This window comes from Cherax quadricarinatus, chromosome 85, assembly GCF_038502225.1.
Source record: "Cherax quadricarinatus isolate ZL_2023a chromosome 85, ASM3850222v1, whole genome shotgun sequence".
NCBI lineage: Eukaryota > Metazoa > Arthropoda > Malacostraca > Decapoda > Parastacidae > Cherax > Cherax quadricarinatus.
Window position 1 is genome coordinate 14,022,574 of NC_091376.1, and position 72,089 is coordinate 14,094,662.

General features: G+C 42.8%; 3 protein-coding genes across 9 annotated transcripts in view; all 3 read left to right on the forward strand.

The window, feature by feature from the left end:
* The window catches only part of LOC128703210 (uncharacterized), an 8,693-nt gene extending 6,438 nt beyond the window's left edge, over nucleotides 1-2,255 (forward strand). For all 6 annotated transcript variants that reach the window (XM_070103438.1, XM_053797804.2, XM_053797806.2 and 3 more), the window contains one exon: nucleotides 1-2,255. This exon is cut by the window's left edge and continues 672 nt beyond it. In XM_070103438.1, coding sequence (XP_069959539.1) covers nucleotides 1-1,374 — 1,374 coding nt within the window. In that variant the 3' untranslated portion in view covers nucleotides 1,375-2,255.
* Nucleotides 2,256-11,310: 9,055 nt separating this feature from the next.
* LOC128703290 (medium-chain acyl-CoA ligase ACSF2, mitochondrial) lies at nucleotides 11,311-44,598 on the forward strand. Of its 2 annotated transcripts, XM_070103440.1 has the most exons (14): nucleotides 11,311-11,451; nucleotides 17,098-17,275; nucleotides 18,730-18,858; nucleotides 24,578-24,678; nucleotides 27,456-27,575; nucleotides 31,403-31,520; nucleotides 32,884-32,979; nucleotides 33,537-33,685; nucleotides 34,896-35,064; nucleotides 36,836-36,943; nucleotides 37,853-38,001; nucleotides 38,864-39,005; nucleotides 41,003-41,113; nucleotides 42,759-44,598. In XM_070103440.1, the coding sequence occupies exons 1-14, from the start codon at nucleotides 11,354-11,356 to the stop codon at nucleotides 42,879-42,881; spliced, it is 1,791 nt and encodes a 596-aa protein (XP_069959541.1). In that variant the 5' UTR covers nucleotides 11,311-11,353; the 3' UTR covers nucleotides 42,882-44,598. The 2 variants fall into 2 exon arrangements, with proteins under 2 accessions (XP_069959541.1, XP_069959542.1); XM_070103441.1 differs by lacking the exon at nucleotides 18,730-18,858.
* A 16,071-nt stretch (nucleotides 44,599-60,669) lies between these two features.
* On the forward strand, nucleotides 60,670-68,967 carry LOC128703216 (oplophorus-luciferin 2-monooxygenase non-catalytic subunit). Its single transcript, XM_053797816.2, has 4 exons — nucleotides 60,670-61,730; nucleotides 64,143-64,298; nucleotides 66,859-66,960; nucleotides 68,147-68,967. Exons 1-4 carry the CDS (start codon nucleotides 61,100-61,102, stop codon nucleotides 68,290-68,292), a joined length of 1,035 nt encoding a protein of 344 aa, XP_053653791.2. The 5' UTR covers nucleotides 60,670-61,099; the 3' UTR covers nucleotides 68,293-68,967.
* The last annotated feature ends 3,122 nt before the right edge of the window (nucleotides 68,968-72,089 follow it).

Genomic DNA, 72,089 nt, shown 5'->3' on the forward strand with positions numbered 1-72,089 from the left:
GCTCATGGGGACTTGCTGTTTCTTATATGTTGTCATTGCCCTAACCTGTGGCATTTAGATATAAGTGGTGAGCTTTTTAATTTGCAAAGATATTGTGTAAAGAAAATGAATGCCGGGGAAACTGCAGTGGATGAGGATGGGACGAGAAATTATGAAGAGGCTGATTTTCTTGATGCATTGCGTTGCTTATATGGAAATTCTGTTTTGTCACAGACAAAATATGAAGGTGTTGTAATAGGCTGTCAGTACTTAAAAACGCTATTACTACCAGATATCAAGTGGGAAGACAAAGAAGAAAACACACTATTTGACGAAATAGTCAGACTGCTTCTCTATGCTCCAGATATGGAGGAGATCAAGGGAGTCTCTTTGCTTTATGTATTATGGAAAATTAACAAGATGGAGCATCCTCCTATTATGTTAAAACTTAAGAAATTTGATGGTAAGACTGGAGGGCATAGTGTAATCTGTGTTTCTCACAAACAGTTAAAGAAAGTACACTTGCCTTTTGTGACAGAAGTTAATATTGTTCTTAATGTTTTGTTGCCTCCAGTTACGCTTGAAATTTTTCCCAACATGAGACACCTTACTGTATCTCCTGATGATTATCGCAGCTACACCTTTGATGATATGATGCCATATTTGAGAAATCTTCACACACTTGATATGGAGTTAATGCATGAACTGTCAATTTCAAACATGTGTGATATTGCAGAGAATTGTAGATCACTGGAATCACTGACATTAACCTGCCCAGCACTTCGGATGCAAGCAGTAGCCCTTAGTGAAGACCAAATTCCCATGGAACGGCCAGTAAGAAATCCGTCTCCTCCTGTGGCAAGAATGAGTGGTAGAAATAAAATAGAATATGAACCTCATAAATCACTGGATATGCTTATACCATTTTTGGAGTATGCCAAAGTTTTGATGAAGATTGACCCTGCACCATACGAAAAGGACAACAGCCAAGTTCCCAATTTCTCAAGACTTCACACCCTCCAGTTCTTTGGAGTCCACAGTGTTGATGCAGCAGCTTTCTACAAGTGTATAAAAGGTAGTCCCTACATTCAGACTTTAACACTTGTTGCACAAGATAAAGATGATAATTGTAATATTGAATTAGACGATGATTTTGTGGGTAGAATTGCTCCCCTTTTGAAAAGACTGAGGAATATTACATTGTCTGTAGAAAATGTTAAAAACTGTAGCAATGTAATGAAAAAGTTCACTGGTATGGCTATTGAGCACTTGGTGAAATTCTGCAGTGACATTCGATCCATTGGTAGTGTGACCAGTTGGAATATATCATCTGATGAAGTGAAAGCATTGAATTATTGTTTTTTGAAAAATAACTATATACTGAGACTTCACTAAACTGGTACATTTCTGCACATAAAAAAACACTGCAGTTTAAAATACAAAAATTTAAGAATGGGGAATATATATATATATATATATATATATATATATATACAGTATATATATTTTTTTTTACAGAGATGCAAGTAAAGATGCATTTTATAGCAGGTAAAAACTGAAACTCCACTTAGATAATATAAGATATGTATGTCTAATGTGGGGGTAAGTGAAGTAAGCAAAAGATTATCAGAATATGGGCTATTAAGTGTGACTTGCGTCAGGATTAAACTGAGACACAGTTTAATCATGCTAGTACTGTGAGACACAGTACTAGCATGCATGAGTATGGGACACTGTATAGTTATACATGATTTTCTCATGAATGGCAGCCAAGCCCTATTCTGAGAATTCTCAAGCTGTCATGTCAGGCAAAAATCTTCTCATGAGACAGTATGGTAACATCATTTCAAACATCTTCCACACCCTAATATGCTCCCTTTCTCTGCCCTTCTTTCTAACAGTCCTGCCTTTCGTGCAGACTCTTGGCAATTTCTTAACCGACTCCAATTCATTAAACTAAATGTGAGTCCCATCCATTTTCTTTCTACTGATTTTCTTCACTTGACAGCACTACCTCTCCTTTCCTATCGTGTTTTAGCTCTGCCATATAGCAGTGTGTATGATTCTGGTAGAGTACTTTCCATGAATATACTCTATTATAATAGCACATAAAATGTTGCTGACATCCTAAGTGCAAATCACTGACAGAAGATTTGTTTTATAATCCTAACTCTGATACTTCCATATACTATACATCCATCAATATATTTTTGTATACTGTATACAGGTATTAGACATATGTAACAAAATTTACAAATAAATTCTGGCAATTTTAATGTGTGTTTTAACATGTCATTACCTTTTTGTGATTATCTAATTAGTTATACAGGTACAACATCGATTTTCCAGACCCTGTGGTTCCATAGCCCTTCCAGATTACTGAATTTTCCACTTTTAGAGAGCGCAGCATTCCTTGGTCTTGGGTTGGATAAGTGACGTACAGTTGGGAGGCAAATACACTGCCGTGGGAATTTCAAGTTCCTGCTCATAAATTTGTATGGATCAAGCAAAAGTTTGATCATGGTGTCCCAGTTTGAGCATTTAATCATAAATTTTTTTAACTTTCTAGTAGTTGTAAAATAGGCTACAGTGCTGAATGTTTCCATTCCAGTATTCAACCATTATCTGAACCCTTCAAGATGGGGGCATCAGTGCTGGCGAAGGGCTCAATTCAAGGAGTTGGACCTATTTTTCCTTTGGATCGAACCTGATTACCTCCTATTTCCCAAGGTGCTGCATGACCCATACAGGTTTAGCACTTCCCTGTGAATGCAATAATAATAATGTAAGATTTGTGTTTGCACTTGGAGAATACTAATATACAGTGGACCCCCGCATAGCGAACTTAATCCGTGCAAGAGGGCTGGTCGTTATGCGAAATGTTTGCTATGCGAATTAATTTTCCCCATAAGAAATAATGGAAATAAAATTAATCCGTGCAAGACACCCAAAAGTATGAAAAAAATTTTTTTTTACCACAAAAAAATGTTAATTTTAGTACACACAAACTGAAAAAGGCATGCACAATTACATGACACTTACTTTTATTGAAGATCTGGTGATGATTGATGGGATGGGAGGAGGGGAGAGAGAGTGTTAGTGTTTAGAAGGGGAATCCTCTTCCATTAGGACTTGAGGTAGCAAGTCCTTTTCTGGGGTTACTTCCCTTCTTCTTTTAATGCCACTAGGACCAGCTTCAGAGTCACTGGACTTCTTTCGCACAACATATCTGTCCATAGTGGCCTGTACCTCTCGTTCCTTTATGATTTGTCTAAAGTGGTTCACAACAGTGTCATTGTAACAGTCACCAGCACGGCTTGCAATAGCTGTGTGAGGGTGATTTTCATCAAAAAAGGTTTGCACTTCAAGCCATTTTGCACACATTTCCTTAATCTTTGAAGTAGGCAATTCCTTCAATTTCTCTCTCCCCTCCTTTGAACCAGTTTCCCCAGGTCTGGCCTCTTGCTCTTGAAGTTGATCTATCAGCTCATCAGTGGTTAGTTCTTCATTGTCCTCCTCCACCAACTCTTCCACATCCTCCCCACTAACCTCCAACCCCAAGGACTTCCCCAATTCCACAATTGATTCCTCAACTGGTATACTACTCCTCTCAGGGTTAGCCTCAAACCCTTCAAAATCCCTTTTGTCTACACATTCTGGCCACAGTTTCTTCCAAGCAGAGTTCAAGGTTCTCTTAGTCACTCCCTCCCAAGCCTTACCTATAAGGTTTACACAACTGAGGATATTAAAGTGATCCTTCCAAAACTCTTTTAGAGTCAATCCAGTGTCTGTGGTCACTTCAAAGCACTTTTGAAACAGAGCTTTTGTGTACAGTTTCTTGAAGTTGGAAATGACCTGCTGGTCCATGGGCTGCAGGAGAGGAGTGGTATTAGGAGGCAAAAACTTCACCTTAATGAAGCTCATGTCCCCATAAAGTCGCTCTGCCACGTCTGTAGGATGACCAGGGGCATTGTCTAACACCAGGAGGCACTTAAGGTCTAATTTCTTTTCAGTTAGGTAATCTTTCACATTGGGGGCAAATGCATGGTGTAACCAGTTATAGAAAAATTCCCTAGTGACCCATGCCTTACTGTTTGCCCTCCACAGCACACACAAATTATCCTTGAGGACATTCTTTTGCCTGAACGCTCTGGGAGTTTCAGAGTGATACACTAATAAAGGCTTAACTTTGCAATCACCACTAGCATTGGCACACATCAACAAAGTAAGCCTGTCTTTCATAGGCTTATGTCCTGGGAGTGCCTTTTCCTCCTGAGTAATGTAGGTCCTGCTTGGCATTTTCTTCCAGAACAGGCCTGTTTCATCACAATTAAACACTTGTTCAGGTTCCAGTCCTTCAGTTTCTATGTACTCCTTGAATTCATGCACATATTTTTCAGCCGCTTTGTGGTCCAAACTGGCAGCCTCACCATGCCGTATCACACTATGGATGCCACTACGCTTCTTAAATCTCTCAAACCAACCTTTGCTGGCCTTAAATTCACTCACATCATCACTAGTTGCAGGCATTTTTTTAATTAAATCGTCATGCAACTTCCTAGCCTTTTCACATATGATCGCTTGAGAGACGCTATCTCCTGCTAGCTGTTTTTCATTTATCCACACCAATAAGAGTCTCTCAACATCTTCCATCACTTGCGATCTTTGTTTCGAAAACACAGTTAAACCTTTGGCAACAACAGCTTCCTTGATTGCCGTTTTCTTGCCCACAATAGAAGCGATGGTTGATTTTGGTTTCTTGTACAACCTGACCAGGTCGGTGATACGTACTCCACTTTCATACTTATCAATGATCTCTTTCTTAATTTCAATGGGTATTCTTACCCTTTGAGGTGTAGGGTTGGCACTAGAAGCTTTCTTGGGGCCCATGGTCACTTATTTTCCACAAACAGCACCGAAAACACTGTAATAATACGAAATATTCCGAGTGTATGCTTGAATGTTACCGCGGAGGCTGGCTGGTAAACAATGGGACGGGCGGCACATATGAGGCTGGCTGAGGGCGCACATTGGACGCGTCTCGGACGAAGGTCGCTGAGCGGGTTTTTGTCCACTATGCGGGGCAAAATTTTAGCGAACAAAGCGTTCGCTATGCGGATTGTTCGCTATGCAAGGCGTTCGCTATGCGGGGGTCCACTGTACATGTACTCTATTGGCAGCTGGGATACCAAAGATGATTAAGGAGTTAACACCATATAATTCCACTGTCATTACCATCAGAAATTATGTTTTCTGGGCTATATATTTTACTACCAATACACTGAAGATCAAAGAGTATCATCTAAAGCCCTTTATGCACTAGCTATTGACACATTAAAAATTTCAACCCCACCAGCATCTGTTTATTCATCCCCAGGCAAAAAGTCTTAACCATATCATTACTACATTGTCTACGACCACATATACTCTCAATCTTGCCACATCAACTGATAGCCCTCTCAATACCAGACCCAGAGCAGACAAAATTGGTACACATCTGTGGTTAATCACAGATATCAAAACTTTTGCTATCTTTTTATTTATTTTATTTATTTAGTAATTTAAGCATACAAACAGAGGTACAAAAAATACAGGTAAGAGCAGCATGCCAAAGCCACTTATATGCATAGCATTACGGGCTGGCTTAAAATTAACTTAAGATTAACTAAGCAATGATGAAATCAGTGATAAAACATTATTGTAAACAGATAACTATAAAGCACAAATGAGTATTACAAAGACAGGTCATATGGTTGCACGCATTGCTGTACATTCAGTCGAATGGAGTATTCTGTTAGGTAGTGTATTTAAAAAAATAATAAAGTTAGATTGGGTCCTAGGTTTAACATTTGTGTGATATAATTGTGAGTAACATATAGGATATACAATTTATAAGGTTCAGTTATTCAGTATTTATTTGGTTTTGAGTGAGTAAGTGATCTTTGAGAAGAGACTTGAATTTATAAACAGGTAGTGTTTCTTTTATATTTACAGGTAATCCACAAACTATTCAACCCTCTTGCAAAACCTTTTCATTTTTAGCAATAAGGTTGTGGATACTCAACAACATCTGCCCTACTGGGAGACCATTGCATCTGCCTTTGCCTCTCTTTGGCAACTGTTGATAAAATGCATCCTGTATTTAATCTTATAAAAGTATTGCATATATCACTGCATTCTTTTTCAAGGAAAGCAGGGCTTGAGATTCTGGTTTTCTGTAGATTTGACAATTCAAGTTCCTGCCTAGTCAGGCAAATTCAAACATGAAGGAAGGGTATGAAAGTTTGTTCTTTCTCCATGGTTAATTTGATGGAGGGTTCTGTATTAATATTGGTAGAATTACCGACAATATGTTAAGTAAAAGGACACAAATGCAACTAATGTGACATTTTATTGTGGCAACGTTTTGCTCTCCAGGAGCTTCATCAAGTCACAATGGCTTGATGAAGCTGGAGAGCAAAACGTTGCCACAATGTCACAAAGCTCAATCATGTCGACAACGTCCCAGACTGTAAGAGGTAAGTCAAAGTCATCTGTGACTTTCTGGCAATTCTAATAGCAAAGAAAAACAAAGTGAATCCACTACTAGTATTTACACTATTCCATTTGGGGGAAGTGATAAACTATAGGGAAATGTGTAGCAGCCTAAAACAATGAATCAGGGAACATAAATATGTTCTCTCTAAAGGGACAATCCAACCACAGCTTGCATCATACACTAACACCCACAATGATCCCATGGAGTTTCCAAGAAGACAAACTTTCATAAGGAATCAGTCCTAAACCACAGATGATGACAGGAATCTGCTCTCATCTCTACCACCTATCTACATCATCACCCACAGAAGAGTTTGATATCTTTATTATTTTGACCTCTACCCATCCTGTGGGTAGAGGTCAAAATAATACAGAGGCACATAATGGGTCCAGGGACTGGGCTGCAAAGCTATGATAAATAAACAAGTTACAATGGTAATAAGCTATTTGCATGTTTATATCTGGTTACAATCATAATGAGTTATATATAGACCATGGGCAGAATCATATTTTCCAAAATAATGGCCAAATACATTCTACATAAAAAAAAAATCTGTGAATTAAGGCACAACACAGCCATTGGTGGGCAGAATGTCCCCTCAATAAATGTGCTAAAACTGCGTACAAGAGGGCCCTGCTTTACAGTGCTTCAATTTACGGCATTTGGCTTGTGCAGTAAATATATTCACCAATCACTATATGCTGAAGATGAAAATATTTTAAGGCTAGTAATGTGTGCACTGTACATACATTTTTAAGGCCTAGCTCTACTTCTCACTTAATATATAATAGTGAAAACATGTTATTAGGCTTTTATGTGTGTTTGAAAGTGGGAAAAAAGCTACGATTCACTTAACAGCAGTAGCTCGGAACCTACCTTGCTGTATAAGCAAGGGGTCCTCCTGTATTAATCTTACATAAATAATGTATACAAAAATGTCTAAAATCATAACCATAATTTTTAAACGGGTGGACTGGTAAGCCAGTGGAAGGCCTTGGTCAAATGCTCTCGCTTCACACAGTGAGGGTCCGGGTTTGATTCCTGGCAAAGGGGTGGAAACAATGGACGTGTTTCCTTACACCAGTTGACTATGTTCACTCATCAGTAAAATGGATACCTAAGGTGTTTGTAGACTGGTGTGGGTCGCATCCTGGGACAAAACTGACCTAATTTGCCCAAAATGTTCTGCATAACAAGCAGCTTTCTATGTATGTAGTAGTATGTCACTGATGTTAGCTATGGTCTGTATACCTTGTACATGTACTTGTAGTAAATAAAGATATTATTATTATTATTATTAGTAGTAGTAGTAGTACAAATATTACACATAGTGTAAATTACTTAGGATAACCCCCAAAAAAAAGGTCAGCCAAAGTGACTTATTTCCATTGGGATCCTTGACCCCAAAAGTTCCAGCTGAGGGTCATCATATGACTAAGATTTGTGTCAGGAAGCACTTGTCCTGTTTCCTGACAAACCTTACCTAACCTAACCTATTAATCTCACTTGCATTGCTACGGGGTAGGCAGCTGGGGAGACCTTAACTAATATATAATAATAATAATAATAATAATAATAATAATAATAATAATAATAATAATAATTTTTATTTTGACATGATACATGGTTGAACAAAGGAATATTATAGTAAGGTGTTCATGCCAAAAAACCCTTTGTATGCAGAGCATTTCGGGCAAACTTAAAATTAACTTAAGATTAATAAGGCAATAACAGTTCATATGGTCATTAGATGAGTTACAATGAGTACAAGAGAATTGAGTATTCTATTAGGTAATTACTAGGGAAGAGGATAAAGTATTCTATTAGGTAATTAACTAGGGAAAAGGGTAGGTAATTAACTAGGGAAGAGGGTAGGTAATTAACTAGGGAAGAGGGTACGTAATTAACTAGGGAAGAGGGTAGGTAATTAACTAGGGAAGAGGGTAGGTAATTAACTAGGGAAGAGGGTACGTAATTAACTAGGAAAGAGGGTAGGTAATTAACTAGGAAAGAGGGTAGGTAATTAACTAGGGAAGAGGATAGGTAATTAACTAGGAAAGAGGGTAGGTAATTAACTAGGAAAGAGGGTAGGTAATTAACTAGGGAAGAGGGTAGGTAATTAACTAGGAAAGAGGGTACGTAATTAACTAGGGAAGAGGGTAGGTAATTAACTAGGGAAGAGGGTAGGTAATTAACTAGGGAAGAGGGTACGTAATTAACTAGGAAAGAGGGTACGTAATTAACTAGGGAAGAGGGTAGGTAATTAACTAGGGAAGAGGGTAGGTAATTAACTAGGAAAGAGGGTAGGTAATTAACTGGGAAAGAGGGTAGGTAATTAACTAGGAAAGAGGGTAGGTAATTAACTAGGAAAGAGGGTAGGTAATTAACTAGGAAAGAGGGTAGGTAATTAATTAGGGAAGAGGATAGGTAATTAACTAGGAAAGAGGGTAGGTAATTAACTAGGAAAGAGGGTAGGTAATTAACTAGGAAAGAGGGTAGGTAATTAACTAGGGAAGAGGATAGGTAATTAACTAGGAAAGAGGGTAGGTAATTAACTAGGGAAGAGGGTAGGTAATTAACTAGGGTTAATGTCCACATCTGAAGTAAGCAAGTTCAATGTCTTTCAGTTATTATCCAAGACAAGACAAGAAAGTTAATTAGGTAAGACCCCTATGTTGGGAGAGCTGGTAAGATGAGACAGGCGAAGAATAACATTGGAGAGGAGTGTCTATACTAGCAGAAGAAGTGCCAGCAGCTAGGAAATTATTATCCAGGAAAAATATGTGTACTGGGAATTTATTTGGGTAAAATTATTGCCTCGGTTTATGAAGGTTACAATCATTTTATATCAATGAAATGATCACATGTTTTCACACCAGTATCACTTAGATAGCTGGGAAATACAGGGACTCTAATGGAAAATCAAGGACCCTAATGAAAAATCAAGGATCACAAAAAATATCACCCATGGAAAAAATCAAGGACTCCATTGGAAATAAGACCCTAATGAAAAAATCAAGGACTCCAAGGATGAATGACTAGTGGGAAAATCAAGGACCCCATGGGGGAAATAAAGGCCCCACAGAAAAATCAAGGCCCCTTGGAAAATCAAGGTTCCCATCAGAAATAAGTCACTTTGACTTTTTGGGGTTATCCTATGTAATTTACACTATGTATGATAATTGTACCTGTGCTTAAATAACCTTTCTAACCTGCATGATCACGGTGAGATGGACAGAGTCAAGTCACCGTGACACAAAATCTACTAACACACCTGCAAACAAATCACGGTGGCCCGTGGCCTGGTGGCAGGAGCTTCACACACTGATGTCCGGGTTCGATTCCCGGCGAGGGTAGAAACATTGGGCTTGTTTCTTTACACCGGTTGTCTACGTTCACCCATCAGTAAAAGTGGGTACTTTTAAGTGTTAGTGGACTGGTGTGGGTGGCATCCTGGGACAAAATTGACCTAATTTGCCCGAAATGTTTTGGATAACAAGCGGCTTTCTATATAGTAGTATGTCATTGATATCAGCTATGGTCTCTACCATGTACATGTACTTGTACAAATAAAAACAATATTATTATATAGAAATATACCTAGTTGGATGAATCTCATTGTAGGCACCTGGCCAAGTGGTTAATGCACTGGCCTGCGAGTTTTGCGACTAACTTGCCATGGGTTTTAAATCCCACCCGTACCTTGATTTAATTTTAAAAGTGTCTGGCTTAGTTCCATGAAGGTCTTGTGTCTATTATATTCTTGTAGGGACCCTACAGCGCCTGTGGAATGGAAGATAACCTGTCTTGATAAATTAGACACAGTGCAGCTCTTGGGTATCTTTAGGAAGGAGTTTGAGGTAATCAGTCCCTTAACCTGGAGTCGATGTAAATACTTTCTAAGGTTGTTGGACTGATTACCTCTTTCTGATCCTTACCATTCTTCTTGGACTGATGAAGTCACTGTAGGGCGAAACGTTTCCTAAAGACATATTGATGTCTTGATGCTGGTGAAGGTTCCTGGGCGAAGGAATCTGAGCTAAATTTCCCTTCTTCGGCTCAAATTTGATTTTGTATACCCAGGTATACTCCAGGTATACCCAGGTTCTGGATGATCCTTCTGGGTGTTACTTCTCCCTTTGATTACGACAAAAATAATATTTTGACTTCTAGGGGTAGCTGGACAGACACCTAAAGTCAGTACCTGACCAGCCAGGCTATGGTTTGCACGTTGGTATACATGTGGCTAGCAGTAACAGCCTGGTTGACCAGGTCCTGATTCACACGAGGCCTGGTCATGGACCGGGCCGAGGGGGCGGTGACCCAAGGAACACCCTGGAGTTTACCTGGAGTCAACGCCCCCGCGGATCGGTCTGAGACCAGGCCTCATGGTGGATCAGGGTCTGATCAACCAGGCTGTTACTGCCCTCCAGGTATATTCTGAGAAACTGAAGGTTACAACACACGTAGACAGGGCAACATTTCCATTGGTATTGTATCTACATATGGGATACCAGTAAGTTGATTTAGATACAGGTATACATAAATACACTTACACAAATTATCATACATAGTAACATGTATAAATTACCTAAAACAACCCCCCAAAAAGGTAAAAATGATATATTTCACTGTGATCCTTGTCAATGATTATACCACTACAGTAACCTCCATTATATAAGTACTTATACTTATCTCATCCCAATATAAGTATATACTTAAGCAAGAGTAAACAATAAAAAGAAAATATTAGAATTGAGAACTCAATATATTGAAGCAAGTGGATGGTTGTAGTCGACCTTGAGTTAGTTGGCAACCAGCAGTACCAGTGTCAGGATGAGTGTGTCAGCAGTGAGACAATGGCTACAACACAACAAGCTTCTCACTTGTCTTGGCCAGAAATGGTCTCCATCACCTGTGAAATCATTCAGAAGGTAAAGAATTATATACGTGGTTATTCACACTTTCACCAGAGGTGGACAGTGCGTGTGTGTGTGTGTGTGTGTGTGTGTGTGTGTGTGTGTGTGTGTGTGTGTGTGTGTGTGTGTGTGTGTGTGTGTGTGTGTACTCACCTAATTGTGGTTGCAGGGGTCGAGACTCAGCTCCTGGCCCCGCCTCTTCACTGATCGCTACTGGATCCTCTCTCTCTCTGCTTCCTGAGCTTTGTCATACCTCTTCTTACAACTATGTATGGTTCCTGCCTCCACTACTTCACTTGCTAGGCTATTCCACTTGCTGACAACTCTATGACTGAAGAAATACTTCCTAACGTCCCTGTGACTCGTCTGAGTCTTCAGCTTCCAGTTGTGACCCCTTGTCCCTGTGTCCCCTCTCTGGAACATCCTATCTCTGTCCACCTTGTCTATTCCCCGCAGTATCTTGTATGTCGTTATCATATCTCCCCTGACCCTTCTGTCCTCCAGTGTCGTCAGTCCGATTTCCCTTAACCTTTCCTCGTACGACATTCCCTTGAGCTCTGGGACTAGCCTTGTTGCAAACCTTTGTACTTTCTCTAACTTCTTGACGTGCTTGACCAGGTGTGGGTTCCAGACTGGTGCTGCATACTCCAGTATGGGCCTAACATACACAGTGTACAGTGTCTTGAACGATTCCTTATTAAGGTATCGGAACGCTATTCTCAGGTTTGCCAGGCGCCCGTATGCTGCAGCGGTTATTTGGTTGATGTGTGCCTCCGGTGATGTGCTCGGTGTTATGGTCACCCCAAGGTCTTTCTCCCTGAGTGAGGTCTGTAGTCTTTGTCCACCTAGCCTATACTCTGTCTGCGGTCTTCTTTGCCCCTCCCCAATCTTCATGACTTTGCATTTGGCTGGATTGAATTCGAGAAGCCAGTTACTGGACCACATGTCCAGCCTCTCCAGGTCTCTTTGCAGTCCTGCCTCATCCTCGTCCGATTTAATTCTTCTCATCAACTTCACGTCATCTGCGAACAGGGACACTTCAGAGTCTATTCCTTCCATCATGTCGTTCACATATATCAAAAATAGCACTGGTCCTAGAACTGACCCCTGTGGGACCCCGCTCGTAACAGGCGCCCACTGTGATACCTCTTCACGTACCATGACTCGTTGCTGCCTCCCTGTCAGGTATTCCCTTATCCATTGCAGTGCCCTTCCTTTTACGTGTGCCTGATCCTCCAGCTTCTGCACTAATCTCTTGTGGGGAACTGTGTCAAAGGCCTTCCTGCAGTCTAGGAAAACGCAATCTACCCAACCCTCTCTCTCATGTCTTACTTCTGTTACCTTGTCATAAAACTCCAGGAGGTTTGTGATACAAGATTTGCCTTCCATGAACCCATGCTGGTTTTCATTTATAATCTTGTTCCTTTCCAGGTGTTCGACCACTCTCCTCCTGATAATCTTCTCCATGACTTTGCACACAATACATGTCAGAGACACAGGTCTGTAGTTTAGTGCCTCGTTTCTGTTTCCTTTCTTAAATATGGGGACTACATTAGCTGTCTTCCATTTCTCAGGTAGTTGCCCAGTTTCAAGGGATGTGTTGAAGATTGTGGTTAGAGGCACACACAGCATCTCTGCTCCTTCTCTAAGGACCCATGGGGAGATGTTGTCCGGTCCCATCGCCTTTGAGGTGTCAAGGTCACTGTGTGTGTGTGTGTGTGTGTGTGTGTGTGTGTGTGTGTGTGTGTACTCACCTAGTTGAGGTTGCAGGGGTCGAGTGCAAGCTCCTGGCCCCGCCTCTTCACTGGTCGCTACTGGGTCACTCCCTGAACCGTGAGCTTTATCATACCTCTGCTTAAAGCTATGTATGGATCCTGCCTCCACTACATCGCTTGTCAAACTATTCCACTTCCTGACTACTCTGTGGCTGAAGAAATACTTCCTAACATCCCTGTGATTTATCTGTGTCTTCAACTTCCAACTGTGTCCCCTTGTTATTGTGTCCAATCTCTGGAACATCCTGTCTTTGTCCACCTTGTCAATTCCTCTCAGTATTTTGTAAGTCGTTATCATGTCCCCCCTATCTCTCCTGTCCTCCAGTGTCGTCAGGTTGATTTCCCTTAACCTCTCCTCATAGGACATACCTCTTAGCTCTGGGACTAGTCTTGTTGCAAACCTTTGTACTTTCTCTAGTTTCTTTACATGCTTGGCTAGGTGTGGGTTCCAAACTGGTGCCGCATACTCCAATATGGGCCTAACGTACACGGTGTACAGGGTCCTGAATGATTCCTTATTAAGATGTCGGAATGCTGTTCTGAGGTTTGCCAGGCGCCCATATGCTGCAGCAGTTATTTGGTTGATGTGCGCTTCAGGAGATGTGCCTGGTGTTATACTCACCCCAAGATCTTTTTCCTTGAGTGATGTTTGTAGTCTCTGACCCCCTAGACTGTACTCCATCTGCGGTCTTCTTTGCCCTTCCCCAATCCTCATGACTTTGCACTTGGTGGGATTGAACTCCAGGAGCCAGTTGCTGGACCAGGTCTGCAGCCTGTCCAGATCCCTTTGTATTTCTGCCTGGTCTTCGATCGAGTGAATTCTTCTCATCAACTTCACGTCATCTGCAAACAGGGACACCTCGGAGTGTATTCCTTCCGTCATGTCGTTCACAAATACCAGAAACAGCACTGGTCCTAGGACTGACCACTGTGGGACCCCGCTGGTCACAGGTGCCCTCTCTGACACCTCGCCACGTACCATGACTCGCTGCTGTCTTCCTGACAAGTATTCCCTGATCCAGTGTGGTGCCTTCCCTGTTATCCCTGCTTGGTTCTCCAGTTTATGCACTAATCTCTTGTGTGGAGCTGTGTCAAACGCCTTCTTGCAGTCCAAGAAAATGCAATCCACCCACCCCTCTCTCTCTTGTCTTACTGCTGTCACCATGTCATAGAACTCCAGTAGGTTTGTGACACAGGATTTCCCGTCCCTAAAACCATGTTGGCTGCTGTTGATGAGATCATTCCTTTCTAGGTGTTCCACCACTCTTCTCCTGATAATCTTCTCCATGACTTTGCATACTATACATGTCAGTAACACTGGTCTGTAGTTTAGTGCTTCATGTCTGTCTCCTTTTTTAAAGATTGGGACTACATTTGCTGTCTTCTATGCCTCAGGCAATCTCCCTGTTTCGATAGATGTATTAAATATTGTTGTTAGGGGTACACATAGCGCCTCTGCTCCCTCTCTCAATACCCATGGGGAGATGTTATCTGGCCCCATTGCCTTTGAGGTATCTAGCTCACTCAGAAGCCTCTTCACTTCTTCCTCGGTTGTGTGTACTTTGTCCAGCAGTTGGTGGTGTGCCCCCACCTCTCCGTCTTTCTGGAGCCCCTTCTGTCTCCTCTGTGAACACTTCTTTGAATCTCTTGTTGAGTTCCTCACATACTTCACGGTCATTTCTTGTTGTCTCTCCTCCTTCCTTCCTTAGCCTGATTACCTGGTCCTTGACTGTTGTTTTCCTCCTGATGTGGCTGTATAACAGCTTCGGGTCAGATTTGGCTTTCGCTGCTATGTCGTTCTCATATTGTCTTTGGGCCTCCCTTCTTATCTGTGCATATTCGTTTCTGGCTCTACGACTGTTCTCCTTATTCTCCTGGGTCCTTTGCCTTCTATATTTCTTCCATTCCCTAGCACACTTGGTTGTGTGTGTGTGTGTGTGTGTGTGTGTGTGTGTGTGTGTGTGTGTGTGTGTGTGTGTGTGTGTGTGTGTGTGTGTGTGTGTGCTCACCTAATTGTGGTTGCAGGGGTCGAAACTCAGCTCCTGGCCCCGCCTCTTCACCGAGTGCCACTAGGTCCTCCCTGCTCCTTGAGCTTTATCATACCTCATCTTAAAGCTATGAATGTTTCCTGCCTCCTGTGTGTGTGTGTGTGTGTGTGTGTGTGTGTGTGTGTGTGTGTGTGTGTGTGTGTGTGTGTGTAGTGTATGTGTGTGTACTAACCTAGTAGTGGTTGCAGGGTCGATTCATAGCTCCTGGCCCCGCCTCTTCACTGCTCGCTACTGAGTGCATATGTGTTTGCAGATTAATGTATTATCACAATTAATGTTTCCATTATATATTACCTGTTAGGATATATCTTTAACGAGGTGTATATCTGTGAGTGTATATACATAGGCAGATGTATATGTCAGAATACATACTGAGCTGAAAAAGGACAAGCATATGTAAGGAAGCATACAAACTATATACCTTAAGAGAGTGTATAGTTAGGGTATGATGGTGGTGGTGAGGGTATTGATCTGAGGGTATACCTGGAGGGCACTTCATGTCTGATAATACTGTTGATGTTTATCTATCTTATCTGTTGTGAGTGTACATGTCTATTTGTGGTTGCATGGGTCGAGTCTCGGCTTCTGGCCTCCTCTCTTGCTGCTAGTTTGGTTCACCCCCCTTCCCTCCTAGCTTGGTCATCGTGCCTTCTCTGACAGCCCTGAGATTGAAGAAATAATTCCTTAAATTCCTGAAATCCAGAAATAATTCCTGAAATTCCTGAAATCCAATGTATCTTTAATTTCACATTTCCCTCGTGTACCAGTTTCCGCCTCTCAACCAGACTGTCTCTCTGTCCATCTTATCAAATCCTCTTGAACATATTTATTAATCTCCCCTAACTACTTGAGCCTTTTATTTTCTAAAGTCATCAGGTTCATTTTCTATAGTCCCTACCTTAGTTCTTGGATTAATCACATTGTAAATTAATTTCTTGACGTATCAGGTATGGGTTTCATGCTGGTGCTGTATACTCTAATATGTTACAGTTTAATATGTTTATTATGCACCCCATACCCATGGTGTGGGCGGTAGTCAAAAGATTACAGAGGTACATAATTGGTCCAGGGACTGGGCCTCAAAGTTTTGATGGCTGAGCAAGTTACAGAGGTAATGAATTCACAATTTACAAAGGTAATGAACTCACAATTTACAAAGGTAATGAACTCCAGGTAGGTCTAGTCACAATCATGACAAGTTACAAAGGTATTTACATATTACAGAGGTACACAATGGGTCCAGGGACTGGGCTCCAAAGTTTTGATGGCTGAACTAGGTACAAGGTAATGAACTCACAAGTTACAAAGGTAATGAATACTGTAAGAATGGTTACTTACGTTTATACATGGCTGCAATCATGAACAAATTTTAGAGTAATGAGCAATTCACACTTCCACACCCGGTCACAACTGTAGTGAGTTATTGGTGCAAGTGTGTACTCACCTATTTGTGGTTGCAGGGGTCGAGTCCTAGCTCCTGGTGTGTGTGTGTGTGTGTGTGTGTGTGTGTGTGTGTGTGTGACTCAACTCTAATATAGGCCTGACACTTGTATATAGAGCCATAAATGACTTGAGAGTCCTGAAAGCTAATCTTAGATTTGCCTAACACGCATTTACTAGACATGAGAGTTTATGTACGCCCGTGGTGACATGCTCGGTGCCATGCTCACCCCAAGATCTTTCTTTACTAAATTTTTAAGCTGTCCCCTGAGACTGCACTCAGGGGACAGCTTGTCTGACCACTACTACTTGGGGAAAATATTTAGATTTCTCCCGGTATGACCCTTGAGGGTTGAAGGCTTCCCCGTAACTATAACAATAATTATCTTTCTTCTTAGGCAGCGTAGTAGTGAGACCCTGAGCTGGAGCTATGTATCTAACCCAGGGACATGGCCCTTACTGGGGATCCATCTGGGCCAGATGGTGGACAGAGCCGAGGACATGTTTGGTGACAGAGAAGCCATTGTCTCCATCCAACAAGGCAAGAGGAGGACTTTCTCTCAAGTGAAACAGGAGGTACTAGAGACAGCAGCAGCTAAGATTAATATCTCTATATATAAGTAATCAATTAGTTATTGCCTTATTAGTCTTAAGATAGGCTTAAGTTTGCATGAAATGTCCTGCACACTAAGGGGCTTTCTTCATGCACTCCTAAATGTCACCCATCTCTGTATACTGTATCATATTGAAGTATATAGGCCATAATCCACCATGAGGCCTGGTCACAGACCGGGCCTCGGGGGGCGTTGACCCCCGGAAGTCTCTCCAGGGGCTGGGATAATCTGAATCAGATGGACCTGACACGTGGTGAATCAGGGACACGCAAGTCAGATGGGGTTTCCACCACTGTGAGGCTTCAGTTAAAATTATCACGTTAGACAAGAAATTAATCGAAGATTCCGTCAGATTTGTGAGAATTTGTTTTTCACTAACCTTACTTAGGCTAGGCTAGGTTAAGTTAGCGAAGATAAGTTAAGTTAGCTAGGCAGGTTAAGTTAGCGAGGCTAAGTTAAGTTAGCTAGGCTAACCATACCACGGGCGGGATTTGAACCCGCGGTCAGAGTCTCAAAACTCCAGACCGTCGCGTTAGCCACTGGACCAGCTAGCCACAATAAGATTCCTCCAACTAGGTATATTTCTGACCGCGGGTTCAAATCCCGCCCGTGGTATGGTTTGTTTGCAATCGTGTCATTACGATTTCGTGAGTTATGTTAGTTAGGCTAAGTTAAGTTAGCTAGGCTAGGTTAAGTTAGCGAGGCTAGGTTAAGTTAGCGAGGTTAAGGTAGGCTAGACTAGGTCAAGTTATCTAGGCTAGGTTAAGGTAGGCTAGACTAGGTTGAGGTAGGCTAGACTAGGTTAAAGTAGGCTAGACTAGGTTAAGGTAGGCTAGACTAGGTTAAGGTAGGCTAGACTAGGTTAAAGTAGGCTAGACTAGGTTAAGGTAGGCTAGACTAGGTTAAGGTAGGCTAGACTAGGTTAAGGTAGGCTAGACTAGGTTAAGGTTGGCTAGACTAGGTTAAGGTAGGCTAGACTAGGTTAAAGTAGGCTAGACTAGGTTAAGGTAGGCTAGACTAGGTTAAGGTTGGCTAGACTAGGTTAAGGTAGGCTAGACTAGGTTAAAGTTGGCTAGACTAGGTTAAGGTAGGCTAGACTAGGTTAAGGTAGGCTAGACTAGGTTAAAGTAGGCTAGACTAGGTTAAGGTTGGCTAGACTAGGTTAAGGTAGGCTAGACTAGGTTAAAGTTGGCTAGACTAGGTTAAGGTAGGCTAGACTAGGTTAAGGTAGACTATATTAGACTGGTCATACGTACTTATGTGTACCTTTACCTAAATAAACTTACTCGGGGGAATTTTATGGACCAAGTTGCGGTCCTGGGACCTTCTACATTTGGAGTGACCATGGTCCCAGGACCGAACCACTTCCAAGCGGCTTATTAGACAGCACAAGCTTCACGAGGTATCTAATTTCAGAGTCAACAGATAGCAGCTGGTCTTTTGGCTGTGGGTCTAGAGCCTGGAGACCGTCTGGGTATCTGGGCACCCAATACCTACGAGTGGTACCTCACATTGATGGCTGCTGCCAAGGCTGGTCTTGTACTGGTGAGATGTATTGATTATTTTAAGTCATTTCCCCCCCCCCCCATAGAGACAGGGTAATCAAAAAAAGAAAGCTTATTAACCATTACTTGCTCCTTGGTTGTCTTTCCGGTTCATGAACATGACTAATATTGTTGGTAGAATTGCTGACAGTGTGTTATGTAATGGGACATATACGGTGGCCCGTGGCCTGGTGGCTAAAGCTCTCGCTTCACACGGTGATGTCCGGGTTCGATTCCCGGAGAGGGTAGAAACACTGGGCGTGTTTCGTTGCACCTGTTGTCTACGTTCACTCATCAGTAAAATGGGTATCTGGGTGTTAGTCGACTGGTGTGGGTCGCATCCTGGGACAAAACTGACCTAATTTACCCGAAATGCTCTGCATAACAACCGACTTATATATGGTAGTATGTCATTGATGTCAGCCAAAGCATTTCAATAAACTATCTTCCAGGTTTAATACCCTTCAAAGGAGGAACCGTGTGTTTTTGTACCCATAAAACCACTCTTGATCCTCTTGGAGTTCCCTCTCCCCATTATTTTTAAGCAAACATGAGTACCCGTCATTCCCCACACGGTAAATATCCCCCCAAAAACAAAATACGCATAAATTACCCACACATAAGAGAATGGAACTTAATGACGACGTTTCGGCCCGAGTTGGGCCATTAGTCGGACTGAAACGTTGTCATAAGCCTCATTGTTTTGTGTGTGAGCCCCTCAAGGAAGGTTCCTTGATGTTGGTGAGGGGCTCTTGATTTAGGGAATTGGATCTGTGCTCCAGTTCCCCGAATTAAGCCTGAATGACTTCCACATCCCCCCCCAGGTGCTGTATAATCCTCCGGGTTTAGCGCTTCCCCCTTGATTATAATAATAATAATTTGTGTGTGAGTATTTGTGTATTGTTTCAGACACGGTATTGTGTTCCTTTCACTTGTGTATCTGCTGAAGAGGGCCCCAGAAAGGGGTCGAAATATACAGATCAGTCAATCTCATGAGTGTCTGTCTCCATGTGGGTTATTACTGAGCGTTTATAAATGCTTATTACACTTTAGTTATCCATAAAATACAAGTACAATGGGTTACTGCAGCAGGTTTACTGGCCCATACTAGGCAGTTTCTCATACCCACTCGTGTAACTATCCAGCCTAATTTTAAAGTTCTCCCTTCAACAACGTGTGACAGATAGTGTGACTATCCAGCCCAGTTTTAAAGTTCTCCCTTCAACAACGTGTGACAGATAGTGGGACTATCCAGCCCAGTTTTAAAGTTCTCCCTTCAACAACGTGTGACAGATAGTGTGACTATCCAGCCCAGTTTTAAAGTTCTCCCTTCAACAACGTGTGACAGATAGTGTGACTATCCAGCCCAGTTTTAAAGTTCTCCCTTCAACAACGTGTGACAGATAGTGTGACTATCCAGCCTAATTTTAAAGTTCTCCCTTCAACAACGTGTGACAGATAGTGTGACTATCCAGCCTAGTTTTAAAGTTCTCCCTTCAACAACGTGTGACAGATAGTGTGACTATCCAGCCCAGTTTTAAAGTTCTCCCTTCAACAACGTGTGACAGATAGTGTAACTATCCAGCCTAATTTTAAAGTTCTCCCTTCAACAACGTGTGACAGATAGTGTGACTATCCAGCCCAGTTTTAAAGTTCTCCCTTCAGCAACGTGTGACAGATAGTGTGACTATCCAGCCCAGTTTTAAAGTTCTCCCTTCAACAACGTGTGACAGATAGTGTGACTATCCAGCCCAGTTTTAAAGTTCTCCCTTCAACAACGTGTGACAGATAGTGTGACTATCCAGCCCAGTTTTAAAGTTCTCCCTTCAACAACGTGTGACAGATAGTGTGACTATCCAGCCCAGTTTTAAAGTTCTCCCTTCAACAACGTGTGACAGATAGTGTGACTATCCAGCCCAGTTTTAAAGTTCTCCCTTCAACAACGTGTGACAGATAGTGTGACTATCCAGCCCAGTTTTAAAGTTCTCCCTTCAACAACGTGTGACAGATAGTGTAACTATCCAGCCTAATTTTAAAGTTCTCCCTTCAACAACGTGTGACAGATAGTGTGACTATCCAGCCCAGTTTTAAAGTTCTCCCTTCAGCAACGTGTGACAGATAGTGTGACTATCCAGCCCAGTTTTAAAGTTCTCCCTTCAACAACGTGTGACAGATAGTGTGACTATCCAGCCCAGTTTTAAAGTTCTCCCTTCAACAACGTGTGACAGATAGTGTGACTATCCAGCCCAGTTTTAAAGTTCTCCCTTCAACAACGTGTGACAGATAGTGTGACTATCCAGCCCAGTTTTAACGTTCTCCCTTCAACAACGTGTGACAGATAGTGTGACTATCCAGCCCAGTTTTAAAGTTCTCCCTTCAACAACGTGTGACAGATAGTGTGACTATCCAGCCCAGTTTTAAAGTTCTCCCTTCAACAACGTGTGACAGATAGTGTGACTATCCAGCCCAGTTTTAAAGTTCTCCCTTCAACAACGTGTGACAGATAGTGTGACTATCCAGCCCAGTTTTAAAGTTCTCCCTTCAACAACGTGTGACAGATAGTGTGACTATCCAGCCTAATTTTAAAGTTCTCCCTTCAACAACGTGTGACAGATAGTGTGACTATCCAGCCTAGTTTTAAAGTTCTCCCTTCAACAACGTGTGACAGATAGTGTGACTATCCAGCCCAGTTTTAAAGTTCTCCCTTCAACAACGTGTGACAGATAGTGTAACTATCCAGCCTAATTTTAAAGTTCTCCCTTCAACAACGTGTGACAGATAGTGTGACTATCCAGCCCAGTTTTAAAGTTCTCCCTTCAGCAACGTGTGACAGATAGTGTGACTATCCAGCCCAGTTTTAAAGTTCTCCCTTCAACAACGTGTGACAGATAGTGTGACTATCCAGCCCAGTTTTAAAGTTCTCCCTTCAACAACGTGTGACAGATAGTGTGACTATCCAGCCCAGTTTTAAAGTTCTCCCTTCAACAACGTGTGACAGATAGTGTGACTATCCAGCCTAATTTTAAAGTTCTCCCTTCAACAACGTGTGACAGATAGTGTGACTATCCAGCCTAGTTTTAAAGTTCTCCCTTCAACAACGTGTGACAGATAGTGTGACTATCCAGCCCAGTTTTAAAGTTCTCCCTTCAACAACGTGTGACAGATAGTGTAACTATCCAGCCTAATTTTAAAGTTCTCCCTTCAACAACGTGTGACAGATAGTGTGACTATCCAGCCCAGTTTTAAAGTTCTCCCTTCAGCAACGTGTGACAGATAGTGTGACTATCCAGCCCAGTTTTAAAGTTCTCCCTTCAACAACGTGTGACAGATAGTGTGACTATCCAGCCCAGTTTTAAAGTTCTCCCTTCAACAACGTCTGACAGATAGTGTGACTATCCAGCCCAGTTTTAAAGTTCTCCCTTCAACAACGTGTGACAGATAGTGTGACTATCCAGCCCAGTTTTAAAGTTCTCCCTTCAACAACGTGTGACAGATAGTGTGACTATCCAGCCCAGTTTTAAAGTTCTCCCTTCAGCAACGTGTGACAGATAGTGTGACTATCCAGCCCAGTTTTAAAGTTCTCCCTTCAACAACGTGTGACAGATAGTGTGACTATCCAGCCCAGTTTTAAAGTTCTCCCTTCAACAACGTGTGACAGATAGTGTGACTATCCAGCCCAGTTTTAAAGTTCTCCCTTCAGCAACGTGTGACAGATAGTGTGACTATCCAGCCCAGTTTTAAAGTTCTCCCTTCAGCAACGTGTGACAGATAGTGTAACTATCCAGCCTAATTTTAAAGTTCTCCCTTCAACAACGTGTGACAGATAGTGTGACTATCCAGCCCAGTTTTAAAGTTCTCCCTTCAACAACGTGTGACAGATAGTGTGACTATCCAGCCCAGTTTTAAAGTTCTCCCTTCAACAACGTGTGACAGATAGTGTGACTATCCAGCCCAGTTTTAAAGTTCTCCCTTCAACAACGTGTGACAGATAGTGTGACTATCCAGCCCAGTTTTAAAGTTCTCCCTTCAACAACGTGTGACAGATAGTGTGACTATCCAGCCCAGTTTTAAAGTTCTCCCTTCAACAACGTGTGACAGATAGTGTGACTATCCAGCCTAATTTTAAAGTTCTCCCTTCAACAACGTGTGACAGATAGTGTGACTATCCAGCCTAATTTTAAAGTTCTCCCTTCAACAACGTGTGACAGATAGTGTGACTATCCAGCCCAGTTTTAAAGTTCTCCCTTCAACAACGTGTGACAGATAGTGTGACTATCCAGCCCAGTTTTAAAGTTCTCCCTTCAACAACGTGTGACAGATAGTGTGACTATCCAGCCTAATTTTAAAGTTCTCCCTTCAACAACGTGACAGATAGTGTGACTATCCAGCCCAGTTTTAAAGTTCTCCCTTCAACAACGTGTGACAGATAGTGTGACTATCCAGCCTAATTTTAAAGTTCTCCCTTCAACAACGTGTGACAGATAGTGTGACTATCCAGCCCAGTTTTAAAGTTCTCCCTTCAACAACGTGTGACAGATAGTGTGACTATCCAGCCCAGTTTTAAAGTTCTCCCTTCAACAACGTGTGACAGATAGTGTGACTATCCAGCCCAGTTTTAAAGTTCTCCCTTCAACAACGTGTGACAGATAGTGTAACTATCCAGCCTAATTTTAAAGTTCTCCCTTCAGCAACGTGTGACAGATAGTGTAACTATCCAGCCTAATTTTAAAGTTCTCCCTTCAGCAACGTGTGACAGATAGTGTAACTATCCAGCCTAATTTTAAAGTTCTCCCTTCAACAACGTGTGACAGATAGTGTGACTATCCAGCCCAGTTTTAAAGTTCTCCCTTCAACAACGTGTGACAGATAGTGTGACTATCCAGCCCAGTTTTAAAGTTCTCCCTTCAACAACGTGTGACAGATAGTGTGACTATCCAGCCCAGTTTTAAAGTTCTCCCTTCAACAACGTGTGACAGATAGTGTGACTATCCAGCCCAGTTTTAAAGTTCTCCCTTCAACAACGTGTGACAGATAGTGTGACTATCCAGCCCAGTTTTAAAGTTCTCCCTTCAACAACGTGTGACAGATAGTGTGACTATCCAGCCCAGTTTTAAAGTTCTCCCTTCAACAACGTGTGACAGATAGTGTGACTATCCAGCCCAGTTTTAAAGTTCTCCCTTCAACAACGTGTGACAGATAGTGTGACTATCCAGCCCAGTTTTAAAGTTCTCCCTTCAACAACGTGTGACAGATAGTGTGACTATCCAGCCCAGTTTTAAAGTTCTCCCTTCAACAACGTGTGACAGATAGTGTGACTATCCAGCCCAGTTTTAAAGTTCTCCCTTCAACAACGTGTGACAGATAGTGTGACTATCCAGCCCAGTTTTAAAGTTCTCCCTTCAACAACGTGTGACAGATAGTGTGACTATCCAGCCCAGTTTTAAAGTTCTCCCTTCAACAACGTGTGACAGATAGTGTGACTATCCAGCCCAGTTTTAAAGTTCTCCCTTCAACAACGTGTGACAGATAGTGTGACTATCCAGGTTTTAAAGTTCTCCCTTCAACAACGTGTGACAGATAGTGTGACTATCCAGCCCAGTTTTAAAGTTCTCCCTTCAACAACGTGTGACAGATAGTGTGACTATCCAGCCCAGTTTTAAAGTTCTCCCTTCAACAACGTGTGACAGATGGTCTCCTGACAATATTTAGTCTTTATCCAGGTTAATATCAACCCAGCATACCGGCCCAATGAGATGGAATATTGCCTCAACAAGGTTTCTGTCAAGGCTATTATCTGCCACGAAAAATTCAAAACGTCAGAGTAAGTTTAATATCTATTACGAATTTTGGTAATAATATTACTACTGAGTGAATTATTAATCATAATAACACTTATAATTCAATTCAATTCAATTCAGTTCAATTCAAAGTTTATTCTCTATAAGGATTATTATGCTGAGTTTACAGAATTTGGTTATTGTGTGGTTTACATGTAGTAAAATAATGATTACAGAGTGTACCACTAGAACACCTAGCATGGCTAGGCATTACAGAGTGTACCACTAGAACACCTAGCATGGCTAGGTATTACAGTGTACCACTAGAACACCTAGCATGGCTAGGTATTACAGAGTGTACCACTAGAACACCTAGCATGGCTAGGTATTACAGAGTGTACCACTAGAACACCTAGCATGGCTAGGTATTACAGAGTGTACCACTAGAACACCTAGCATGGCTAGGTATTACAGAGTGTACCACTAGAACACCTAGCATGGCTAGGTATTACAGAGTGTACCACTAGAACACCTAGCATGGCTAGGTATTACAGAGTGTACCACTAGAACACCTAGCATGGCTAGGTATTACAGAGTGTACCACTAGAACACCTAGCATGGCTAGGCATTACAGAGTGTACCACTAGAACACCTAGCATGGCTAGGTATTACAGTGTACCACTAGAACACCTAGCATGGCTAGGTATTACAGAGTGTACCACTAGAACACCTAGCATGGCTAGGTATTACAGAGTGTACCACTAGAACACCTAGCATGGCTAGGTATTACAGAGTGTACCACTAGAACACCTAGCATGGCTAGGTATTACAGAGTGTACCACTAGAACACCTAGCATGGCTAGGTATTACAGAGTGTACCACTAGAACACCTAGCATGGCTAGGTATTACAGAGTGTACCACTAGAACACCTAGCATGGCTAGGTATTACAGAGTGTACCACTAGAACACCTAGCATGGCTAGGTATTTCGGGCAGACTTAGATTAAATCTTAAGTTTAAAATATTACAAATTATGAGGTAAGTTGGTATTATGGCCAAGTGACTAAATACTAGTTTGTGAGTTTAGTAATGTGAATGATTTTGTTTTGGCACAGTACATAGTTTCAGTATTGGAGTATCACAGGATTCATTATTTTAAGATTGAGATTAATATTTCTGTTTATGGTCAAATGGGTGAGTGAGTGTAAGTGTGAACCACCAGGTGGTATTCGTGTAGTTAGTCGACAGGGTGTATCAGGGAGATAAGATGTTTTCTAATGGTAGTTTTGAAGGTGATGAATGTGTCTGCAGTTCTAGAGTTCTCAGGTAGGGTGTTCCAGATTTTAGGGCCTTTGACATACATTGAATTTTTGTAAAGGTTTAGTCGGACACGGGGAATGTCATAGAGTTGTTTGTGTCTGGTGTTATGCCTGTGGGTTCTGTCACAACTATCAAGAAAGCGTTTTAGATCAAGGTTGATATTGGAGTTTAAGGTCCTGTAGATGTAGATTGCACAGTAGTAAGTGTGGATGTACTGAACAGGGAGTAAGTTTAGATCTATGAAGAAGTGGGGGGGGGGTGTTGCCAGGGATGGGATTTAGTGATTATTCTTACTGCAGCTTTTTGTTTGGTTATTATTGGCTTTAGGTGTGTTGCTGCAGTTGATCCCCAAGCACAAATAGCATAGGTGAGGTATGGATAAATAAGTGAATGGTATAGTGTGAGAAGGGCATTTTGCGGGACGTAGTATCGTATCTTGGAGAGGATCCCAACTGTTTTGGATACTTTTTTGGTTATGTGTTGGATATGGGTGCTGAAATTCAGGTTGTTGTCAAGGTATAGGCCTAGGATTTTGCCCTCATTATGTCTGGTAATTAGAGTGTTGTCGATCTTAATGTTAATTTGTGCATCTCCTGCTCTGCTACCAAACATAATATAGTAGGTTTTGTCAGTGTTAAGCGTAAGTTTATTGGCTGTCATCCAAGTCGATATTTTGATCAGCTCCTCATTAACAATGGTGTTGTTTATACTACTGTTGTTTATACTGCTAAATTTAATGATACTGTTTTTTTTTCAAGAGGTTTAAATGTAAATAGAAGTTGGTCATAATGTAATTTTTATCAAAAATTATATTACGCGAAGCATTAGGACTGAAGAAGTTACTTTGGGCGAAACGTTCTGTCAAATATATGTTCTGATCTGTGCATGAATGTATTTTTCCACATTACCAGCATATATACACAGAGAGGAGTGGCTCTCAGTGTATATACACAGAAAAGAGTGTCTCTCAGTGCATATACACAGAGAGGAGTGTCTCTCAGTGTATATATACAGAGAGGAGTGTCTCAGTGTATATACACAGAAAGGAGTGTCTCTCAGTGTATATACACAGACAGGAGTGTCTCTCAGTGTATATATACAGAGAGGAGTGTCTCAGTGTATATACACAGAAAGGAGTGTCTCTCAGTGTATATACACAGACAGGAGTGTCTCTCAGTGTATATACACAGAAAGGAGTGTCTCTCAGTGTATATACACAGAGAGGAGTGTCTCTCAGTGTATATACACAGAAAGGAGTGTCTCTCAGTGTATATACACAGAGAGGAGTGTCTCTCAGTGTATATACACAGAAAGGAGTGTCTCTCAGTGTATATACACAGAGAGGAGTGTCTATCAGTGCATATACACAGACAGGAGTGTCTCTCAGCGTTGAGGCTACGGTAGGCTATGAATATTAAACGGAACATGCTATCTTAATATCGTTATCATTCTATGATATTAGTTATCAAAAGACTGACATCGATCCATTGTGTCTCCACAGTTATCATCAGATGTTATGTCAGATCGCCCCTGAGCTGTTATCCTCTTCCAAAGATGACTTGAACCTCTCTAGACTACCTTTCTTGAAGAGGGTGATCATGTGCTCTGAGAAGGACGTCAGGTGAGGTAGTCATGTGCTCTGAGAAGGACGTCAGGTGAGATAGTCATGTGCTCTGAGAAGGACGTCAGGTGAGGTAACAGGTACTCTGAGAAGGGCCTCAGGTAAGGTAACCAGCATTCTGAGAAGGTCCTCAGGTAAGGTAACTAGCATTCTGAGAAGGTCCTCAGGTAAGGTAACTAGTATTCTGAGAAGGGCCTCAGGTAAGGTAACCAGTACTCTGAGAAGGGCCTCAGGTAAGATAACCAGTACTCTGAGAAGGGCCTCAGGTAAGATAACCAGTACTCTGAGAAGGGCCTCAGGTAAGATAACCAGTACTCTGAGAAGGGCCTCAAGTAAGATAACCAGTACTCTGAGAAGGGCCTCAAGTAAGATAACCAGTACTCTGAGAAGGGCCTCAAGTAAGATAACCAGTACTCTGAGAAGGGCCTCAAGTAAGATAACCAGTACTCTGAGAAGGGCCTCAAGTAAGATAACCAGTACTCTGAGAAGGGCCTCAAGTAAGATAACCAGTACTCTGAGGAGGGCCTCAAGTAAGATAACCAGTACTCTGAGAAGGGCCTCAAGTAAGATAACCAGTACTATGAGAAGGGCCTCAGGTAAGATAACCAGTACTCTGAGAAGGGCCTCAAGTAAGATAACCAGTACTCTGAGAAGGGCCTCAAGTAAGATAACCAGTACTCTGAGAAGTGCCTCAAGTAAGATAACCAGTACTCTGAGAAGGGCCTCAAGTAAGATAACCAGTACTCTAAGAAGAGCCTCAAGTAAGATAACCAGTACTCTGAGAAGGGCCTCAAGTAAGATAACCAGTACTCTGAGAAGGGCCTCAAGTAAGATAACCAGTACTCTGAGAAGGGCCTCAAGTAAGATAACCAGTACTCTGAGAAGGGCCTCAAGTAAGATAACCAGTACTCTGAGAAGGGCCTCAAGTAAGATAACCAGTACTCTGAGGAGGGCCTCAAGTAAGATAACCAGTACTCTGAGAAGGGCCTCAAGTAAGATAACCAGTACTATGAGAAGGGCCTCAGGTAAGATAACCAGTACTCTGAGAAGGGCCTCAAGTAAGATAACCAGTACTCTGAGAAGGGCCTCAAGTAAGATAACCAGTACTCTGAGAAGTGCCTCAAGTAAGATAACCAGTACTCTGAGAAGGGCCTCAAGTAAGATAACCAGTACTCTAAGAAGAGCCTCAAGTAAGATAACCAGTACTCTGAGAAGGGCCTCAAGTAAGATAACCAGTACTCTAAGAAGGGCCTCAAGTAAGATAACCAGTACTCTGAGAAGGGCCTCAAGTAAGATAACCAGTACTCTGAGAAGGGCCTCAAGTAAGATAACCAGTACTCTAAGAAGGGCCTCAAGTAAGATTACCAGTACTCTGAGAAGGGCCTCAAGTAAGATAACAAGTACTCTGAGAAGGGCCTCAAGTAAGATAACCAGTACTCTGAGAAGGGCCTCAAGTAAGATAACCAGTACTCTGAGAAGGGCCTCAAGTAAGATAACCAGTACTCTGAGAAGGGCCTTAAGTAAGATAACCAGTACTCTGAGAAGGGCCTCAAGTAAGATAACCAGTACTCTGAGAAGGGCCTCAAGTAAGATAACCAGTACTCTGAGAAGGGCCTCAAGTAAGATTACTAGTACTCTGAGAAGGGCCTCAAGTAAGATAACCAGTACTCTAAGAAGGGCCTCAAGTAAGATAACCAGTACTCTGAGAAGGGCCTCAAGTAAGATAACCAGTACTCTGAGAAGGGCCTCAAGTAAGATAACCAGTACTCTGAGAAGGGCCTCAAGTAAGATTACTAGTACTCTGAGAAGGTCCTCAAGTAAGATAACCAGTACTCTAAGAAGGGCCTCAAGTAAGATAACCAGTACTCTAAGAAGGGCCTCAAGTAAGATAACCAGTACTCTAAGAAGGGCCTCAAGTAAGATAACCAGTACTCTAAGAAGGGCCTCAAGTAAGATAACCAGTACTCTAAGAAGGGCCTCAAGTAAGATAATCAGTACTCTAAGAAGGGCCTCAAGTAAGATAACCAGTACTCTAAGAAGGGCCTCAAGTAAGATAACCAGTACTCTAAGAAGGGCCTCAAGTAAGATAACCAGTACTCTAAGAAGGGCCTCAAGTAAGATAACCAGTACTCTAAGAAGGGCCTCAAGTAAGATAACCAGTACTCTAAGAAGGGCCTCAAGTAAGATAACCAGTACTCTAAGAAGGGCCTCAAGTAAGATAACCAGTACTCTAAGAAGGGCCTCAAGTAAGATAACCAGTACTCTGAGAAGGGCCTCAAGTAAGATTACTAGTACTCTCAGAAGGTCCTCAAGTAAGATAACCAGTACTCTAAGAAGGGCCTCAAGTAAGATAACCAGTACTCTAAGAAGGGCCTCAAGTAAGATAACCAGTACTCTACGAAGGGCCTCAAGTAAGATAACCAGTACTCTAAGAAGGGCCTCAAGTAAGATAACCAGTACTCTAAGAAGGGCCTCAAGTAAGATAACCAGTACTCTGAGAAGGGCCTCAAGTAAGATAACCAGTACTCTGAGAAGGGCCTCAAGTAAGATAACCAGTACTCTAAGAAGGGCCTCAAGTAAGATAACCAGTACTCTAAGAAGGGCCTCAAGTAAGATAACCAGTACTCTAAGAAGGGCCTCAGGTAAGATAACCAGTACTTTAAGAAGGGCCTCAGGTAAGATAACCAGTACTCTAAGAAGGGCCTCAAGTAAGATAACCAGTACTCTAAGAAGGGCCTCAAGTAAGATAACCAGTACTCTAAGAAGGGCCTCAAGTAAGATAACCAGTACTCTAAGAAGGGCCTCAGGTAAGATAACCAGTACTCTAAGAAGGGCCTCAAGTAAGATAACCAGTACTCTAAGAAGGGCCTCAAGTAAGATAACCAGTACTCTGAGAAGGGCCTCAAGTAAGATTACTAGTACTCTCAGAAGGTCCTCAAGTAAGATAACCAGTACTCTAAGAAGGGCCTCAAGTAAGATAACCAGTACTCTAAGAAGGGCCTCAAGTAAGATAACCAGTACTCTACGAAGGGCCTCAAGTAAGATAACCAGTACTCTAAGAAGGGCCTCAAGTAAGATAACCAGTACTCTAAGAAGGGCCTCAAGTAAGATAACCAGTACTCTGAGAAGGGCCTCAAGTAAGATAACCAGTACTCTGAGAAGGGCCTCAAGTAAGATAACCAGTACTCTAAGAAGGGCCTCAAGTAAGATAACCAGTACTCTAAGAAGGGCCTCAAGTAAGATAACCAGTACTCTAAGAAGGGCCTCAAGTAAGATAACCAGTACTCTCAGAAGGGCCTCAGCCGAGGTGCTAGTATTTACCACTATACACACTCATTAAATGTTAACTTAAATTATAAAGTCTAATTCGCAGTATATTTCCTCTGAAGTTTAATCCATATAAGTAATATATTTCTTCAAATTTTTTGAAACCCAAAAACAAAAGAGATTTACACTTTTTGGACGATAAAAGTTGTCAGGAAAATAAGGTTTGCAAATATTTTGATTTACTGTACTTTCCACGATATTATAATATCAGTAGCTTTTTTTTATGAAGTGCAAAACCCGTGTGAGTTATTCGGGGCAAGGAGTCCTGAAGGCTTGATCCTCCGTCCTCTAATTACTTCTCGATCTTTGACCTACCAGGCTATTGGCAGTGTAATTTCTGTTAGGTAACATTTTATTGTGGCAACGTTTCACTCTCCAGGAGCTTTGTCAAAGCTCCTGGACTCACAAAATAGTAATAACACAAACTACGGGGCTTTGAACTCGCCATGGGTTCAACCCCTGCCCGTTCCGTGGTTTCTAACATGTATTTTTGTCTCTAGTGGAGCCTTCAAGTTTGGAGATCTGTATGATGCTGGAGATACTTCCCATGTGAAGATACTGGGGGACATTTCTGCCAGATTGAAATCTGACGACCCTTTCAATATTCAGTTTACGTCAGTGAGTATTTCTTGTAATGATTTTTTTGGTATACAAGAGAATGATAGTATTGAAAAAAAATTAAATACTTAATTATCACTGTAATTTGATTTGCAAAGAAATACTGAGTCGTAGTTTCTGGTCACATTATGTAGGTTCTTTTAACTTGACTACCATGGACAGGTATGGGGTTACTACCATCCACAGGACAGGTATGGGGTTACTACCATCCACAGAATAGGTATGGGGTTACTACCATCCACAGGATAGGTATGGGGTTACTACCATCCACAGAATAGGTATGGGGTTACTACCATCCACAGGATAGGTATGGGGTTACTACCATCCACAGAATAGGTATGGGGTTACTACATCCACAGGATAGGTATGGGGTTACTGCCACCCACAGGATAGGTATGGGGGCATAGTTCATCAGCGTTAAAAGTTTGAAGCCTACCGGATGAGGCGTTCCCAAGTTATAAATGAAATCTTAGAGGAAGAGTAAAAAGAAATCCAGGCCTGGAGTATACGCCCCCGCGGCCCGGTCTGTGACCAGGCCTCATGGTGGATCAGGGTCTGATCAACCAGGCTGTTAGTGCTGGCCGCACGTAATCCAACGTACGAGCCACAGCCCGGCTGGTCAGGTACTGACTTTAGGTGCTTGTCCAGTGCCAGCTTGAAGACAGCCAGGGGTCTATTGGTAATCCCCCTGATGTATGCTGGGAGGCAGTTGAACAGTCTTGGGCCCCTGACACTTGATAATATTAGTAGTGAATAATATTATTGATTGTAATAATGATATTAAGGTCCGTGGTTCGATTTCCGGTACGGGTTTACCTGGAGTTTACCTGGAGAGGGTTTCGGGAGCGTATTTCCTAAGACGCCTGGTGTCCCTGTTCACCTAGCAGTAAATAGGTACCTGGATGTTAATCACCTTACACCTGCTGTCACTGTTCACCTAGCAGTAAACAGGTACCTGGGTGTTAATTACTTTACACTTGCTGTCACTGTTCACCTAGCAGTAAGTAGGTACCTTGGTGTTAATCGACTGGTGTGGGTCGCATTCTGGGTACAGAATTAACCTAAGTTTCAGGAAATGCTCTGTATAACTAATGACTTTCTATATAGTGTGTCACTGATGTCAGCTATGGTCTGTATAAGTTGTATCATGTACTTGTAGAAATAAAGATTATTATTATTATTATTATTATTATTATTATTATTATTATTATTATTATTATTATTATTATTATTACTATTATTATTATTATTATTATTATTATTATTATTATTATTATTGTTATTATTATTATTATTATTATTATTATTATTATTATTATTATTATTATTATTATTATTATTATTGTTATTATCGTTGTTTCAGGGAACGACTGGGTTCCCCAAGGCGGCTATCCTCACCCATCACATGCTGGTCAACAATGCTTATGGTGTTGGTAAACGAGCACAATACAACAAGAGTGTAAGTAGAACTGAATTTGCGGTTGGTCCCCAATGCTGTACCGCTGATAATTATGAAGAAACGACAAACTGTGGAGAACACGCTTGCACTGAGACGATGTTTCGCCCTGTATAGAGCTTCGTAATGACGTAATAAGGATTTACACAGAGCGAAAGATCATCTCTTTATATAATATTTCTTGCAGTGTTTATTATATTCATGGGCAAGGTTTACCATGCAGTAGGTATTAAGGTAAACTCAGGGTTTATTAAACCGAGATATATATCTCTCAGTCTATATACACTAAGAGATATACACCTCTGTGTACATACACTAAGGATTGTGCACGTCTCAATGTATATTCACTTAGATATACACTTCTGTGTAAATACACTAAGATGTACACCTCTCAGTCTATATACACTAAGAGATATACACCTTTGTGTACATATACTAAGAGATATACACCTCTCAGAGTATATACACCAAGATATATACACCCTTCCACCTAAATATATTTCACTGTGGTATTACGTATCACTGCGACTGTCTTCTAGTTTCTGTTTCTTCTCTTTCAGAGAGTACGTATCTGTTTATCAGTACCGCTATATCACTGCTTCGGCTGTGTTGCTGGGGCTCTAACTGGCGCTCTGTATGGGGCAACCTGTGTCCTTCCCACCGAAGCTTATAACCCTGAAGCTTGCGTTCAGGCAATACAAGACGAGAGGTCAGTGTCCACAAAACCCGGAGGCTGTGTATTTTTGAGTTCGGCACTGACAGGCTGAAGTAGGATTTGACCAGCACTTTATAGACGGTGAACGAATAAGAGATATCTGTCACAGTTCTGTTGCTGAAATATTTCGTCTGTATGGTAGGCTTCTTTAGTCAGTTATAGAGACAGCAGTTGTGGCGACGTAAGATAAGATTTTCTTCGGATTTTTAACCCCGGAGGGTTAGCCATCCAGGATAACCCAAGAAAGTGCGTTATCGAGGACTGTCTAACTTATTTCCATTGTGGTCTTCAATCTTGTCCCCCAGGATGCCACCCACACCAGTCGACTAACACCCAGGTACCTATTTGCTGCTAGGTGAACATGACAACAGGTGTAAGGAAACACGTCGAAATGTTTGTACCCCGCCGGGAATCGAACCCGGGCCCTCCGTGTGTGAGGCGAGAGCTTTAGCCACCAGGCCACCAGCCTTGAAGAGGTAGTTTTTGAGGTGGTCAGTCCCTCAGGCTGGAGAAGAGTTCAGCTCCATGATCTGGAACAAGGTGGTCAGTCCCTCAGGCTGGAGAAGAGTTCAGCTCCATGATCTGGAACAAGGTGGTCAGTCCCTCAGGCTGGAGAAGAGTTCAGCTCCATGAGCTGGACCAAGGTGGTCAGTCCCTCAGGCTGGAGAAGAGTTCAGCTCCATGAGCTGGACCAAGGTGGTCAGTCCCTCAGGCTGGAGAAGAGTTCAGCTCCATGAGCTGGACCAAGGTGGTCAGTCCCTCAGGCTGGAGAAGAGTTCAGCTCCATGAGCTGGAACAAGGTGGTCAGTCCCTCAGGCTGGAGAAGAGTTCAGCTCCATGAGCTGGACCAAGGTGGTCAGTCCCTCAGGCTGGAGAAGAGTTCAGCTCCATGAGCTGGACCAAGGTGGTCAGTCCCTCAGGCTGGAGAAGAGTTCAGCTCCATGATCTGGAACAAGGTGGTCAGTCCCTCAGGCTGGAGAAGAGTTCAGCTCCATGAGCTGGACCAAGGTGGTCAGTCCCTCAGACTGGAGAAGAGTTCAGCTCCATGATCTGGAACAAGGTTGTCAGTCCCTCAACCTGGAGAAGAATCCAGCTCCATTACCTGATTGCTTTCCAGTCTCCAGTCTCTGTATAAACACTAAACATTTAACAATCTCACCCAATCACGTAATATTTGCTAACACTGACATTCCTTCATTAACAGGGTGTCTTCCTGCTACGGGACGCCAACCATGTTTGTTGACATACTAAATGAACAGCGCAGGAAACCTCGAGATATAAGCTCCTTATCAACAGGAATCATGGCTGGTGCTCCCTGTCCCCAGGAACTGGTCATGGCTGTCATGAATGACCTTAATATGAAGGACTTCATGGTAAGAACTTATTCTTCTTCGTCTTCTTTTCATCTTCTTCATCATCTTCGTCTTTTTCTTTTCACTTTTCACGTGATAGCCCAAATTCATAGGGTGATAATGCCTTTGGAATGGGAGGAAATCAGTTTGACCCAAGAAAGCGGAGAGAGTAGCTCCAACGCCTTAGATCAAGAGCTCTTCATGGTCATCAAGGTAAAACAACGATAAACCAAGTCATGGTAAACATTCTCTCTCAGTTGGTAATAATCTAGTTTTTGGTCCCCTGGTGTAATACTCCAGGGATCCCGAGCAACCAGTGATGGATATAAGCTGACATACTTGCTTTCCCGTTACGATTCTAAGTTGTGGCTTGATAATGGCTCATGATGGATCGAAATGTGGTTTAAAGTTGTCCCCTTGTGACTTATTCTCCCTTCAGTCAGAGTAGTTTTTAGTTTAATATGTTTATTATGCACCCCATACCCATCCTGTGGGCGGTAGTCAAAAGATTACAGAGGTACATAATTGGTCCAGGGACTGGACTCCAAAGTTTTGATAGCTGAGCAAGTTACAAAGGTAATGAACTAGATCTGGTCATAATCATGACCAAGTTACAAAGGTAATGAGCTCCAGGTAGAGCTGGTCACACATGAATAATTGCAAAGGTAATGAATCAAACACATTAATCATGAGAATTTACAAAGGTAATGAGCTCCAGGTAGAGCTGGTCACAATCATGACAAGTTTCAAAGGTAATGAATGATAAACACGTTATCACATGATTACAATCATAGACAAATTACAGAGTAATGAGCAGTTAACAAACACAGTAGGGAATTCATCCAATGCCCCAACAACAGACGTTGCTAGGTGCCTGTCTCTCCTCGGCAGACAGCCATTGCAAACAGCAGCAAGTTGCCCCGGGATCTGCTGCTTGCACGAGCACCATCGACCCTCCCCAAGAGGTCCAAGAAGCCAGTGACTCCGTTAGCAGCCCGATGGAGAGCTGCCCTAGGGACATGTCAGCATCCTGGTGGATGCCAAGTTGATTGAAGATCCCAGGCCCTCGTGTGCATGGATGTTGAAGCTTGAGGAACTGAGTACACACTGCCTGTGGCACACCTGACAGCTGCCTCGTGGTCGAACTCCACGATGCTGTCCCTGTAGTAGAAGTTCCTGTGAGCCCGGCACTCCCTGCAGTGCCATCGAGGGTTAGGGGAGAAGCACCCTCTATAGATGGGGTGGCGCTGGGAGTTGGGTGGTTGAGGCGGGGGAGACGTGCAGGGGTGAGGCGTTATGAGAGGGTCACTGTTTACTACACACGCCCTCCCCCTCCAGCAGAGAGGGGAAGAGGCGCTGACTGGTCCTGACTCCACAACACCAAACCCTCTAAAACTGCACAACACTTCAACTATTTACGCTGAAACGATGCACTGGGATGTCCGTTCGCTGCTCTGGTATCTTCTCAAAGCATTCACACTGAGTTCTGTTAAGTAGGGACCTGGTCAGCCTCTTTGACCAGGAGCTATCCTTGAAAATCCCGCAGCTAGCCTGCTACACAACCTGCCGCGTCGGCCATGTTGCTCTATGCCTCAGTCAGAGTATTGTGACTTATTCTCCTTTACAAGACATATATTCTAAAGAAACTCGCATTTCAAAATTTTCCTCTGTGTAGAGCTTTACCAAGACCAGGCGAAGCTCTATATACAACCACACACTTTTTTTCACGCTGAAAAAGCTTATTTACACACTGTCTTGGACTCCATCCCTGGTGATAATATTCCTTCAACAGGTGATGTACGGTATGACAGAAACAAGTCCCGTCAGCTTCCAGTGTTACCCAACAGACTCGCCTCAAGTGAAATCTTCCACAATAGGTTTTCCAAGCGACCATATTGAGGTAGGCTTCTACTATGTAATAATAATAATAATAATAATAATAATAATAATAATAATAATAATAATAATAATAATCTTTATTTCTTCAAGTACATGATACAACTTGTACAGACCATAGCTGACATCAGTAACATACTGTATAGAAATCGTAATGACACTATTGCAGACAAACCATACCACGGGCGGGGATAGAACCCGCGGTCAGAGAGTCTCAAAACTCCAGATCATCGCTTTAGCCACAAATGCAAGTTTTTTACAGACGAATCTCCATTTGTGGTCACAGTGGTGCATGTGCTAACCTTCCTATGGTGTAGAAATATACCTAGTTGGATGAATCTTATTGTGGCTAGCTGGTTTAGTGGCTAACGCGACGGTCTGGAGTTTTGAGACTCTCTGACCGCTGGTTCTATCCCACCCGTGGTATGGTTTATATAGAAAGCCTCTGGTTATGCAGAGCATTTCGGGCAAATTATGTTAATTTTGTCCCCATGCGACCCACACCAGTTGGGTAACACCCAGGTACCTACTTACATCTAGATGAACAGGGACAGCAGGCGTAAAGTGACTAACACCCACGCACCTACTTACTGCTAGGTGAACAGGGACAGCAGGTATAAAGTAACTAGCACCCAGGTACCTACTTACTGCTAGGTGAACAGGAACAACAAATGTAAAGTATCACCCAGGTACCTGCTTAGTGCTAGGTGAACAGGGACATCAGGTGTCTTAAAGAAACACGCCCAAATGCTTCCACCCGTACCGGGGATCGAACCAAGTCGTAAAAGAAAGCCTGTAAGGCACCTATAATGAACTTTATCAAGTGAATATCTTGAGAAAGATCACTAGTACCTTAATATAGTACAAATGCCTTCATATATTTTTCACGCATGTGTAATTTGTGTCTTGACAGGCGAAGGTGGCTGACGAAGACGGTCAGGTGGTCCGTATAGGTGAGGCAGGTGAGCTTTGTATCAGAGGTTACTGTAACTTCCTAGGTTACTGGGGTGACCCAGAGAAGACTGAAGAGACTATGGGTCCTGACCGCTGGTTGAAAACTGGGTAAGTGCAGTGTTTACATGAATGTAGGAATAAATGATGGGATATTTTCCCTTTTGTCAAAATTTAATGTGAGTTATGGCTAATGACTTCGAAAGAATCATTTGTATGGTTTGTGGAATGTAAATAATAATAATAATAATAATAATAATAATAATAATAATATTGTATGGGTAACGTTTATTTGTTAATGCAGAAAGTCCATGGTTAAACTAATTAAACTAACTTATGCAGAGCATTTCGAAGCGTTTTCACTCTCCAAGTGATGATTATGATTTTAACATTGCAGTGAGTTCGTTATATATACCCTGGGAAATGTAAGACGAATAGATACAGAGAAGAGAATAGCTTTAATTTCTTGAATCAAGATCTTAACAGCATCAAGGTACCTGCCTTTAAGGGCCTAATCATGTTAATGATGTGACTTGCTAGCTAGCAGAATACTTCCCATTAAGTATATTTTGTACTGATATTATAACATGTAATGAATAAAGCGTAATGAATACTTATCAGTGCTCAGTAATAACCCGTATGTAGACAGATTGTCTGGAGATTAATTGATCTCTATATTTCGACTCCCTTTTGGGATCCTCTTCAGCTGAAGAGGATCCCAGAAAAGGGTCGAAATATACAGATCAAGAATTAGACACATGTGCAACATCTGGGTATCTTTATTGTAGACGTTTCGCCATCTGGTGGCTTTTCTAATACAAATTCAAAGAAATAATTTGGAAGACAGTAGAAGTATATGCAAAAGATGAGGTAATCAGTCCCTTAGTCTTGAGTGACGGATTACCTAGCACGGGCCAGTAGGCCTACAGCAGTGGTCCTTATTTCTTATGTTCCTATGGTTATCTGTTGACAGTGATCTGGCCGTCTTACAGCCAGACGGATATGGGCAGATCATTGGGAGAATCAAGGACCTGATTATCCGTGGCGGTGAGAATATTTACCCAGCAGAGATAGAGAATTTCTTCTTGGGACACCCAAGCATTATTGAAGCTCAGGTTCGTATATTTTGACTCTGATTGGCTTTGTATCTGATTTTCTAATTCATAAGAAAGAAGGAGAACTGTAGCAGGCTTACTGGCCCATGCTAGGCAGGTGCAAGTTACCTACTGACCCATGCTAGGCAGGTGCAGGTTACCTACTGACCCATGCTAGGCAGGTGCAGGTTACCTACTGGCCCATGCTAGGCAGGTGCAGGTTACCTACTGGCCCATGCTAGGCAGGTGCAGCTTACCTACTGGCCCATGCTAGGCAGGTGCAGGTTACCTACTGGCCTATGGTAGGCACGTGCAAGTCACCTCCTGGCCCATGCTAAGCAGGTGCAACTAACATGACATTTTATTGTGGCAACGTTTCGCTCTCCAGGAGCTTTGTCAGACCTTTATGTAACGGCTTGAAAAGATCCTGGAGTGTGAAACGTTGCCACAATAAATCGTCACATTAGATGCACTTGTGTCCTTTTACCTAACATATTGCCGATATAAATAACAAAAAAACAGAATACCATGACTGGAACAATACACAAATAACCCGCACATAGTAGACAGGAGCTTACGACGATGTTTGGATCCGACTTACGACGATGCTTGGATCCGACTTATGACGATGTTTGGATCCGACTTACGATGATGTTTGGATCCGACTTACGACGATGCTTGGATCCGACTTACGACGATGTTTGGATCTGACTTACGACGATGTTTGGATCCGACTTACGACGATGCTTGGATCCGACTTATGACGATGTTTGGATCCGACTTACGACGATGCTTGGATCCGACTTACGACGATGTTTGGATCTGACTTACGACGATGTTTGGATCCGACTTACGACGATGCTTGGATCCGACTTATGACGATGTTTGGATCCGACTTACGACGATGCTTGGATCCGACTTACGACGATGTTTGGATCTGACTTACGATGATGTTTGGATCCGACTTACGACGATGCTTGGATCCGACTTACGACGATGTTTGGATCTGACTTACGACGATGTTTGGATCCGACTTACGACGATGCTTGGATCCGACTTACGACGATGCTTGGATCCGACTTACGATGATGTTTGGATCCGACTTACGACGATGTTTGGATCTGACTTGGACTGTTTACGAAGTGACACATGGCCGTAAGCTTCTCTCTATGTGCGGGTTAGTTCTGCATAATGTTGGCATTCTGCCAACATTACCACAGTCTTAGTGTTGTCTCCAAGTCCTCTTGTATCTGTCTCTCCCATGTACTTCATTGTATCTGTACAACAGTCAGTTTTCTTCGTGAGTACCAGGTGACCTCAAGTACCAGGTGACCTCAAGTAGAAGGTAATGTTATAATACCAGGTGACCTCAAGTAGCAGGTAATGTTATAGTACCAGGTGACCTCAAGTACCAGATGACCCCAAGTAGCAGGTAATGTTATAGTACCAGGTGACCTCAAGTACCAGATGACCCCAAGTAGCAGGTAATGTTATAGTACCAGGTGACCTCAAGTACCAGATGACCTCAAGTAGCAGGTAATGTTATAGTACCAGGTGACCTCAAGTACCAGATGACCTCAAGTAGCAGGTAATGTTATAGTACCAGGTGACCTCAAGTACCAGATGACCCCAAGTACCAGGTGAGCTCAAGTACCAGGTAATATTCCTGGAATTTATAATGTATTCCGGGAATTTATAGTGTATCCCTGGAATATATAATGTATCCCCTGAATTTATGAAGAATACCTGGAATTTACAATGCATCCCTGCAGTTTATAATGTATCCCTGGAATTTATAATGTACCATACCCCTCAAGGAAGGTTCCTTGATGTTGGTGAGGGGCTCTTGATTTAGGGAATTGGATCTGTGCTCCAGTTCCCCAAATTAAGCCTGAATGCCTTCCACATTCCCCCCCCCCCCAGGCGCTGTATAATCCTCTGGGTTTAGCGCTTCCCCCTTGATTATAATAATAATAATAATAATAATATAATGTACCAGGTAATTATTGCTGCTTCAGGTATTCAGTGTTCCGGATGCCAGAATGGGAGAAGAAGTAGCTGCTTGGATCCGAAAAGCTGATGATGCTGAACTGACAGCCACTACTCTGAAGGAATGGTGTAAAGGAAAGGTGGGTGTTGTAATGTGTTCACCGGGGGAGATATATAGTCAGGTGTTGTATGAGTCGGTTGAGTCACACAGCACCTGGGGAGTGGGGAGTAAACCAGGATGTGTTTGCTGCAATGTCTTGAATCAAGATCCCTTCACCAGCATCAAGGTACCTTCCCTAAAGGGAGAAAGAAACGTAGATATTATTGCTTTGAATTGCTAGTTGAATTGCGGGCTGTGTGCTAACTAGCAGATTATATATGTATGTTGTCTAGTGTGAGGAGTCACAAAAGCGCTTGGAATTTCGGTATTTTTTCACAGTGGTTGTTTCGTATATTGTGATATAACCTATTTACTGGGAAGTGGCACAGAATTCTTCCTCCGTAAGCCATGCGTGTCGTAAGAGGCAACTAAAATGCCAGGAGCAAGGGGCTAGTAACCCTTTCTCCTGTATATGTTACTAAATATAAAAGGAGAAACTTTCGTTTTTCTTTTTGGGCCACCCTGCCTCGGTGGGATACTGCCGGTGTGTTGAAAGAAATATATATATATATATATATATATATAGGTAGTAGGTTGGTAGACAGCAACCGCCCAGGGAGGTACTACCGTCCTGCCAAGTGAGTGTAAAACGAAAGCCTGTAATTGTTTTACATGATGGTAGGATTGCTGGTGTCCTTTTTTCTGTCTCATGAACATGCAAGATTTCAGGTACGTCTTGCTACTTCTACTTACACTTAGGTCACACTACACATACATGTACAAGCACATATATACACACCCCTCTGGGTTTTCTTCTATTTTCTTTCTAGTTCTTATTCTTGTTTATTTCCTCTTATCTCCATGGGGAAGTGGAACAGAATTCTTCCTCCGTAAGCCATGCGTGTTGTAAGAGGCAACTAAAATGCCGGGAGCAAGGGGCTAGTAACCTCTTCTCCTGTATATATTACTAAATGTAAAAGGAGAAACTTTCGTTTTTCCTTTTGGGCCACCCCGCCTCGGTGGGATACGGCCGGTGTGTTGAAAGAAAGAATATATATATATATATATATATATATATATATATATATATATATATATATATATATATATATATATATATATATATATATATATATATACACAAACATTTCTCCAATACCTTTGTGAAACAGCTAACAATTTTTTTCAGTTAAAATATTTTTTTATAGGTATTACGAACGTTAAAATATTTTTCCCGAAAGGCTTTTCATACTGTGGGATTTACATCCCTTTATACTCCACTTGTACACAGTGTTTGGAAAACTGTGATCTTGTGTTGCACATTGCACAAGTCTTGCAAGTCGTGGTGGGGGTCACTCGAAGTGGACTCTTTTGACATTAATAATTCACTGGTGGTATTTAAACGATGGTGGCAATTGTAACTTTGTGTGATTATATTTTATATACTACTACTACTACTACTACTACTACTACTACTACTACTACTACTACTACTACTACTACTGCTATTATTATTATTACTATTACTACTAATATTATCAATACTACTATTATTGCTACTATTACTGTTATTACTACTATTACTACCATTATTACTGCTACTACCACTACTACTACTAGTATTACTACTACTACTAACAGTAAATACATTCAATGATTTATGGCCCCTCTTACATGTGTTACAGATCGCACATTACAAGGTGCCTCGCTACATCCTCTTTAAGGACGAGTTCCCCAAGACAGTCACTGGTAAGATCCAGAAGTTCGTCATGAGAGACGTCACCATGAAGGAACTCAACCTGAACTAGACGTCACCATAAAGGAACTCAACCTGAACTAGACGTCACCATGAAGGAACTCAACCTGAACTAGACGTCACCATGAAGGAACTCAACTTGAACTAGACGTCATCATGAAGGAACTCAACTTGAACTAGACGTCACCATGAAGGAACTCAACTTGAACTAGACGTCACCATGAAGGAACTCAACTTGAACTAGACGTCTTATGTTGGGTAAATGAACACTGATGCAACTAATGTGATATTATGGCAACGTTTCGCTCTCCAGGAGCTTCGTCAAGCCATAACAGGTTGGCAAACGTCTTGGAGAACGAAAAGCTCCCGCTTCACACACGGTGGGCTCGGGTTCGATTCCCGGCGGGTAGAAACATTTCGACACGTTTCCTTACACCTGTTGTCCTGTTCACCTAGCAGCAAATAGGTACCTGGGTGTTAGTTGACTGGTGTGGGTCGCATCCTGGGGGACAAGATTAAGGACCCCAATGGAAATAAGTTAGACAGTCCTCGATGACGCACTGACTTTCTTGGGTTATCCTGGGTGGCTAACCCTCCGGGGTTAAAAATCCGAACGAAATCTTATCTTATCTTCTACGTCATTACTTGATATTTTATCTGGGATAAAATCAATTTTATTCCTTAAATAAAATAAGAGTAGTTGTGTAAGATGCACTAGTCCCCCCTCAAGGGGAGGGGCTCTTCATCCAAGGAACTGGATTCACCCAGCTTTGGGTCGAATTTAATCGTCTCTTATTCCCCGGTTGTTATATTACCCCTGCGAGTTTAGTGTTTCCTTTGAATACACTAAATATGCTTTACTAAGCAATAATCTCAAAAAAGGGATGCAAGGTGCAAAACAACCACAGAGGGAGTTGAATGATAGCTCTAGGCCTTTCGTGTTGAAATTAACGCATCATCAGGAGCCCTAACTGGAGCCCTGAAGGAATTATCTGGACTTCCTACTCATTTCTGCAACATTGCAAGCTCCTGAAGATGTGTTGATTTCAGCATGAAAGGCCTAGAGCTATCATTCAACTCCCCCTTTGGTTGTTTTGCATGCTTAAGAAAATTACTAACTGCTAAGGTCCTGGTGAGCGAAACATTCTCCTGAAGAAGGTCCTGGTGAGCGAAACATTCTCCTGAAGAAGGTCCTGGTGAGCGAAACATTCTCCTGAAGAAGGTCCTGGTGAGCGAAACGTTCTCATGAAGAAAGTCCTGGTGAGCGAAACGTTCTCCTGAAGAAGCTCCTGGTGAGCGAAACGTTCTCCTGAAGAAGCTCCTGGTGAGCGAAACGTGCCCTCAATAAATGTATTGACAGTGTCATACATGCCTTTTCACATAACCACAATCTGCAGATAAATGATTCAAGAGAACCGACAAGTTGATACATTAAGACACACGTGCTACACTTGGGTATCTTCATTGTGACAACGTTTCGCCCACACAGTGGCTTCATCAGTCCCACCCAAAGAAGAATACTGACGATCAGAAGCAGATTGAGGTAAACAGTCCCATAACCACAAACTAATAAGTACATGGCAGCCACTGAGATTTATCGAAGATTATTTTGACGATCTTAAAGAAATACTGATGGTACAAATCTGCTGTTTTTTTAAATAATATAAATCGTGTAGTGACGTTTTGACATTTGATGATTTATATGTTTATAGTTTGTATGAGAATCAAAATACGAAATTGTAATTGAGAAAATATATTGTTTGTACAATTAGATAAATAAGGGTTCGTCTCTAATATAACCTACCCAGCATGATCTACCTGAATGTCCACCTGGGGGTCGATCCCCGGTACGGGTGGGAACATTAGGACGTGTTTCCTTAAGACACCTACTGTCCATGTTCACCTAGCAGTAAAATAGGACATTAGGACGTGTTTCCTTAAGACACCTGCTATCCATGTTCACCTAGCAGTAAAATAGGACATTAGGACGTGTTTCCTTAAGACACCTGCTGTCCATGTTCACCTAGCAGTAAAATAGGTACCTGGGTGTTAGTCAACTGGTGTGGGTCGCATCCCGGGGACAAAATAATATTATTACTGAGAAACTCCCTGGAATATTTATCTAAATGTCTGGTAAATACTCTCATATACAACAGTGTTCAATTTTATTACCCCAAGTACAGTCCTTGAATTTACTCTTACTTGGTACTTGGTACTTGGTCTGGGAAAGTGTCAGCTGGTACTCACAGTATTGTAAATATTAAGCAATAAAGACTTAAAAGAAAACTATTAAGAAAAAAACAGACAATTCTGGGAAAGAAGTGAGACGTTAGATGTCATGTATATATATATATATATATATATATATATATATATATATATATATATATATATATATATATATATATATATATATATATATATATATATATATATATATATATATATATATATATATATATATATATATATATATATATGTATATAACCCTATCACTGAACAATTAATTTTGCCAGAATCGGAAGTCTATAAGGCGATGGTGTCATTTCCAGCAGGATCTGCAGGAGGTTACACTGGAATTCGACCTCAGCACCTCAAAGAGATGGTAAATCCAGTACTCGGTGAATCTGCATCAATTCTTCTCACGAGTTAACAACTTTCGTCAACAATTGCCTGGCTGAGCGAATCCCAGAAGAAATTAAACCTTTCTTTTTTGGAGCCTTACTATGTGCTTTGAAGAAGAGGGATGGGGGAATCAGACCCATTGCAGTTGGAAACACTCTTCGCCGTCTCGTTGCCAAAGCAGCAGTGAGAAACATTCGCCTAGAAGCTGCCACTTTGCTCCAGCCACACCAACTGGGCTTTGGGGTCTCTCAAGGCAGTGAAGCTGCAGCTCATGCGACAAGGGCCTACATCAGGGACCTACCAGAAGACAAGGCCATAGTCAAACTTGATTTTAGAAATGCCTTTAATATGGTGAGAGATGCTGTTTTGCCAGCTGTTCGGGATCGGTTCCCCAGTCTCTTTCCCTTCATTTCAGCCGGCTACAGCAAACCCTCAATTCTTTTGTTTGGAGAACATGAAATTCAATCATCAGAGGGTGTTCAGCAGGGTGACCCACTCGCTCCACTTCTCTTCTGCTTGGCAGTAAGAGAACTAACTTACAGCCTACGCAGTGAGCTCAATATCTGGTACCTGGATGATGGCACTCTGGCAGGTACTGAAGAGTCCCTCGTGGGGGACCTACAACTGGTGAAAACACAGGGAGAAGACTTGGGACTCATCCTCAATCCCTCCAAGTGTGAAATCATCACAGCGAACCAGGAAATAATCAATGCTGTGCGAAGAATCCTCCCAGAAGTCTCAACTACAACTCCGTCCAACAGTACCCTCTTGGGGGCACCGCTGGGTCACCAGGCCATCGATACTGTCCTCAGGGACAAATTGAATGACCTGATGAGAATGGAGGAGAGAATAAGCGATCTTGATGCCCATGATGCTCTGTATCTCCTCACAAGGGTCTTAATATGCCAAGACTCACTTACTTCTTGAGGTGTGCACCCTCTTTTGACAACCCAAAACTCGATGAATATGACGCACACCTGAGATCAACTTTTAAGAGGGCACTGAACCTGTCACTAGAGGATGAGCAATGGGATCAGGCAACCCTCCCAGTACGACTGGGAGGTATAGGGGTGCGTAAAGCAACGCATGTTGCTTTACCTGCTTTTCTGTCTTCGTGTTTAGCTTCAAGTGCATTAGTCAAGAAGATAGTGCCCGAACGCTTGAGAGACTTGGTAGGAGCTCAAGACCCCAGGTTTACTGAAGCAGCGATTCGGTGGGACACCCTTACAGACTCCTCCAGTAGACCAGCTCCTCCCAAACAGCACAAACAGTCCCACTGGGACAAACCGATCATGGAAAAAATCGCCAACACAATGCTCTCCAATGCTTCAGGAAAGAACAAAGCTCGTCTCCTGGCAGTGAAGGCACCACACTCAGGAGATTTCCTGTTAGCTGTTCCCAATTCCTCCCTAGGCACCCGTCTCGACCCACAGGCCATTCGGATTGGTGTTGCTCTTCTCCTAGCCGCCCCCATCCTCACCGAACATAGGTGTATTTGCGGCAGGGCGACAGCTGATCAATTCGGACTTCATGGTCTTGTGTGCCACACGAGGAGATCAATGACATAATAAAGAGAAGCCTCGCCACAGCCCGTTGGCCAGCTCAACGGGAACCCCAAGTACAGAGGTCTGATGAAAGTCAAAAGCGTCCTGATGGAGCCACTATGCTACCCTGGAAGGATGGAAAGCAGATTGCCTGGGACTACACCTGTGCTGCCACATTGGCAGACACCTACTTGCCATACTCCGTAGTGGAAGGGGGTGGAGCTGCCAGCCATAGAGAGACCCAGAAGATCCGAAAATATGAAGACCCTTCCCCTTGCTATAACTTCATTCCAATAGAGTCGGAAACCCTTGGAGCATGGGGCAAGTGTGCTCTAAAGTTCCTCAAAGAGCTGGGTGAAAAGCTCATCATAGAAACCAAGGACCACAGGGCGACCAGCTTCCTCTTTCAGAGACTCAGTGTTGCGATCCAGAGAGGAAATGCCTGCAGCATTCTGGGCACGCGGCCCACCGCAGGGGAGCTGGACGAAGTATTCGAGATGTAGCTCTGAGTTACCTGGAGTTTACCTGGAGAGAGTTTCGGGGGTCAACGCCCCCGCGGCCCGGTCCGTGACCAGGCCTCCTGGTGGATCAGCGCCTGATCAACCAGGCTGTTGCTGCTGGCTGCACGCAAACCAACGTACGAGCCACAGCCCGGCTGATCAGGAACTGACTTTAGGTGCTTGTCCAGTGCCAGCTTGAAGACTGCCAGGGGTCTGTTGGTAATCCCCCTTATGTGTGCTGGGAGGCAGTTGAACAGTCTCGGGCCCCTGACACTTATTGTATGGTCTCTTAACGTGCTAGTGACACCCCTGCTTTTCATTGGGGGGATGGTGCATCGTCTGCCAAGTCTTTTGCTTTCGTAGTGAGTGATTTTCGTGTGCAAGTTCGGTACTAGTCCCTCTAGGATTTTCCAGGTGTATATAATCATGTATCTCTCCCTCCTGCGTTCCAGGGAATACAGGTTTAGAAACCTCAAGCGCTCCCAGTAATTGAGGTGTTTTATCTCCGTTATGCGCGCCGTGAAAGTTCTCTGTATAATTTCTAGGTCGGCAATTTCACCTGCCTTGAAAGGTGCTGTTAGAGTGCAGCAATATTCCAGCCTAGATAGAACAAGTGACCTGAAGAGTGTCATCATGGGCTTGGCCTCCCTAGTTTTGAAGGTTCTCATTATCCATCCTGTCATTTTCCTAGCAGATGCGATTGATACAATGTTATGGTCCTTGAAGGTGAGATCCTCCGACATAATCACTCCCAGGTCTTTGACGTTGGTGTTTCGCTCTATTTTGTGGCCAGAATTTGTTTTGTACTCTGATGAAGATTTAATTTCCTCATGTTTACCATATCTGAGTAATTGAAATTTCTCATCGTTGAACTTCATATTGTTTTCTGCAGCCCACTGAAAGATTTGGTTGATGTCCGCCTGGAGCCTTGCAGTGTCTGCAATGGAAGACACTGTCATGCAGATTCGGGTGTCATCTGCAAAGGAAGACACGGTGCTGTGGCTGACATCCTTGTCTATGTCGGATATGAGGATGAGGAACAAGATGGGAGCTAGTACTGTGCCTTGTGGAACAGAGCTTTTCACCGTAGCTGCCTCGGACTTTACTCTGTTGACGACTACTCTCTGTGTTCTGTTAGTGAGGAAATTATAGATCCATCTACCAACTTTTCCTGTTATTCCTTTAGCACGCATTTTGTGCGCTATTACGCCATGGTCACACTTGTCGAAGGCTTTTGCAAAGTCTGTATATATTACATCTGCATTCTTTTTGTGTTCTAGTGCATCTAGGACAATGTCGTAGTGATCTAGTAGTTGAGACAGACAGGAGCGACCTTATATACTGTAGTGAGGTGACGTGAAGCAGATGGAGGCGGGGTCATAGTGGTACCATCCACTAGTCGAAGTAGGTCTTCGTCCAAAGGTTGAACAAGTGTTGAAGAATTCTTTGTAACAAGACCCCATGATGCTGCCGTGTCTGACAGTTGTGATGAATGGTTTGAAAAACCGACAAGTTGAAGATTGAGACACTTATGCAGCATATGGGAATCTTTATTCAGGAAACGTTTCGCCACACAGTGGCTTCATCAGTCCAATACAAAGAGGAAGGCGTAAGGAGAGGAGGAGAATGAGGTAATCAGTCCCTCAACCTGGAGTCGATGTGTTCAGTCCATCAACCTTGTAGAATGTACAGCATAGGGCCGTAGACGTGGCTTATATACTGTAGTGAGGTGACGTGAAGCAGATGGAGGCGGGGTCATAGTGGTACCATCCACTAGTCGAAGTAGGTCTTCGTCCAAAGGTTGAACAAGTGTTGAAGAATTCTTTGTAACAAGACCCCATGATGCTGCCGTGTCTGACAGTTGTGATGAATGGTTTGAAAAACCGACAAGTTGAAGATTGAGACACTTATGCAGCATATGGGAATCTTTATTCAGGAAACGTTTCGCCACACAGTGGCTTCATCAGTCCAATACAAAGAGGAAGGCGTAAGGAGAGGAGGAGAATGAGGTAATCAGTCCCTCAACCTGGAGTCGATGTGTTCAGTCCATCAACCTTGTAGAATGTACAGCATAGGGCCGTAGACGTGGCTTATAAGCCACGTCTACGGCCCTATGCTGTACATTCTACAAGGTTGATGGACTGAACACATCGACTCCAGGTTGAGGGACTGATTACCTCATTCTCCTCCTCTCCTTACGCCTTCCTCTTTGTATTGGACTGATGAAGCCACTGTGTGGCGAAACGTTTCCTGAATAAAGATTCCCATATGCTGCATAAGTGTCTCAATCTTCAACTTGTCGGTTTTTCAAACCATTCATCACAACTGTCAGACACGGCAGCATCATGGGGTCTTGTTACAAAGAATTCTTCAACACTTGTTCAACCTTTGGACGAAGACCTACTTCGACTAGTGGATGGTACCACTCTGACCCCGCCTCCAGGAGCGACCTGTTCTAAACCCATGTTGCCCTGGGTTGTGTAATTGATGGGTATCTAGATGGGTGGCGATCTTGCTTCTTAGGACCCTTTCAAAGATTTTTATGATTTGGGATGTTAGTGCTATCGGTCTGTATATATATATATATATATATATATATATATATATATATATATATATATATATATATATATATATATATATATATACAGACCGATAGCACTAACATCCCATATCATATATATATATATATATATATATATATATATATATATATATATATATATATATATATATATATATATATATATATATATATATATATATATATATATAACAATAACAACACTGCAACTAGCCAAGGACTCGAACCCATGTTGTATTGACCCGCCTCATGGTGAGCGACAACGACATGACACTTTAACCCACAGGTCCATCAAATCATACAAGAATCACGCACCCAGCAGAGCTAGGTGTTTTACCGTGATCCGACGACATATGGTGGTGTGGGTACCTCTGTGCTACTTTCATTCTACTCCCCGTTTGGTGTACTAGTCTCAACACGCAGTATTTTATATTATTGTAACCATGAACAAGTGGTATTGATCAATAACAATGTGACTAGCAAAGGACTCGAACCCACGGTGTTTTGGCCCATCGACGAATCAATTAATAGTACGGAACAGCGCCCTGACACAGGTATTAATCCTAAGATGACCCGTGTGAGGATCTGGAAGATGTCGATCTAATCCAACTGTTCTGTAGCCGCGATCATGGTCTGCAAGGTAGGTGAGAATGAGAGTTTATGAGATGCATGACCTAGTGTTTACTTACAAGTGTTTCTAAATCATTCGTCTGTATCAGTTACGAGGTTTTATCCCATGGTAATGTGACTCAAGATTTACCCAGAGTGGGACAGTAGGCCTACTGCAGTGCTCTTTAAAATCTGCCTAATTTATTTTGTCTATAAACCCGACTGTATTACTGTCAGGATGCCAGTGATACCTTCTGCCTTGCCTCAGAGAATTTCCCATCCTATTTGTTACTGTCTTGCATCACTTCATAGCTCCTGACGACGCACGAGACTTTGAAAGATCTACAGCTAAATATTTCCATTCCAGTGTGGCTTGTTCCGTACTATCTTCATATAAATTGTGTCTGGAAACTATATTTTGAAGGCACCCTGTGCAATTGCTGCTTTAATTTCTTTATCAATTATAACACAGTAGTTGCCCTGTGTATCAGATATCCCCTGGTCTGGGGAACTGTCAGCAGGTACCCATGATAATGTACACATTAATCGAGAAAAAAATCGTTTAAAAATCGCTTGGTGATAGATAATTCCAAGAAAGGAGAAGAGGTGTTTGAGCTGTGGTGAAGGCAGCAAGCACCAGCAACTTTCCCAACGTCAGGAGCTCTGGGAACCTAAGTTAGATAAGACATTCGTGGTAACATATGCACAACGATATGTATACATGCTGAGCTGCCAGATCACGTAAAGTTACCCCTTGTTGAGTTGAAGACTACAACACACAGCATCTTGGCAGCAGTTACTTGCTGATGACCTACATCTTGGAGAGAACCTCAAACAATGTTTCAGAGTTTCCTGGACCATTATCGAGTCTTCGTAATGGTTCAGGATTGATCGAAACGCCGTCTAAGATGTCCTCTCTGTCCAGTTCAATAGAGCACAGTTAGCAAGTGATGGTAACCAACGGTATATCTCACACATACCACTGATGACAGCGTCACACAGCACATACCACTGATGACAGCGTCACACAGCACACATCTGATGACGGCGTCACACAACACACCTTTGATGACAGCGTCACACAGCACATACCACTGATGACAGCGTCACACAACACACACCTCTGATGACAGCGTCACAGGGCACATACCAATGATGACAACATCACACAGCACATACGACTGATGACAGCGTCACACAGCACATACCACTGAAGACAACGTCACACAGCACACACCACTGATGACAGCGTCACACAGCACACACCACTGATGACAGCGTCACACAGCACATACCACTGATGACAGCGTCACACAACACACACCTCTGATGACAGCGTCACACAGCACATACCACTGATGACAACGTCACACAGCACACACCACTGATGACAGCGTCACACAACACACACCACTGATGACAGCGTCACACAGCACATACCACTGATGACAGCGTCACATAGCACATACCACTGATGACAACGTCACACAGCACACACCACTGATGACAGCGTCACACAGCACACACCACTGATGACAGCGTCACACAACACACACCACTGATGACAGCGTCACACAACACACACCACTGATGACGTCACACAACACACACCACTGATGACAGCGTCACACAACACACACCACTGATGACAGCGTCACACAACACACACCACTGATGACAGCGTCACACAACACACCACTGATGACAGCGTCACACAACACACACCACTGATGACAGCGTCACACAGCACACACCACTGATGACAGCGTCACACAGCACACACCACTGATGACAGCGTCACACAGCACATACCACTGATGACAACGTCACACAGCACACACCACTGATGACAACGTCACACAACACACACCACTGATGACAGCGTCACACAACACACACCACTGATGACAGCGTCACACAACACACCACTGATGACAGCGTCACACAGCACATACCACTGATGACAACGTCACACAGCACACACCACTGATGACAACGTCACACAACACACACCACTGATGACAGCGTCACACAACACACACCACTGATGACAGCGTCACACAACACTGATGACAGCGTCACACAACACACACCACTGATGACAGCGTCACACAACACAACACTGATGACAGCGTCACACAACACACACCACTGATGACAGCGTCACACAACGCACACCACTGATGACAGCGTCACACAACACAACACTGATGACAGCGTCACACAACACACACCACTGATGACAGCGTCACACAACACAACAATGATGACAGCGTCACACAACACACACCACTGATGACAGCGTCACACAACACAACACTGATGACAGCGTCACACAACACACACCACTGATGACAGCGTCACACAACACAACACTGATGACAGCGTCACACAACACACACCACTGATGACAGCGTCACACAGCACAACACTGATGACAGCGTCACACAACACACACCACTGATGACAGCGTCACACAACACAACACTGATGACAGCGTCACACAACACACACCACTGATGACAGCGTCACACAACGCACACCACTGATGACAGCGTCACACAACACAACACTGATGACAGCGTCACACAACACACACCACTGATGACAGCGTCACACAACACAACACTGATGACAGCGTCACACAACACACACCACTGATGACAGCGTCACACAACACAACACTGATGACAGCGTCACACAACACACACCACTGATGACAGCGTCACACAACACACACCACTGATGACAGCGTCACACAACACACACCACTGATGACAGCGTCACACAACACACCACTGATGACAGCGTCACACAACACACACCACTGATGACAGCGTCACACAACACACACCACTGATGACAGCGTCACACAACACACCACTGATGACAGCGTCACACAACACACACCACTGATGACAGCGTCACACAACACACACCACTGATGACAGCGTCACACAACACACCACTGATGACAGCGTCACACAACACACACCACTGATGACAGCGTCACACAACACACACCACTGATGACAGCGTCACACAACACACCACTGATGACAGCGTCACACAACACACACCACTGATGACAGCGTCACACAACACAACACTGATGACAGCGTCACACAACACACACCACTGATGACAGCGTCACACAACGCACACCACTGATGACAGCGTCACACAACACAACACTGATGACAGCGTCACACAACACACACCACTGATGACAGCGTCACACAACACAACACTGATGACAGCGTCACACAACACACACCACTGATGACAGCGTCACACAACACAACACTGATGACAGCGTCACACAACACACACCACTGATGACAGCGTCACACAACACACACCACTGATGACAGCGTCACACAACACACACCACTGATGACAGCGTCACACAACACACCACTGATGACAGCGTCACACAACACACACCACTGATGACAGCGTCACACAACACACACCACTGATGACAGCGTCACACAACACACCACTGATGACAGCGTCACACAACACACACCACTGATGACAGCGTCACACAACACACCACTGATGACAGCGTCACACAACACACACCACTGATGACAGCGTCACACAACACACACCACTGATGACAGCGTCACACAACACACACCACTGATGACAGCGTCACACAACACACACCACTGATGACAGCGTCACACAACACACACCACTGATGACAGCGTCACACAACACACACCACTGATGACAGCGTCACACAACACACACCACTGATGACAGCGTCACACAACACACCACTGATGACAGCGTCACACAACACACACCACTGATGACAGCGTCACACAACACACACCACTGATGACAGCGTCACACAACACACACCACTGATGACAGCGTCACACAACACACACCACTGATGACAGCGTCACACAACACACACCACTGATGACAGCGTCACACAACACACACCACTGATGACAGCGTCACACAACACACCACTGATGACAGCGTCACACAACACACCACTGATGACAGCGTCACACAACACACACCACTGATGACAGCGTCACACAACACACACCACTGATGACAGCGTCACACAACACACACCACTGATGACAGCGTCACACAACACACACCACTGATGACAGCGTCACACAACACACCACTGATGACAGCGTCACACAACACACACCACTGATGACAGCGTCACACAACACACACCACTGATGACAGCGTCACACAACACACACCACTGATGACAGCGTCACACAACACACACCACTGATGACAGCGTCACACAACACACCACTGATGACAGCGTCACACAACACACACCACTGATGACAGCGTCACACAACACACCACTGATGACAGCGTCACACAACACACACCACTGATGACAGCGTCACACAACACACCACTGATGACAGCGTCACACAACACACACCACTGATGACAGCGTCACACAACACACACCACTGATGACAGCGTCACACAACACACACCACTGATGACAGCGTCACACAACACACCACTGATGACAGCGTCACACAACACACCACTGATGACAGCGTCACACAACACACTTTAGGACCACAACAAACACAGTTGTGTCAGAGAGCAAACTCACTTAAATTATTAAGCCATACTACTAGATTTTCTTAGATTATCCTTGACAATACAAATAAAACCATCTTAATAACTTAGCCCTAAACCCATAAACCTCCTAAAAACATAAAACACGAGTGTGGCAATTAGGTTTAATCAGAGGAAGAAGAATGCTAACTTCTATTATTGAATCAACAGCGTCCACCGTCATCAAAGGACTCGTTAGAGTAAAAGGACACAAGTGCAACTAATGTGACATCTTACTGTGGCAACGTTTCGCTCTCCAGGAGCTTTATCAAGCTGATACAAACAATATATTACCTGGAGTTTACCTGGAGAGAGTTTCGGGGGTCAACGCCCCCGCGGCCCGGTCTGTGACCAGGCCTCCTGGTGGATCAGCGCCTGATCAACCAGGCTGTTGCTGCTGGCTGCACGCAAACCAACGTACGAGCCACAGCCCGGCTGATCAGGAACTGTCTTTAGGTGCTTGTCCAGTGCCAGCTTGAAGACTGCCAGGGGTCTGTTGGTAATCCCCCTTATGTGTGCTGGGAGGCAGTTGAACAGTCTCGGGCCCCTGACACTTATTGTATGGTCTCTTAACGTGCTAGTGACACCCCTGCTTTTCATTGGGGGGATGGTGCATCGTCTGCCAAGTCTTTTGCTTTCGTAGTGAGTGATTTTCGTGTGCAAGTTTGGTACTAGTCCCTCTAGGATTTTCCAGGTGTATATAATCATGTATCTCTCCCTCCTGCGTTCCAGGGAATACAGGTTTAGAAACCTCAAGCGCTCCCAGTAATTGAGGTGTTTTATCTCCGTTATGCGCGCCGTGAAAGTTCTCTGTACATTTTCTAGGTCGGCAATTTCACCTGCCTTGAAAGGTGCTGTTAGAGTGCAGCAATATTCCAGCCTAGATAGAACAAGTGACCTGAAGAGTGTCATCATGGGCTTGGCCTCCCTAGTTTTGAAGGTTCTCATTATCCATCCTGTCATTTTTCTAGCAGATGCGATTGATACAATGTTATGGTCCTTGAAGGTGAGATCCTCCGACATAATCACTCCTAGGTCTTTGACGTTGGTGTTTCGCTCTATTTTGTGGCCAGAATTTGTTTTGTACTCTGATGAAGATTTAATTTCCTCATGTTTACCATATCTGAGTAATTGAAATTTCTCATCGTTGAACTTCATATTGTTTTCTGCAGCCCACTGAAAGATTTGGTTGATGTCCGCCTGGAGCCTTGCAGTGTCTGCAATGGAAGACACTGTCATGCAGATTCGGGTGTCATCTGCAAAGGAAGACACGGTGCTGTGGCTGACATCCTTGTCTATGTCGGATATGAGGATGAGGAACAAGATGGGAGCTAGTACTGTGCCTTGTGGGACAGAGCTTTTCACCGTAGCTGCCTCGGACTTTACTCTGTTGACGACTACTCTCTGTGTTCTGTTAGTGAGGAAATTATAGATCCATCGACCGACTTTTCCTGTTATTCCTTTAGCGCGCATTTTGTGCGCTATTACGCCATGGTCACACTTGTCGAAGGCTTTTGCAAAGTCTGTATATATTACATCTGCATTCTTTTTGTCTTCTAGTGCATTTAGGACCTTGTCGTAGTGATCCAGTAGTTGAGACAGACAGGAGCGACCTGTTCTAAACCCATGTTGCCCTGGGTTGTGTAACTGATGGGTTTCTAGATGGGTGGTGATCTTGCTTCTTAGGACCCTTTCAAAGATTTTTATGATATGGGATGTTAGTGCTATTGGTCTGTAGTTCTTTGCTGTTGCTTTACTGCCCCCTTTGTGGAGTGGGGCTATGTCTGTTGTTTTTAGTAACTGAGGGACGACCCCCGTGTCCATGCTCCCTCTCCATAGGATGGAAAAGGCTCGTGATAGGGGCTTCTTGCAGTTCTTGATGAACACAGAGTTCCATGAGTCTGGCCCTGGGGCAGAGTGCATGGGCATGTCATTTATCGCCTGTTCGAAGTCATTTGGCGTCAGGATAACATCGGATAGGCTTGTGTTAGTCAAATTTTGTGGCTCTCTCATAAAAAATTCATTTTGGTCTTCGACTCTCAGTCTGGTTAGCGGCTTGCTAAAAACTGAGTCATATTGGGACTTGAGTAGCTCACTCATTTCCTTGCTGTCATCTGTGTAGGACCCATCTTGTTTAAGTAGGGGCCCAATACTGGACGTTGTTCTCGATTTTGATTTGGCATAGGAGAAGAAATACTTTGGGTTTCTTTCGATTTCATTTATGGCTTTTAGTTCTTCCCGCGATTCCTGACTCCTAAAGGATTCTTTTAGCTTAAGTTCGATGCTTGCTATTTCTCTGACCAGTGTCTCCCTGCGCATTTCAGATATATTGACCTCTTTTAGCCGCTCTGTTATTCTTTTCCGTCGCCTGTAAAGGGAGCGCCTGTCTCTTTCTATTTTACATCTACTCCTCCTTTTTCTTAGAGGAATAAGCCTTGTGCATACATCGAGTGCCACCGAGTTAATCTGTTCTAGGCATAAGTTTGGGTCTGTGTTGCTCAGAGTGAGGTGCAATAATAGTGAGGTACCATTTCGATGTTCACTACTACTACTACTACTACTACTACTACTACTAGTAGTAGTAGTAGTAGTAGTAGTAGTAGTAGTAGTAGTAATTGTAGTAGTAGTAGTAGTAGTAATTGTAGTAGTAGTAGTAGTAGTAGTAATTGTAGTAGTAGTAGTAGTAGTAGTAGTAGTAGTAGTAGTAGTAGTAGTAATTGTAGTAGTAGTAGTAGTAGTAGTAGTAGTAGTAGTAGTAGTGGTAGTGACAAAAGTAATACAATATGGTAGAGCAATTAATTCGTACATGAGTAAAAGGATATAAAAGCTCTACCATATTGTATTACTATTACTACTTTTGTCACTACTACTACTACTACTACTACTACTACTACTACTACTACTACCACTAGTGAACGTCGAAATGGTACCTCACTAGTACTGCACCTCACTCTGAGCCTTTATATACTCTCTGTGTCCATATACTGTTTGTATCGTCTTGACAAAGCTCCTGGAGAGCGAAACGTTGCTACAATAAAATGTCACATTAGCTGCACTTGTGTTCTTTTACTTTACATATTGTCGGTAATTCTACCAACTTTATTACGACACGTTAGAGGGCAGATGCGATAAAATGTCCACCGTCGAGGCAGCGTCCACCTGTGGATTCCCTCGAGAACCGGCCTTCAGGTACATGATAAAGCTTATTAGAAATATAAACACATATGCAGTATAATGCGATCCTTTATTGACTACGTTTCGCCCACACAGTGGGCTTTTTCAAGTCACAAACAGAACTACCTGGGGTGGAAGGAACGCGAGTATTTATAGTTCGGTTCAGAATGCTGAACCTGACCTCAGCATTCTGAACTGGACTATAAATACTCGCGTTCCTTCCACCCCAGGTAGTTCTGTTTGTGACTTGAAAAAGCCCACTGTGTGGGTGAAACGTAGTCAATAAAGGATCACATTATACTGCATATGTGTTTATATTTCCATTGTGTCGGTATTTTATACCATTTTTTCCATAAATCTTATTAGTTGACAGTAGTGCATGCCCTCAAGCTGAGAGATGATTTTAACTTTCACTTGTCTACTGACAGTCTGGGGACGATGATATATAAAAAAAATTCAACTGGGTGTCTTCAAGAGAAAGCTGAACAGATACCTGAAGTCAGTACCTGACCTGCCAGGCTGTGATTCGTACGTTGGTTTACGTGCAGCCAGCAGTAACAGCCTGGTTGATTAGATCCTGATCCACCATGAGGCCTGGTGACAGACAGGGCCGCAGGGGCGTTGACCCCCCGAAAAACCCTAGAGGTATACTCCAGGAGCCTCGTAGATCTGAGAGACCTTGGAGGTCAGTGCCAGAGGAAGTCACAGTCTGCAGTAGTCATACCTGTCTCACACCTGACACATATGACACTCAGGGAATTAGGATAATTTATGTATGAGAGAAAATCAATTACAATTAAGCTGTCAGATTTAGTTCCAGTTTCTATATAGAAGCTAATAAATCAACAGACTTAAAGGACACAAGTGCAACTAATGTGGCATTTTACTGTGGCAACGTTTCGCTCTCCAGGCTTGTGGGTAATTCTACCAGATGAACATCAAAATGGTATACAATACCGACAGGTTGTTAGGTAAGACACATATGCAACAGTTAGACAACTTTATTCCGAAACGTTTCGCCTACGTTTCGACTGAAGAAGCCTACTGTGTAGGCGAAACGTTTCGGAATAAAGCTGTCTAACTGTTGCATATGTGTCTTACCTAACAATTCTACCAGAGTTACTACAGACTTGAAGGACGCTTCTGCCTGGCGCAGTCTGCGCCTCTGAGAGTCTGCACCAGCTGCTGCTGTATAGTCCTTGTGGCTTACCGCTTCTTTTTGATTATAATAATGCACCAGCTGATATAAATCTTATTATAGAATAAATCACACTAAAACGTGTAATTGCAAATATGTAAAAAATACCACAGTGAAAATAGGAAATATAACCTGAGGAATTTCATGTGTTTACACATATATATCAAATGTAAATTGTCAGGGGAAAAGTTGTTACATACTACATAATTTTGTGCTTTAATGTGTACTTAGTATGTAGCTGTAGTTGCAGCTCCTGGCACCACCTCTTAACTGCACACGACTGGTTTCATTAATTCACTGCCTCATGGGTGCTAGGCGTACCTATTCTTAAAGCTCTGCTTGGTGTTTGCTGCCATTCCCAGCCCGTTCAAGTAACACTTCCTGACCGACCTTAGACTGGAAAGGTACTTCTTGACATCCTTGTGATTCATTTGCAATTTTAACATTCATATATATTCTCCACCTTTCAGACTGTCCCAGTGTGTACTCACCTATTTGTGGTTGCAGGGGTCGATTCATAGCTCCTGGCCCCGCCTCTTCACTGGTTGCTACTAGGTCCTTTCTCTCCCTGCTCCATGAGCTTTATCAAACCTCGTCTTAAAACTATGTATGGTTCCCGCCTCCACTACGTCATTTTGTAGACTATTCCACTTCCTGACAACTCTGTGACTGAAGAAATACTTCCTAACATCCCTTTGACTCATCTGGGTCTTCAACTTCCAATTGTGGCCCCTTGTTTCTGTGTCCCATCTCTGGAACATCCTGTCTTTGTCCATCTTGTCTATTCCGCGCAGTATTTTATATGTCGTTATCATGTCTCCCCTGACCCTCCTGTCTCCAGTGTGTGTGTGTGTGTGTGTGTGTGTGTGTGTGTGTGTGTGTGTGTGTGTGTGTGTGTGTGTGTGTGTGAACACTGCAACAAGTGGTAACATTCTCAAGGTTCAAGAACACAGCTTCTATATAATTCAAGGTTTTTCACGGCACACACCACTGGTGTGTCTGCTCTCGAGGCCTCATTTGTGCTGGATTCTTGAACTACAGTTGTTGGGCTCTTCACACACTGTATTGGCAGTTGCTGGGCTCTCCACACACTGTACTGACAGTTGCTGGGCTCTCCACACACTGTACTGACAGTTTCTGGGCTCTCCACACACTGTACTGACAGTTGCTGGGCTCTCCACACACTGTACTGACAGTTGTTGGGTTCTCCACACACTGTACTGACAGTTGCTGGGCTCTCCACACACTGTACTGACAGTTGCTGGGCTCTCCACACACTGTACTGACAGTTGCTGGGCTCTCCACACACTGTACTGACAGTTGCTGGACTCTCCACACACTGTACTGACAATTGTTGGTATCACCATCACAACCGAAGTCATATTCTGAACCAGTTCATCACCATGTCTATCAGTAATTACTGGGTGACGGCACTGTTAGTGCTGCCCTTATTCACAGGGCAAGAAATAAGCCCACATATACCCCGTGAAATTCCCTGTCCAGTTGAGACAGTCATTGCGCCCTGCATCTGCAGTACTTTGAGCGATTTTGAGATGGATATGGATTGCTCGGGTGTCACTGATTCTGATGAACTAAAAAATATATTTAGCCAAGGCTTTCCCTTCAATGACTTTGTTCATCTGTATATCAAGAATAATAGGGGAATCAGGGTACTGAGGGCAGGAGATCTGGGCTCAGCTACCTTCCAGGAGATTCACATCACTAATGGAGTTCTGGAGAACATAGAGGATGGAGCTCTCTCCTCCAGCTATGCAACACTCAAATTGTTAAATATAACAACTAATGTCATGAGTACTATTAGCGCTAGTGAAATTAGCTCAATGCAAAAACTCGTCATCCTTGATGCGTCCCATAATAACTTCAACAGCTTTCCAGATTTAACGTCCATTTGTCTGGAAATCTTGAACTTTGGAAACAATCCACTGGGAGGTATAAGCCGCGATGCTCTTCAGAATGTTAAGAATGTGACAGACGTACAGCTTCCGTCCTGTCAGATAGCGACTCTCCTCGAAGGTAATACTTACAAGATCATAAGAAAAAATAGTGATTATAACTTGAGAAACATGTATTGGTGCTCTCTCTGTCTGTCTGTCTCTCTCTCTCTCTCTCTCTCTCTCTCTCTCTCTCTCTCTCTCTCTCTCTCTCTCTCTCTCTCTCTCTCTCTCTCTCTCTCTCTCTCGCTCTCTCTCAATATACGTACATTATTACCATGAATAACTAAACTATAACGAACATTTGTCAGTCCTCAATAATCCATATGGAGACACTCAGGAGATTGGTCCGGGCATTTCGACCTCCTTCTGGGATCCTCTTCAGCAGAAGAGGATCCCAGAAAGGGGTCGAAATATACAGATCAATTAATCTTCTGAGTTTCTGTCTCCATGTGGGTTAGTATTGAGCAATATAATAATAGTGAATGGTAATTTAATTCATGCATTTCTGTGGCATTTTAATCGTATTCTCTTGGTATATTTCTTTAAAATGTTACTGAAATATAAAAATGCTTGAATTTTTATTAGTTGTTACTGAAGATGGTCACACTGGGAGTTGAAATATACGTGGATACTCAACTGCTGGTATCCAAATGGGAGTAAGAACGAAATTACGTTAGGTAAGGTTTGTCAGGAAACATGACAAGTGTTTCCTGACGCGGGTTTTAGTCACATAATGACCCACAGCTGGAGCTTTTGGTCATCTGACCGAGGTCTTCCGCTTACCCCTCCGCCCCTTTAAAAATTAATGGTCATAGCTTTAACATTTATTAAGTAATAAGGTTTCGTTTACCAACAAGCTCGTCCTGTCTGGTGTCGTGTGACAGGAGTTATTAACATGGGATCTCAAAGTGACCATATTCCTCCTTACTTCACGAGTACACTGATAGACAACACAATAAGTGTCAGGGGCCCAAGACTGTTGAGCTGCCTCCCAGGATACATAAGGGGGATTACCAATAGACTCCTAGCTGTCTTCAAAACCCCTGGCTGTCTTCAAGAAGGCATTGGACAGGAACCTAAAGTCAGTACCTGACCAATTGGGCTGTGGTTTGCACGTCAGTTTGCATGCGGCCAGCAGTAACAGCCTGGTTGATCAGACCCTGATCCACCATGAGGCCTGGTCTCAGACTGAGCCACAGGGGCATTGACCCCCGAAACCCTCTCCAGGTATGCTCCAGGTCTCCAGGTATACATTTGTATCTCCGCTCCATCGTGTCGATATTTTACACCATTTATCTCCACTAGGCTATGTTACACTTCAGCTTGTCAATGCACTGGAGTTTACCTGGAGTTTACCTGGAGAGAGTTCTGGGGGTCAACGCCCCCGTGGCCCGGTCTGTGACCAGGCCTCCTGGTGTATCAGAGCCTGATCAACCAGGCTGTTACTGCACTGCTTATTAGGTAAAAAGATATATGTACAACTACCGTGACATTTTATTGTGGCAATGTTTTTGCTCATCTAGAGCTTTCTCGTATTAGTTGTACATATGTCTTAATACCTAACATGTTGTCGGTAATTCTGGAGTATAGCCTGGTTGATCAGGCTCTGATCCACCAGGAGGCCTGGTCACAGACCGGGCCGCGGGGGCGTTGACCCCCTGGAACTCTCTCCAGGTAAACTCCAGGTAATACCGGCAGAGAGTTCTGGGGGTCACCCCCCCCGGTGGGTGGCCCGGTGGCCTGGTGGCTAAAGCTCCCGCTTCACACACGGAGGGCCCGGGTTCGATTCCCGGCGGGTGGAAATTTCGACACGTTTCCTTACACCTATTGTCCTGTTCACCTAGCAGCAAATAGGTACCTGGGTGTTAGTCGACTGGTGTGGGTCGCATCCTGGGGGACAAGATTAAGGACCCCAATGGAAATAAGTTAGACAGTCCTCGATGACGAACTGACTTTCTTGGGTTATCCTGGGTGGCTAACCCTCCGGGGTTAAAAATCCGAACGAAATCTTATCTTATCTTATCTTATCTTATCTCACAGACCAGTCTGCTTAATTCATCAACACTGACAAGTTAACTTCTGGCAACGAATAGATATACATGTAACTCGAAATATATTTCCTTAAGACATATTTTATTAATTTATTCTCTCAGTATTTAATTACAACTTTCATTTTGCTTTAACCTTTGATAAATAGCAGTAGTTAATGTAGCCAAGCTCGTGACCTGGTAGGCAACGCTTTCGCTTCACACGCTGAGTGTCCGAGGTTCGATTCTCAGTAGGGGTGGAAACATTGGGCGTGTTTCCTTACACATGTTGTCCCGTTCACCTAGTAAGCAAGTAGGTACCTGGGCATTAATCGACTTGTATAGGTCGTTAATGGGGGACAATATTGAGGACCCCAATGGAAATAAGACTTTCTTGGGTTATCCTGGATGGCTAACCCTACGAGTTTAAAAATCCGAACAAAATTATATCCTATCTCTTACAGGAACCTTCACGGAACTTGATCAGCTACATAACATCAATCTGGACAGCAACCATTTGACCACCATCAACACAGGAGTAATAGATATAGTGGTGGCCTCTGGTTCAGTGTCCTTAAATTACAACAAAATAGCAAGCATTGCTCCTGGTGCTCTGAAAGGTGAGAAATACTTTCAACAAGCATTACTTTTAACAGGAGCTTACGACGACATTTCGGTCCAACTTGGACCATATACAAAGTCACAGTATGACTTTGTAAATGGACCAAGTTGGACCAAAATGTCATGTTAAGCTTCTCTCTCCTATGTGCAGGTTATTTGTGTATTGTTTCAGTCAGTGTATTGTGCCTTTTTGTTCATTTAATCACACACCTTTGATCTATAACTTACTCTCAATGCCACACTTCACTTCGTAAATATGTCTTGATTTAAGTTTTGGAGTCATAACATACAAAAAATATAATGGCCTTGAGGACAATTGTTATAAGTGCACAAATGTAGTTAAATGACTCAGAGAACCGACAAGTTGATAAATTAGACACATGTACAACACTTCGGTATCTTTATTGAGGAAACGTTTCTCTCAGTGGTTTCATCATGGAGTCACTGTGTGGGAAAAACGTTTCCTCAGTAAAGATACCCAATCTTTGCACATTGTGTCTAATTTATCACACAAAAATATATCAAGCGGATTTACCATAGTATACGCTAATAAAGTCAAACACTGTGATTTATATCCATTGGGGGTCAACGCCCCCACGTTGACCCCCCCCGAAACCCTCTCCAGGTATACTCCATGTCTTCAGGTAATATCCATTTCAAAAAGGTGGACCCAATTTCAAAGCAATATATATTAAAATCGGGTCTATTCTTTGAAACACTCTGTATATCTCCTTTATAAATACTCTTCAAAGTTTTCAATAGCTTACCCTTACATCCTCCGTGATCAGCCATTTCCACCCCCAGATATGCAGTAACTAGTGTTATTAATATATTATATATGCCAGTCATAGTGTGAGTAAAGTAACATGTATGAAGGGATTTAGGGAAACTGGTTAGCTGGACTTGAGTCCTGGAGGTGAGAAGTACAGTGCCTGCACTCTGGAGGATGGGTGGGGATGTTACAGTCCTAGAAGTGGGAAGTACAGTGCCTGCACTCTGGAGGATGCATGTTGCTATGTTGCAGTTTTTCAACTGTAGTGTAGGCATGCCTCTGGCAAGACAGCGATAGAGTGAATGACAATGAAAGTGTTTCTTCTTTTTCAGGTCACTCTGCCTCGGTTGGAAACAACCGATGTGCTAATAAAAAAATAAAATAAACCAGTCACGTGGTAATGTAAAGGCCAGTATGGGCTCTTTTGACCATCACAAAATTCATATTAATTTGCCTGGTCAAGCACTCTCTTTAAAAAAAAGAGTGTAAGTAGCTAAGTTGACCTTATTCCTAGTATATCTCCTTTTATTATTACTGATTTTCACATAGTTACTTACCTGTTTTAACTTTTAAGGTATAAATAATAAGATATTACAAGGACCCCAACGGAAATAAGCCACTGCGTCTGACTTTTTGGGGTTATTCTCAGTAATTTACACTATGTATGATAACTGTACTTATGTGTACTTGTACCTGAAGTACACGAATGGTATATAATACCGATAAGATAAAGAATAAGAATTAGACACATGTGTAACATCTAGGTATCTTTACTGTAGATGTTTCACCATCCAGTGGCTTTATAAGTACATACAAGGACATAATGTGAGGATTATACAACTACACACAAGACTACAGTGCTCTTCACCAACTACAAGACTGAGGGACTGATTACCTCATCTTTTGTATATAGTTCTACTGTCTTCACATTATGGCCTTGAGTTGTATTGATAAAGCCACTGGGTGGCAAAACATCTACAAATACACACATCCAGATGTTGCACGTGCCTAATTCATCATGTACTTGTACCTGAATAAACACACATTGTTTTCTGGTTCTAACCTTGGTCAAATTGTCTCTGATTAATTAATCATGTACATCCAGCCTCTTTGGTTCGATATACTGAATTTAAGTACAGCTTCTCCTCACTTAGCAACGTACTCGTTTACCGATGCCTCAGACTTACGATGGGCCCTCTGACCAGTATTCATACCTAAATAATGTATATTAGAGCTGATTTCCTCTATTCTGTTTATTTCAATATACAGTACATTGCTGTATAATCATTTAAAAATATACCAGAAATGTTATAAATGGTGCATAGGGGACATTAAAATAATATCAAAGATGGTTGACACAAACTCAATTGTCCCGTTGGGTTCTGTGCTAAGGCCAGCTGTAACAGTGAATAACAAGTGATTCACACAGATGGTTGGTAGTGAGTCACTACTACTGACACTGGTAACTGGTTTCTGGTACTGGTACTACTGAGACAATACCATTATAGTATGCTCCTCACTTAGCGACGAATTCGTTTAACGACGTGGTCTCAGGCACAGAATTCCATCGTTAAGTGAGGAGAGGCTGTATATGATGTACTAACACTACTCGAGTTTCCCCTCATGTAACACTGGTCAACCACAACCAAAATTTCATATAGTGAGTCTCTGGGCCAATTATTTTTTTTTGTACTCACCTATTTATGATTGCAGGGGTTGGATCACAGCTCCTGGCCCTGCCTCTTTGCCATCTTATCCCTCAGTGTATGCTTCTGTCCTCACAACAGGTGTGAGAGATGAAGTCTGGCTGAAGAACAACCAACTTATTGTACTCGATGAACAACTGTGGCGACCACTCTTTCAGAATGGCACTACGCTGTACGCTGAAGGTGCGTATATAGTGAAGATGTTATTATTATTATTATTATTATTATTATTATTATTATTATTATTATTCTTTCAACAAACCGGCCGTATCCCACCGAGGCAGGGTGGCCCAAAAAGAAAAACGAAAGTTTCCCTTTTTAAATTTAGTAATTTATACAGGAGAAGGGGTTACTAGCCCCTTGCTCCCGGCATTTTAGTCGCCTCTTACAACATACATGGCTTACGGAGGAAGAATTCTGCTCCACTTCCCCATGGAGATAAGAGGAAATAAACAAGAACAAGAACTAGAAAGAAAATAGAAGAAAACTCAGAGGGGTATGTATATATATATGCTTGTGCATGTATGTGTAGTGTGCCTTAAGTGTAAGTAGAAGTAGCAAGATGTACCTGAAATCTTGCATGTTTATGAGACAGAAAACAGACACCAGCAATCCTACCATCGTGTAAAACAATTACAGGTTTCCGTTTTACACTCACTTGGCAGGACGATAGTACCTCCCTGGGCGGTTGCTGTCTACCAACCTACTACCTACATTATTATTATTATTATTAATATTATTATTATTGCTATTATTATATTTACTAATATTATTATAACTATTATAAATTTTGTATCTATTGTTGTTGTAGTTGTTGTTATTGTTGATGCTGTTATTTTTGTTGTATTTACACTGAGAGATATACTTCTCTGAGTGTATATACACTAATAGGCATACCCCCTCTCTGTATATATACAGTGATACCCCTCTCTCAGTGTATATACACTGATAGATAGTTTGCATCTATAAGTGCATATAACACTGAGGCACTTTACAGCCTGTCTACTCAGGCCTTCCTCTGGCTTACCCCTCCACCCCTTTAAAAATTTTGGTTGTGATTATAACCGTTTTCAGTCCTGGAAGACACATTAGACCATATGAACATAAATAAAAGAAGTACTTAGGTGGGGAATACTAATTAAGGCAGGTCCAAGTCACACACCGAGTCCCACTCATAGATCTATTAAACTCACTCCTAATGCTAGCCAAACTATTTGGTTAAGTAACTTCCTAGAAGTATGTCTAACTCCCATACACTCTTTTTGCCAAGCCAGCAATTTGTCCATTCATTTCTAAGTTGGGGTTCTGCCTATACTTTAATTCATTTTTTCCCTGTCATCTATCTTACACGACATCACCTCATCCACAGGTAACCCTCTCAGCTGTAACTGCTCCATTGCCTGGGTTGTTCTCCAAGAAACCTTCATTCATCGTCTGGGAGATGATGTGGCTTGTGCTGATGGAAGACTGATCAGGGATCTGGACAGAGACACCTATGTTGAATTGTGTATCTAATGAAGTTACTTTCTATCCTCAGTCTCCCTTCAAATATCCTACATATTTGTCTTTCAATAATATTTACCAATTCTCTTAGAGATGTACAAATCATTAAACATCTGAAATAAACCATCTGAAGGAATTTACTGACAAGACAGACCAATTGATTCTGGTGCAAGAATGTTCATGTCCACTACAAAACGTTTCCGTCATCCCTTCCCCCCAAAAATATAAATAATTTATTAAGTTTTGTGGACTAGTTGGTTTTGTATAACAAACACTGAACCATAAGAATCATCTTAATTCCTTATTATGAAATATTTGTTCATCCAGTAGAAATTAGTTTATATACTTAATTGCACCATCAGTGGTATAATACACAACATGAGTCTGTGATACAGTATGATTATAGGTGTCTTAAGGTGCTACAGTATGACTATAATTTAACATGTGTGACTGATTTTTATACAGGGCTTGAAAGGTAAGTTAATGGAAGGCCTATAAATGACCAAAATCTCTGACCATATGGTTAAATTCCCATATCCACTGACAGACACCCCAAAGCATGGTAAAAATTCCAAGTTTACTGTGTGTCCTCTGGATCGACTATTGTTCCTCACTAATACTTCATCCTGAGAATATGCGTTTTTACCTACTCACATAAAATATAAAAATTAAAACATAATTATCCCATGGATGTTTTATTTAACAATTACTATTGAGAGTATATAGGTATCCCATAGCTTGAGTGCTAGTGTCCTCAGCTCACACACTGAGGTCCATGCTTCGATCCCTGGTATGGGTGGAAACATTAGGATGTGTTTACCTGGAGTTTACCTGGAGAGAGTTCCGGGGGTCAACACCCCTGCGGCCCGGTCTGTGACCAGGCCTCCTGGTGGATCAGAGCCTGATCAACCAGGCTGTTACTGCTGGCTGCACGCAAACCAACGTATGAGCCACAGCCAGGCTGGTCAGGAACCGACTTTAGGTGCTTGTCCAGTGTCTGCTTGAAGACTGCCAGGGGTCTGTTGGTAATCTCCCTTATGTATGCTGGGAGGTAGTTGAACAGTCTTGGGCCCCTGACACTTATTGTATGGTCTCTTAACGTGCTAGTGACACCCCTGCTTTTCATTGGGGGGATGTTGCATCGTCTGCCAAGTCTTTTGCTTTCGTAGTTAGTGATTTTCGTGTGCAAGTTCGGAACTAGTCCCTCTAGGATTTTCCAGGTGTATATAATCATGTATCTCTCCCACCTGCGTTCCAGGGAATACAGGTTCAGGAACCTCAAGCGCTCCCAGTAATTGAGGTGTTTTATCTCCGTTATGCGCGCCGTGAAGGTTCTCTGTACATTTTCTAGGTCAGCAATTTCACCTGCCTTGAAAGGTGCTGTAAGTGTGCAGCAATATTCCTCCAGCCTAAATAGAACAAGTGACCTGAAGAGTGTCATCATGGGCTTGGCATCCCTAGGTTTGAAGGTTCTCATTATCCATCCTGTCATTTTTCTAGCAGATGCGATTGATACAATGTTATGGTCCTTGAAGGTGAGATCCTCCGACATGATCACTCCCAGGTCTTTGACGTTGGTGTTTCGCTCTATTTTCTGGCCAGAATTTGTTTTGTACTCTGATGAAGATTTAATTTCCTCGTGTTTACCATATCTGAGTAATTGAAATTTCTCATCGTTGAACTTCATATTGTTTTCTGCAGCCCACTGAAAGATTTGGTTGATGTCTGCCTGGAGCCTTGCAGTGTCTGCAATGGAAGACACTGTCATGCAGATTCAGGTGTCATCTGCAAAGGAAGACACGGTGCTGTGGCTGACATCCTTGTCTACATCAGATATGAGGATGAGGAACAAGATGGGAGCGAGTACTGTGCCTTGTGGAACAGAGCTTTTCACATTAGCTGCCTCGGACTTTACTCTGTTGACTACTACTCTCTGTGTTCTGTTAGTGAGGAAATTATAGATCCATCGACTGACTTTTCCTGTTATTCCTTTAGCACGCATTTTGTGCGCTATTACGCCATGGTCACACTTGTCGAAGGCTTTTGCAAAGTCTGTATATATTACATATGCATTCTTTTTGTCTTCTAGTGCATCTAGGACCTTGTCATAGTGATCCAATAGTTGAGACAGACAGGAGCGACCTGTTCTAAACCCATGTTGCCCTGGGTTGTGTAATTGATAGGTTTCTAGATGGGTGGTGATCTTGCTTCTTAGGACCCTTTCAAAGATTTTTATGATATGGGATGTTAGTGCTATCAGTCTGTAGTTCTTTGCTATTGCTTTACTGCCCTTTTTGTGGAGTGGGGCTATGTCTGTTGCTTTTAGTAACTGTGGGACGACCCCCGTGTCCATGCTCCCTCTCCATAGGATGGTAAAAGCTCGTGATAGGGGCTTCTTGCAGTTCTTGATAAATACGGAGTTCCATGAGTCTGGCCCTGGGGCAGAGTGCATGGGCATGTCATTTATCGCCTGTTCGAAGTCATTTGGCGTCAGGATAACATCAGATAGGCTTATGTTAACCAAATTCTGTGGCTCTCTCAAAAAAAATTAATTTTGATCTTCGACTCTCAGACTGGTTAGTGGCTTGCTAAAAACTGAGTCATATTGGAACTTGAGTAGCTCACTCATTTCCTTGCTGTCATCTGTGTAGGACCCATCTTGTTTAAGTAGGGGCCCAATACTGGACGTTCCCGACTTTGATTTGGCATAGGAGAAGAAATACTTTGGGTTTCTTTCGATTTCATTTATGGCTTTTAGTTCTTCCCGCGATTCCTGACTCCAATAAAATTCCTTTAGCTTAAGTTCGATGCTTGCTATTTCTCTGACCAGTGTCTCCCTACGCATTTCAGATATATTGACCTCTTTTAGCCGCTCTGTTTTTCTTTTCCATCGCCTGTAAAGGGAGCGCCTGTCTCTTTCTATTTTACATCTACTCCTCCTTTTTCTAAGAGGAATAAGTCTTGTGCATACATCGAGTGCCACCGAGTTAATCTCTTCTAGGCATAAGTTGGGGTCTGTGTTGCTTAGTATATCTTCCCAGCTTATATCGGTTAGGACTTGGTTTACTTGGTCCCACTTTATGTTTTTGTTATTGAAGTTGAATTTGGTGAATGCTCCCTCGTGACTAATCTCATTATGTTGGTCTGGGGCTCCGCGCATACATGTCTGAACCTCAATTATGTTGTGATCTGAGTATATTGTTTTTGATATGGTGACATTTCGTATCAGATCATCATTGTTAGTGAAGATGAGGTCTAGTGTATTCTCCAGTCTAGTAGGCTCTGGTATTTGCTGGTTTAAATTGAATTTTGTGCAGAGATTTAAAAGATCGTGTGAGTGTGAGTTTTCATCAGAGCTGCCTCCTGGTGTTATTTCTGCAACAATATTATTTGCTATATTCCTCCATTTTAGGTGCCTTAAGTTGAAATCCCCCAGGAGCAAGATGTTGGGTGCAGGAGCTGGCAGATTTTCCAGACAGTGGTCAATTTTTAACAGCTGTTCCTGGAATTGCTGGGATGTTGCATCCGGAGGCTTGTAGACTACCACAATGACTAGGTTTTGGTTCTCGATCTTTACTGCTAAAACTTCCACTACATCATTTGAGGCATTAAGCAGTTCTGTACAAACAAGTGACTCTGCAATGTACCTGCTGTCCCTGTTCACCTAGCAGTAAAATAGGTAGCTGGATATTCGTCACCTTATACCTGCTGTCCATGTTTACCTAGCAGTAAAATAGGTACCTGGGCATTAGTCGACTGGTGTGAGTTGCATGCTGGGGACAAAATTTGCCTGAAATGCTCTGTATAAC

Coding starts and splice junctions, on each gene's coding strand:
- LOC128703216 (XM_053797816.2), top strand. CDS start 61,100: ATGTCTATCAGTAATTACTGGGTGACGGCACTGTTAGTGCTGCCCTTA. Junction 61,731..64,142: donor GATAGCGACTCTCCTCGAAG/GTAATACTTACA, acceptor TATCTCTTACAG/GAACCTTCACGGAACTTGAT. Junction 66,961..68,146: donor CACTACGCTGTACGCTGAAG/GTGCGTATATAG, acceptor CCTCATCCACAG/GTAACCCTCTCAGCTGTAAC.
- LOC128703290 (XM_070103440.1), top strand. CDS start 11,354: ATGAGTGTGTCAGCAGTGAGACAATGGCTACAACACAACAAGCTTCTC. Junction 18,859..24,577: donor CCAAGGCTGGTCTTGTACTG/GTGAGATGTATT, acceptor GTCTTTATCCAG/GTTAATATCAACCCAGCATA. Junction 39,006..41,002: donor CAAGCATTATTGAAGCTCAG/GTTCGTATATTT, acceptor TTGCTGCTTCAG/GTATTCAGTGTTCCGGATGC.